At 43.8% G+C, this 55653-nt stretch overlaps 1 protein-coding gene and 2 long non-coding RNA genes across 3 annotated transcripts; 2 read left to right on the forward strand and 1 right to left on the reverse strand.

Moving 5' to 3' along the window:
- Positions 1–251: 251 nt before the first annotated feature.
- Positions 252–1788, forward strand: LOC123330728. The gene is made up of 3 exons (XR_006546815.1): positions 252–408; positions 1006–1121; positions 1726–1788. It is a non-coding gene; the product is annotated as an uncharacterized LOC123330728 (long non-coding RNA).
- Positions 1789–3272: 1484 nt separating this feature from the next.
- LOC102412090 (tubulin alpha-1A chain-like) lies at positions 3273–4927 on the reverse strand. The gene has a single exon (XM_044932842.2). It carries the CDS (start codon positions 4835–4837, stop codon positions 3482–3484), a length of 1356 nt encoding a protein of 451 aa, XP_044788777.1. The 5' UTR covers positions 4838–4927; the 3' UTR covers positions 3273–3481.
- Positions 4928–21414: 16487 nt separating this feature from the next.
- On the forward strand, positions 21415–55273 carry LOC112580873. Its single transcript, XR_006546816.2, has 7 exons — positions 21415–21548; positions 22146–22261; positions 23368–23473; positions 44872–45017; positions 45742–45849; positions 46462–46576; positions 52584–55273. It is a non-coding gene; the product is annotated as an uncharacterized LOC112580873 (long non-coding RNA).
- The last annotated feature ends 380 nt before the right edge of the window (positions 55274–55653 follow it).

Here is a 55653-nt window from a genome sequence, read left to right on the forward strand (position 1 = left end):
TGGGGTCTGGGGCTGAGGTGGGCTTCTCTGGGGAACCGTGCTCTTCTCTGAGTGGGGTTCCATGGCCCTCTCAGGGGTCAATGCTACGGTAGAGCTCTTAGCCTTTTCTCCCTGCTAGGTTCACCTTCCTGGGCTCCTGAAGACTCCTCAGGTGAGCTACCTGGTAATTATTGCAATTTTCCAGCACATTCAGGTTGAGTAGGGAAGCAGGTTCACCTGGTGAATTGATTCCAGGGCACAGGGATCAGGCAAAAAGTCAATGGGCAGCAGGTGAGGTTGCTGCTGTGATCTCTTCCAGTCAACTCTCTCCTCGGAAGAGAACAGAGCTGCCCCTCGTCTTTCAGCCCAGCTCTCCTGTTTTCTCAGCACCTCAGCGGGACAAGAAAGACAGAGCCTGCCAGAACCAAGGTAGTTGGTTTCTAGCATGAGTTTCAAACCAGTAAAAAAATCACAGAGAATCAAAGTGAAAATAGGAGGGGCCTGACTTCTCAGGGACAATTGAGGGGAGAGGAGATGGTCCCTACACTTCTTTTTAGGATCCCAGGGGGTCCCAGAGACCTGGCTTGTTTACACATTGGTGGCCCTCTGACCACAGCCATGGTGTCCTGACTGAAGGGACATGTGACCCCAGGTGGGGGCTCTGGGGACTTTGTGAGTCTTACCCCATCTGCATGGGTCAGGATTATGTGTGCGGGGAGAACACACACACAAAAATAAGAAAAAAGGAAGAATACATGAGAGCTTCACCTGTGTTTAGGAATTAATACTTTGTGGTGTTCACTTTATAAAGGCCTGTGCCTGTTTGCCTCTTTACCCCTGGGAGGTTCACCCTCCCTGGGGCTCCTGGGGACTTCTCCGGTAGCTACCTGGTAATTATTCCAGTTTACCAGGACAAGCATGGTGAGAAGGGAGGCAGGTTCACCTGGTTAGTTGATTGCAGGGCACATGGATCAGGCAAAAGGCCAATGGGCAGCAGGTGAGGTCGCTGCTGTGATCTTATTCCAGTCGACCATCCCTACTCAGCGGAGACCAGACCTGTCCCTCATCTCCCAGCCCTGCGTCTGGTGTGTTTTCTCAACACATCAGTGGACCAAGAAAGGAACGAGCCTGCCAGAACCAAGGTAGTGTGTTCAACATTATCATGACAGCTGTAAAACAGTTAATATCACACAGACCCAAAGGGAGGAGACGAGGACTTCTCTGGGACAGTGTGGGGAGAGGAGACCAGCCCTACACTTCTTTCTACCATCACAGGGGGTTACAAGAACCCACTCGCTTCCACTTTAGCTGCCCAAGCAGCAGAGACCTGTTGTCCTAACCAAGGGTTGTGTGATCCCAGGTCTGGGGATTGTGTGGGTCTCACTCCATCCACATGGGTCAGGATCCTGAACCCGGAGACCCCATATCTGCTCTTACCTGCAGTGTGTCTTGTCCCCTTGGAGATTCCCAACGTCTGAATTGAGGGTATTGCCCTGATTAACCTGTGTTCCTTTTTCTTCCCTTCACCTTGTTGCATTCATATGGGGTCAGGCACCTTTGGGTGGGTTGCTTCTCTGTATTATGCTGAGTGAAAATCTTTGATGGTGTCATATTAGTATCATAGCCTATCCCATATCTAATCAGAGGGATAACCACTGTTTGCTGTCCAGTAGACTGAACTCAGGTAATTTAATTTGTTATTTTATATTGGAGCAGAGTTGATTTCTGCTGTTTTGTTTGTTTTAGGTATATAGACTTACAGGAGACATGGATTCGATCCCTGGGTTGCAAAGATCCCTTGGAGAAGGAAATGGCAACTCACCCCAGTATTCTTGCCTGGAGAATTCCATGGACAGAGGCACCTGACGGGCTGCAGAACATGGAGTCACAAAGAGTCGGACACAACTGAGCAACTAAACAGCAACAGCACCTGTTTTAAGGTTTATGTATTGATTTGAACCAGCTAATTATTCCCTGCTCCCTCCTTTCCATTTTGGCAACAATAACTTTCTTTCCTAAGACTGTGAATCTGTTTCTCTTTTGTAATGAAGTTCATTTGCATCCATTTTTAGATTCCACCAGAAGGGATATTCCATGATTATCTGTCTTTCCCCGTCTTACTCACTTTATGTAGTATGATCACCTCTGGTTTCTTCCCTGTAACTGGAAAACGGCATTGTTTCATCCTTATGTATGTCTGAGTGATACTGCACTGGGTATATGTACCCCGTTTCCTGTATCGGTCCATCTGTCCTAGTATACTGGAGTTGCTTCCTTGTCTTGGCTATTGTACCCTGTGCTGCAATGATCTTTGGGGTACAGGTGTGTTTTTAAATTTTGGTTTTCTCTAGATCTAAGGCTCGGTATGAAATTGCTGCATCACTTGGTACTTTTGTGTTTAGTTTTTTCAGACCCTCCATGGTGTATTCCCTAGTGAGTGTACCATTTTGTATTCTTATCAACCCTCCTGTAGGAGGGTTGCCTTCTCTTCACACCCTCTGCAGGATTCATTGCTGTAGGTTTTTTGATGGGGCCATTCTGATCAGTGTGAAGTGACATCTCATTAAATATTTGATTGTTTTACTCTAAGAACTCATGATGCTGAGAATCTTTTTATGTGCTTTATGGCCATCTTTATGACCTCTCTGGAGAAATGTGCATTTAGATCTTTGAGCGATTTTTTATTGAGTTTTTTTTGTTGTTGTTCATATTTAGCTGTACTAGTGATTTGTATTTGTTTGTTTCAAGTGTACAGGAACTTGGTTCAGTTATATTAATACTTCAGTTCAGTCATTCAGTTGTGTCCGACTCTTTGCAACCCCATGGACTGCAGCACTCCAGGCCCACCATCCATCACCAACTCCAGAGTCTACCCAAACTCATGTCCATTGTATCAGTGATGCCATCCAACCATTTCATCCTCTGTCGTCCCCTTCTCCTCCTGCCCTCAATCTTTCCCAGCATCAGGGTCTTTTCAAATGAGTCAGTTCTTCGCATCAGGTGGCCAAAGTATTGGAGTTTCAGCTTCAACATCAGTCCTTCCAATGAACACCTAGGACTGATCTCCTTTAGGATGGACTGGTTGGATCTCCTTGCAGTCCAAGGGACTCTCAAGAGTCTTCTCCAACACCGCAGTTCAAAAGCATCAATTCTTCAGCGCTCAGCTTTCTTTACAGTCCAACTCTCACATCCATTCGTGACTACTAGAAAAACCATAGCCTTGACTAGACAGATCTTTGTTGGCAAAGTAATGTCTCTGCTTTTTATTTTTTATTTATTTATTTATTTTTTCATTTAAGACAGGGAATACTTTATTCAAACCCATCAGAGAAATGGATAGCTTGGGTCTGTAACAAAGCATCATGTTTTAAAGCATAGGTCAGTAATTGTATATGAGCGTATACACTGCAACATACAAATTAACTGATCAGACCACAACTTTTCAATGTTTGAAACAGAATAAGCTTCCCTGTAAAAGCAGAACCTTTGTGACATTTTAACTTTAGTATTCCTCTCCTTCTTCCTCTCCTTCTCCTTCCACAGAATCCACACTAACTTCCTCATAATCCTTCTCAAGGGCAGCCATGTCCTCAAGGGCCTCAGAAAACTCTCCTTCCTCCATGCCCTCACCCACGTACCAGTGAACAAAGGCACGGTTGGCATACATCAGGTCAAACTTGTGGTCCAGGCGAGCCCAGGCCTCAGAAATGGCTGTGGTGTTGCTTAGCATGCACATAGCTCGCTGTACTTTGGCGAGGTCTCCACCAGGTACCACAGTGGGAGGCTGGTAGTTAATGCCAACCTTGAAGCCAGTGGGGCACCAGTCTACAAACTGGATGGTACACTTGGTCTTGATGGTGGCAATGGCAGCATTGACATCTTTGGGAACCACGTCACCATGGTACAACAGGCAGCAGGCCATGTATTTACCATGGCAAGGGTCACATTTCACCATCTGGTTGGCTGGCCCAAAGCAAGCATTGGTGATCTCTGCTACAGAAAGCTGTTCATGGTAGGCTTTCTCAGCAGAGATGACAGGGGCGTATGCGGCCAGAGGGAAGTGGATGCGGGGATAGGGCACCAGGTTGGTCTGGAACTCTGTCAGATCCACATTCAGGGTGCCATCAAACCTCAGGGAAGCAGTGATGGAGGACACAATTTGACCTATCAACCTATTCAGGTTAGTATATGTCGGGCGCTCAATGTTGAGGTTTCTATGACAGATGTCATAGATGGCCTCATTGTCTACCATGAAGGCACAATCAGAGTGCTCCAGGGTGGTGTGGGTGGTGAGGATGGAGTTGTAGGGCTCAACGACAGCTGTGGAAACCTGGGGGGCTGGGTAAATGGAGAACTCCAGCTTGGACTTCTTGCCATAATTGACTGAAAGACATTCCATCAGCAGGGAGGTGAACCCAGAACCAGTTCCCCCACCAAAGTTGTGGAAAACCAAGAAGCCCTGAAGACCTGTGCACTGGTCAGCCAGTTTCCGAATTCGGTCCAAGACGAGGTCAGTGATCTCCTTGCCAATGGTGTAGTGACCTCGGACATAGTTATTGGCGGCATCTTCTTTGCCTGTGATGAGCTGTTCAGGGTGGAAGAGCTGGCGGTAGGTGCCAGTGCGAACCTCATCAATGACTGTGGGTTCCAGGTCTACAAACATTGCCCTGGGTACATGCTTGCCAGCCCCTGTCTCACTGAAGAAGGTGTTGAAGGAGTCGTCTCCTCCCCCAATAGTCTTGTCACTTGGCATCTGGCCATCAGGCTGAATGCCATGTTCCAGGCAGTAGAGGTCCCAGCAGGCATTGCCGATCTGGACACCAGCCTGGCCAACGTGGATGGAGATGCACTCACACATAGTTGCTGTTTTGCAGCTGCCGAGCAGATGGCGGAGAGGAGAAGAGGTTGTTACTTCTTACAGCGCGACTCTTAGGTGGTTGATTTAAGAGAACCTCTGTCTCTGCTTTTTAATATGCTGTCTAGGTTGGTCATAACTTTCCTTCCAAGGAGTAAGCGTCTTTTAATTTCATGGCTGCAGTCACCATCTGTAGTGATTTTGGAACCCCCCCCAAAAAAAGTCAACCATTGTTTCCCCATCTATTTGCCATGAAGTGATGGGACTAGATGTTATGATCTTAGTTTTCTGAATGTTGAGCTTTAAACCAACTTTTTCACTCTCCTCTTTCACTTTCATCAAGAGGCTCTTTAGTTCTTCACTTTCTGCCATAAGGGTGGTGTCATCTGCATATCTGAGGTTATTGATATTTCTCCCGGCAATCTTGATTCCAGCTTGTGCTTCTTCCAGTCCAGCGTTTCTCATGATGTACTCTGCATATAAGTTAAATAAGCAGGGTGACAATATACAGCCTTGACATACTCCTTTTCCTATTTGGAACCAGACTGTTGTTCCATGTCCAGTTCTAACTGTTGCTTCCTGACCTGCATACAGATTTCTCAAGAGGCAGGTCAGGTGGTCTGGTATTCCCATCTCTTTCAGAATTTTCCACAGTTAATATTAATACATAATATTAATCTATTCTCATCTGGGTTCTTTTTTCATATAGGTGATTAGAGTGTGTTCAATAAACTTCCCTATGCTATTCAATAGGTACTTGTTGATCATCTATTTGATGTACATTAATGTATATATGTTAATTCCAATCCCTTAAATTATCCCACCTGCATCAGGAGGACCACAGGCACTCCAGATCCATTGTGGAGGCACACAGCCTGCCACATGCTCCCAGCTCTCTCAGCCCCAGGACACTGCAGCCTTGGGACCCAAGCCAATCAGGCTCCAGGGATGTGACACCAGCCTTTTTTTTTTGACCCTTTCCTACTTAAAGTCTTTTTTTTTTTTTTTTTTTTTTGCTTTTTAAAAATGTTTATTTTTTAATTAATTTCATTTTAGTTGGAGAATAAGTACTTTACAATATTGTGATGGTTTTTGCCATACATCAACATGAATTGGCACAGGTATACATGTGTCCTCCACATTCTGAACACCCCTCACCTCCTTCCCCATCCTATCCCTCTTGAGTTGTCCCACAGTGCCAGCTTTGGGTGCCCTGCTTCATTGAATTTGCTCTGGTCATCTATTTTACATACGGTAATATACATGTTTCATTGCTATTCTCTCTCGCAAACCATCCCACCCTCACCTTTCTCCCAAATGAGTCCAAAAGTCTGTTCTTTACATCGATGTCTCTGATCAGAGTCAGCATTTCTTTTTTGTTATTTCTGTTTTTTTCCACCATTTGAACTGGAGTATGTAGCTGAATTACTATCTTGTGGGTGTTTTTTGTTCCTTTTCCTTGTACCACAACTTGTTTCAAATGTGTATATATCTAACACATAAATGTGTATATATTTTGTTTTTTTTTTTTCATATAGGTTATTACAGAGTGTGGAGTAAGGTTCCTTGTGTTATACAGTGGGTCCTGGTCATTTATTTTATAAACAGTATTGGGCATATATTAGTCTGAAGTTGCTCATTTCTCCATGCCCCACATGTTTATATCTTGGTGACTGGAAATTTCTAAGTCTGTGAGGCAGTGTCTCCAGGTAAGAAATTCATTTTTATGCATCTTTAGATTCCACCTAGGAGTGACATCATATGATACTTGTCTCTCCCTCTCTGCCTTAATTCACTTGGAATGATCATCTCTCCTTTCTTTCCCGTGGCTGAACATGGCTTTATTTCCTACTTCTTTCTTATTGAGAAATTTTGTATTATGTATGTACCCCATTGTCTGTATCCATTCATCTGTTTTCTGCAAGTAATCTTATTCACTGTCTTGGCTGTGGTATATACTGGGGCCAAAATCGCAGGGTGACCCATCTCTTTTAAAATTTTGGTTGTCTTCACCTAGCTTTCTTGACCCCATCCCAGTTCAGATATGAGACACAGCCTGCTCAGGCTCCAGGGATGGGATAGCAGCCAAAGAGAGGGAGGTTGCAAGGAATAAACTAGGCACTGATTTTTTTTTTTTTCCTTTTCTTTTCCTCATGCCGATCCCACGTTGGAGTATGGTCAATTTGTAGTTTTGTGCTTACTGTCAGCGTACAACACTTGATTCAGTATTGACATATACATACAGGATGTCTGTTCTTCTTTAGATTCTTTTCCCATAGAATTTACTGCAGAAGGGTGAGCAAGGCTCCACATGCCTGTATGTACCACATGTCTCCTTACAGCTTTGACCTGTCAGTGGGCATTTTGGTCAGGTGTTTGTCTCGGCTTTTGTAAGTAGTGCTTCAGTGAACGTTGGGGTGTGTGTGTCATTTTGAAAGATGGTTTTATCAGGATACCAGGCCCAGGTGTGGGAATGTCAGATCCTAGGCATAGTTCCCTTGAAAGTTTTTTTTGGGGGCATGTGAAGACTGTCTTTTCTAGTGGCTGTTGCCAGTGTCCCTTCCCACCAACCGTGTAGGGAGTTCCCTCTCCTCCTGGCCCTCTCCCCCCTTTACTGTTTGTAGACTTGTGAGGGTGGTCATTCTAACTGGTAAATTTGATTTCTTGTTGTTTTGATTGGCATTCCTCTTGTAATAATTCAGGATGCTGAGCATCGTGTCCTGTGAAGGTATGGTTTTTTCTTTTTCTTTTTTTCCCTCTTTCATGGTTGCAAAGAAAATATACCTGTTGCAGTTAACTCTTTGATAGTGGGTTGTATTTTTAATTTGTTTCTGGAGTATTCTCCCTAGGACTTTTCCTGAGGGTAACTGTCATTAACGGCCCCAAGGTCTTGTGAATTGGAGGCGCCAGTAAGCACAGTTCAGGCTTCCCTGGTAGCTCAGATGGTAAAGAATCTGCCTGAAATGAAGGAGACCCAGGTTTGATCCCTGGGTCAGGAAGATCTCCTGAAGAGGGGAATGGCAACCCACTCCAATGTTCTTGCCTGGGAAATTCCATGATCAGAGGAGCCTGGCAGGTAAGCACAGGTTATCAAGTTGTAGTTACAGAAAATGTCCACATGGTGGCAGCCGTTTTCATTCCCAACTCTGGTTCTTGGGGCAACCAGAACCTAAGGAAGAGTTGGCTTCCTAGGCTGTGAACTGGAGTGGAATGTGCCTGAGCAAACACCCAAGGGCCTGTGTCTCACTACTCGTTCCCCCTAAAGCTTCACCCCTTTCCTCAGACTTTCCTTATCCCAACCGGGGCCACAGCACCCTGCTGAGGTGCTAGGAGGCTGCACTCTCGAGGAGGCTTAAGCTGTGAACCCCAGCACCAGGAGAACTGAAAGCTAGGTGGCATTTCCAAGGTCCTTGAGGCCAGATGGTCGTCACAACATCCTTTGGTGCACTAGGGACTATGGTCCTTGTCAGAGCAAACCAGAAGGTGTAAGTTTAAGAGGGGGCTCAATTAAGGGCACCCTGTCTGATGGTTTCAACCCCACCCCAGTCCAGCCTTTGGACCAAAGCCTGTTCAGGCTGCGGTGATGGGATAGCAGCCTGGGTCAGGAGAGTCAGCAGGAATGAACTAGGCAAGGCTTTTCTTCTGTATTCTTTCATTTCATGCCTGTGGCATGCTGCAGTATAGTCGGTGTGCAGTGTTGCGCCTGTTGTCAGTATCCAGCCACCTGATTGAGCTATGACATGTATGTAAAGCATATGTTTCTTTTTCAGATTCATCTGCTTATTGCAGAAGAAGTTATTGCAGAAAGTGGAGCAAAGTTCCCTGGGCTGAACATCGCGTCCTTGCAGAGTATCTGTTAACATATACAGATTTCTGTGGATATGGTAGAGGTACAGATTTCTGTGGATATGATAGAGATACAGATTGCTGTGGAAGGAACAAAGAAAGGAAGGGGATAATCCTTGTGGATTATCTACTGACATACATGTTTTTGGGTATATGTTAGTCCTGATTTCCTAATTCATCCCTGGCTCTTTGGTTTGATTTATCTATTTATTGGAATTCTTTGTGTTTGAATTCTCTGAGTCTCTTTTTATGTTGTAATTGAATTCCTTTGTATCCCTTTTTTCTTTTACCTAGAAGGGACATCGCATGCTAGTCTTCCTCTGTCTGGCTGACTTCACTTAGTGTTTGATCCTCCAAGGTCTATCCCTGTGACTACCAGGGGCATAATTTCATGATTTCAGTAGTAGTATTTCATGCCTGAGTAATAGTTCATTTTCTGTATGTACTACATTGTTTTTAAGCTTTAATCTGAAGGTGGACATTTTGCTGGGTCTGTGTTCAGCTACTTTAACTGGTGCTGAAGTGAACATTGGGGTGCACGGGGCTTCTTGAAAGATGGTTTTCCTGGGATACAGGCCCAGGTGTGGGAATGTCAGATGGTAGGTTTAGCTTGCATTTATTGTTTGTAGACTTGTAAGGATGGCCAGTCTGGTAAGATTTGATATTCTCGTTGTCATTTTGGTTGGCATTCCTCCTGTAATAATTAGGGATGTTCAGCATCCTGTCCTGTGAGTTTTTGTTTTTTTCTCCTTCATGGTTGTGAGGAAAATTTACAAGTTTAGTTGATTTTTTGAAAGTCAGTTGTGTTTATATTTTTGTCTGCAGTATTCTTCTCTGGACGTTTCCTGAAGGCAGCTGTCGTTAACAGCCCCTGAAGTCTGTTGAATTGGAGGTACCGGTAAGCGTAGGGGGTCAAGTTGTAGTTATAGAAAATGTCCACAAGGTGGCAGCACTTTTCCACACCCAAATCATTCTTCAGGCAACCAGAGCCTAAGGAAGAGCTGGCTTCCCAGGCTGTGAATTAAAGTGCAAAGTGCCTGAGCAAACATCCAAGGGCTTAAGTCTCAATATTTCTTCCCCCTAAAGCTTCACCCTTTTCCTGCAGACTAATCTCAGGCTGGACCACAGCACCCTGATGAGGTGCCTAGGAGGCTGCACACTCAGGAAGGAGGCTTGAGCTGGGGACCCCAGCACCAGAAGATGTGGAAGCTAGGTGACTTCTCCAAGGTCATTGAGGCCAAAAGTGTCAGGACACCATCGATGGTGTGTCCTGGGGACTGTGGTCCCTGCCAGATCAAACCAGAAAGTACAGATTTAAGAGGGAACTGGACATGAAACAACAGACTGGTTCCAAATAGGAAAAGGAGTTCGTCAAGGCTGTATATTGTCACCCTGTTTATTTAACTTATATGCAGAGTACATCATGAGAAACGCTGGACTGGAAGAAACACAAGCTGGAATCAAGGTTGCCAGGAGAAATATCAATAACCTCAGATATGCAGATGACACCACCCTTATGGCAGAAAGTGAAGAGGAACTCAAAAGCCTCTTGATGAAAGTGAAAGTGGAGAGTGAAAAAGTTGGCTTAAAGCTCAACATTCAGAAAACAAAGATCATGGCAACTGGTCCCACCACTTCATGGGAAATAGATGGGGAAACAGTGGAAACAGTGTCAGACTTTATTTTTCTGGGCTCCAAAATCAATGCAGATGGTGACTGCAGCCATGAATTTAAAAGACACTTACTCCTTGGAAGGAAAGTTATGACCAACCTAGATAGCATATTCAAAAGCAGAGACATTACTTTGCCAACAAAGATTCGTCTAGTCAAGGCTATGGTTTTTTCTGTGGTCATGTATGGGTGTGAGAGTTGGACTGTGAAGAAGGCTGAGCGCCGAAGACTTCATGCTTTTGAACTGTGGTGTTGGAGAAGACCCTTGAGAGTCCCTTGGACTGCAAGGAGATCCAAACAGTCCATTCTGAAGGAGATCAGCCCTGGGATTTCTTTGGAAGGAATGATGCTAAAGCTGAAACTCCAGTACTTTGGCCACCTCATGCGAAGAGTTGACTCATTGGAAAAGACTCTGATGCTGGGAGGGATTGGGGGCAGGAGGAGAAGGGGACGACAGAGGATGAGATGGCTGGATGGCATCACTGACTCGATGGATGTGAGTCTGAGTGAACTCTGGGAGGTGGTGATGGACAGGGAGGCCTGGCGTGCTGCGATTCATGGGGTTGCAAAGAGTCAGACACGACTGAGCCACTGATCTGATCTGAATGAAGAGCAAGAGCTTTCCTGGTGGCTCAGATGGTAAAGAGTCTACTTGCAGTGTGGGAAACCCAGTTCAATCCCTGGGTCTGGAAGATCCCCTGGAGAAGGAAATGGCTACCCACTCCAGTATTCTTGCCTGGAGAATCCCATGGACAGAGGAGCCCGATAGGCTACAATCCCACCACAGTCCAGCCATGGAAACAGCCTGCTGAGGCTCCAGGAATGGGATGGAAGCCCCAATCAGATGAATGTTTCATATCTGAGGATGAGATTGTTGGCTGCATCTAATATTCACAATATTCATATAGAGGACGAATGGCATTACAGACTCAACGGACATGAGTTTGAGCAAGCTCCTGCAGATGGTGAAGGACAGGGAAGTCTAGTGTGCTGCAGTCCATGGGATTTTAGAGTCAGACATGACTGAGCGACTGAAAAACAATATATCCTATATGAACACATGAGTGTAAATTTAATGAATGAAAATACAATTTTCTATATTTCATGTATGAAAACGTGTGCATATTTCATGTATAAAAATAGTTTTCTTTATTATATGAAAGTATGCATGAATTTACATATATAAAAAGACGTACATATTTTATGGATGAAAAATAGAATTTTCAATATTTCATATATGAAATGGGTGCATATTTTATGAATGAAAATATAATTTTCTATAATTTATATATGAAACCATGGGTACATATTTCATGGATCAAAATGAAATTTTCAGGATTTTATATATGAAAACATGGGTGTATATTTCGTGTATGAAAATAGAATTTTCTATATTTCATATAAATCATGGCTGCATATTCATATATGAAAATAGAATTTTCTGTATTTTATATATAAATCATGGGAGCATATTTCAAGGATGGAAATAGAGCTTTCTATATGTCATATATATAAACATGAGTGTATATTTCATGGATGAAAATGGAATTTTTAATATTTCATATATGAAAACATGGATGTATCTTTTATGGATGAATACAGAATTTTCTACATTACATATATTAAAACATGGGTGCATATTTCATATATGAAAATAGAATTTTTGGTGTTTCTTATATGAAGCTATGGGTATGTATTTCATATGAAAATAGAATTTTTGATATTTCGTATATGACATGGGTGCATATTCATACATGAACATAAATTTTTCCATATTTCTCATATGAAAATATGGGTACATGTCATACATAGAAATAGAATTTTCTATATTTCATAGATGAAAATATAGATGCATATTTCATAAATGAAAACATTTTTTCACATTTCAGAGAAAAATGTATGTGTGTATTTCATATATCAAAAGAGAATTTTCTGTATTTCACAGATGAAAATACATGTACACATTTTATATATGAAAGAATTTTCTATAGTTCACAGATGTAAATATAGGTACATATTTCATATATGAATAGAGAATTGTCTATATCTCATAGGTGAAAATATAGGTGCATATTTCATATGTGAAAGAGAATTTTATATATTTCATAAATGAAAAGTTAGGTGCAAATTTTATATATGAAAATAGAATTTTCTATATATCATAATTGAAAATGCAGCTGAATATTTCATATATGAAAATAGAATTTTCTACACTTCAAGTAGGATAATATAAGCCCAGCTATGATAATGTCAGATCCTAGGCTTAGGGTCTTTATAGCTTTTGTTCAGCAGACATTGTCCTTTATTGTGGTTGTTGGTAACGCACATTCCCACCAACAGTGTAGGAGGCTTCCTCTTACTCCAAACTCACTCCTGCATTTATTGTTTGTAGACTTGAGTACGGCCATTCTGACTGGTGGGATTTGATTTCTCATTGTCATTTTGATTGGCATTCCTCCTGTAATGATTAGGGATGCTGAGCATCCTGTCCTAGGTGGAGGTATGGGGTTGTTGGGGGTTTTTTACCCTTTAAGGGTGTGAGGAAAATAGACCTGTGACAGTTGGCTTCCTGAAAGTTGTTTGTGTTTGGAATTTATCATGCAGTACCCGCCACAGGACAAAATTCCTGAGGGCAGCTGTCATGAGCAGTCGCCCAGCCCCTGTAAATTACAGGTGCCGATAAGCATTGGTGGTCAGTTGTAGCTACAGGAAATGTCCACAAGGTGGCAGCACTTTTTTTTGATGCCCACTTCTGGTTCTTGGGGTAAGCTGAAGATTCAGGAAAGTCGGCTTCCTGGTGAAACAGTGGAATGTGCCTGCTGCCGCAGCTAAGTCGCTTCAGTCGTGTCCGACTCTGTGCGACCCCATAGACGGCAGCCCACCAGGCTCCTCCGTCCATGGGATTTTCCAGGCAAGAGTACTGGAGTGGGTTGCCGTTGCCTTGGAATGTGCCTGAGCAACCACTAAAGGGCTTGTGACTCACTGCTTTTTCCTCTTAAAGCATCACACACACCCTTCTTGATAGCATTATTTTTTCCACCTTAGCCCTTCTTGAAAGCTTTTTTTTTGAACATGCGGAGTCTGTCCATATACTGACTGTAGCCAATGTATCTTTCCTCCAACAGCTTAAGGGATTCCTTTCCTTCCATTCTGTCTCCCGTATTTACAGTTTGTCGAATTTTGACAACAGCCATTGTGATTGGTGGGATTTGATTTCCCATTGTCATTTTGATCAGCATTCTTGCAGCCATTAGGGATGCTGAGCATCTTGTCTTGTGGCGGACATTTGATTTTGTTTTTTGTTTTTGTTTTTTAGAGGGTGTGAGGACAATTTACCTTTGGCAGTTGGCTTCCTGAGAGTTGGCTGGTTTTGAAATATATTTCTCCAGTACCTGCCCCACGGCATTTCCTGAGGGCAGCTGCCAATTTACTGAACTACACACAGCCCTTGTGAATTGAGGTGTCTGTGTGCACTGGTGATCAAGTTGTAGTTATAGAAAATTTCCACAAGACGGCAGCACTTTTGCGTGCCCAACGTTGGTTCCTGGGGCAGCCAGATCCTTAGGGCCAGTTGGCTTCCTGGGGTGTGAAATAGAGTGGAATGTGCCTGAGCAAGCAGGAAAGGGCTTGAGACTCAATACTTTTTTCCCCTAAAGCCTCACACAAGCATCCTGTCCAGACTAATGCCTTCCGGGTCCAGAGCACACTGCTGAGGGTGCTTAGGTGCCTAGGAGGCTGCCCTCTCTGGAAAGAGGCTTGTGCTGGGAACCCCAGTGCTAGGAGAGGTGGACACTAGCTGAATTTTGCCTTCAAATTCCTGCAGGCCTTCATGCCATGTGGGACTCTGATCCCCGCCTCCCCCACCCCCAGAACATAGCAGATGTGCTAGGTCACTTTAGTCGTGTCCAACTCTTTGCAACCTCATGGACTGTAGCCTGCCAGGCTTCTGTCCGTGGGATTCTCCCGGCAAGAATACTGGAGTAGGCTGCCATTTCTTTCTCCAGAACGTAGCAGGTAGTAGTCCTTTAAAAAGCGTTCAATGAAAGGCACTCTGCCAGGCTGTGTCAAGCCCTCCCCAGTCTAGCAGTGGGACCCCAGCCCGCTCAACCTTCCAGGATGGGATTTGTGTCCCAAGTCAGGGAGATAGATAAGAGAGCAGGCACGCCTTTCCTTTTCTTTAACCTCTTGCCGATGCTTCTTTGTAGAATAGTTGATTTTCAGCTCTGTGATTGTTGTCAGTGTACAGCTGCCTGATTCAGTATTACGTATCTATGAGGTAGCTCTATTTTTTTTTTTGGACCTTTACCATAGAAGTTCAAGTGACGTGCTGAGCACCAGGTCCTTGTGGAATATCTCAGATACACTTCTGTAATACCAAGAAGGAAGGTAGTAGATCATTTTTGTGAATTCTCTCTTAGAGATAACGATTTCTTTGTATGGGTTAGAGATACGTATTTCTGTGTATATGTGGAAGGAAGGAAAGTAGGAAGGAAGAGGATAATCCTTGTGGATTATCTATTACAAATACATATTTCTTGTCTATGTAGGCTCCTACCTCCTAATTCATTCCAGGCCCTTCAATGAACCTAGAGCTTAGGGCAATTCTTTGTCCCCAGACTCCATCCCATAGTTATTGTTGCAAATTTGTGACGTTGGCCATTGTGAGTGGTGGGATTTGATTTTCCATCATCTTTTCGATTGGCATTTCTGCAGCAATTAGGAATGCTGAGCATCTTGTTTGGTGGGGGAGGTTTGGGTTTGTGTTTTCTTTTTTTTTTTCCTTAAAGAGTGTAAGGACAATTTAGCTTTGGGAATTGGCTTCCTGAAAGTCGGCTGTGTTTGAAATTTATTTCTCCAGCGCCTGCCGCAGGACGTTCCCTGACAGCGGCTGTCATTCACAGAACCCCAGGCCTTGTGAACTGAGGTGCCTGTGAGCAAGAATGATCAAGTTGTAGTTTCAGGAAATGTCCACAAGGCGGCAGCACTTTTCAGGCTCAGCTTGGTGCCTGAGGGCAACCAGAGCCTTTGGGCCAGTTTGCTTTCTGGGCTGTGAGATGGAGTGGAATGTGCCTGAGCAAACTCAAAGGGCTTGAGTTTCACTACTTTTTCCCCCTAAAGCATCACACAAACACCACGTCCAGACTAACCCCTTCAGGGTCCACAGTACACTGCTGAGGGTGCTTAGGTACTAGGAGGCTGCGCTCAGGAAGGAGGCCTGGACTCGGATCCCCCCGCACCAGGGGAGGTTGAGGCTGAATTTTGCCTTGAAATTCCTTGGGGCCTGATGCCAGGCAGGACTCTTGTCCTACCCAGACAGAGCACACATAGACCTTTCAAAAGTGTTCAATGAAGGGTACCCTGCCAGGCTGTGTAGACCCCACCTGAGTTCAGCAGTGGGACCCAAGCCTACTTGGGCTCCAGGGATGGGAAAGCATCCCACTTCAGGGAGGTTGCACATAATACAGTAGGCAATGCTTTCTTTCCCTTTTCTTTAACATTTGGCCAATACTACCTTGCAGCATAGACTATTTGCTTTCTGCCATTAGGTGGTGTCATCTGCACATCGGAGGTTGTAGATATTTCTCCCAGCATCTTGATTCCAGCTTGTATTTCATCCACCTGGCATTTCACTTGATGTACTCTGCATGTAAGTTAAGTAAGTGGAATCACAATATATAGTCTTGATGTACCCCTTTCCCAATTTTGAACTAGTCCATTGTGCCTGTCTGGTTCTAACTGTTGTTTCTTGACCTACATACAAGCTTCTCTGGAGGCAGGTAAGGTGATCTAGTATTCTTCTCTCTTTAAGAATTTTCTTCAGTTTGTTGTGATCCACACAATTAAAGGCTTTAATTATTTGAAAGTTTTAAATTTTATGATGTAAAAAGATATACCTTATTTTATGTGTGACATATATACCTTTATTTTTATATATGAGATATATACCTATATTGTCATATAAGGGATATATACTAATATTTTCACATAATACATGTACCTATATTGCCATATATGAAATATATACATCTATCTTTATATATGAAATATATATTGAATACTACTCAGCAAAATAGCAAAATGAAAATGGGAAATTTTTAAAAATACAAGATTCCATCAAGATACTGATTTTAATGAGATTTTTAAAAATCACATTTAGTGGTTTCACTCTTTTATGCTTTACAAATAATTTATCAGTGAAGTCAAGACAATTAATCTAAATATAAGATAGTTTTTTTAATTTAAGATGCCTCTGTCAATGTTCTCTGACAAAACGTTTCATTTTCATTAGTTTGATGCCTGCATAGTGATTTCAGTTCTCAGTGCTCTATAAACAGAAGTCATTTAGCAATCTTTTTGGAGGAGGACACGGCAGCCCCCTCCAGTGTTCTTGCCTGGAGAATCCCAGGGACAGGGGAGCCTGGTGGGCTGCCATCTACGGGGTCGCACAGAGTTGGACACAACTGAAGCGACTTAGCATCAGCAGCAGCAGGAATTGTCTAGTTTAAAATTAAGTCTTTCTTAAGTATTAAGATGTAAGAGAGTGTACTTCAGTTAGAAGGGTTATCTTAAGTCTCGAAAAGCATTACTCAAAAGGCACAGTAATGATTTTCATTATGGTCCCTGGTCTGGTATTTGCAAAACTTCTAAATCAGAAGTTCTGGAACTGCCAACTGACAATTTTAGTTAATAAGCCCTCCAGGTGAATCTGAGGCACTGAAGCCAACTGAAGTTTGAGAACTATTGCCCTGGAAGTCCTGGTAAAACTCATATTTTACCAAGCCCAAGTTGTATGAATTATGAGTTATAGTTAAATTTTTATATCATTATGAGTTATAGTAAAATTTTCATTCTTTTGGTTACAGAACAATTGCAAATGAGTGTACTCTGCAAACATGTATATTTTGATATATGAAATATATACTTGTGTTTTCATAAATGAAATATATACCTAGGTTTTCATACATGAAATATATAACTAGGATTTCATATTTAAAATACATACCTAGGTTTTCATATGTGAAATATATACCTAATTAGCTATAAAGGCAATTAACATAATGGCATTTTCAACAATATAATCCTAGAGATTATCACAGTCAGTGATGTAAGTCAGAAAGACAAAGAGCAATACCATATAATATCACTTACATGTGATCTAGAGTATGACACCAGTGAACTTATCTATGAAATGGAAACAGACTCACAGATATAGAGAACTGCCAGTGGGGAGAGGATGGTAGGAGGGGCAAGATAGATGTAGGGGATTAATAAAATCAATAAGCCATAAGGATATATTATACAGCACAAAAAAATATAGCCTTTATTTGTAATACTTTTAAACGGATATGTATATCCAAAAATAATATTGTAAATAAACTATACTTCAACTTAAAAGTTGTTGATGGCTATCTACAAAAACAATAAGGAATAAAAAATAAGTGAAATAAAAATGGGAGATTTTTAAAAATAGATGATTCTGTCAAATAATGGATTTAGATGAGAATTTTGAGAATCACATAAAGTAGCTTCACTCTTATACTTTTTGCTTTCCAAGAATTTCTTAGTCAAGACAAGCCAATTAATCTACCTAACACCAAACCTTGCCCAGCTAAGGGCGCTAAGCAAATTTTGTCACCAAGATTTTCCAAGATGACTCTGGTTGGCAAAGGTTTCTTTAACTTTAACTTCTCTTGTCACTGAAAGTGAAAGTTGCTCGATTATGTCCGACTCTTTGCAACCCCATGGATTATTTACAGCCCACGGAATTCTCCAGGCCAGAATACTGGAGTGGGTAGCCTTTCCCTCCTCCAGAGGATCTTCCAAACTCAGGGATCGAACCCAGGTCTCCCGCATTGCAGGCGGATTCTTTACCAGCTGAACCACAGGGGAAGCCCCTTCTTGTCACTAATTGTAGCTATTTCAGGAACAACATTGTTCTGGTAGCAATATCATGTGGTCCAACAGGTCCTAAGACCACATTACTGAGCGTTTTTTTTTTTTCTTTTAGTTTTCATGAAAAAGCTTTATCAAAACCTCCCTCCCTCCCTCTGCCCTTCAAAACAAGGGTTTTCGTTTTGAATGAGCAACTTAAAAAAGAGTTGTGCTGTACTTCATCTTGTCAATGCTAAATTCTCATGGAGAAAAAGTTACTTGTGAAGCTGTTTGCCCCAAAGCCTTCTATTCTCCCCTTAAAGTGCGCCTGTCTTGCATTATTAGGAATTTGGGAACTGCAAAGTGAAGAGATAACTGTGTTGAAGGAGCTGGAAAGTGGCTCATTTGGAGCAGTCCATCTGGGCAGGTGGAAGGGGCAGTGTGATGTTCTGTTATGGTGACCAGCGAGCGCTCCATGTCAGATGAATTCTTCCGGGAGGCCCAAACCATCAGTTAAGTTTCTTCTGGGGAATCATGGTTAAGCCTTCATCATGAGAGTATGTTCATAGTAACAGGTCTGTCTGTAACATCTGTAAGGTCTGAATCAAGAGTCCATATATCATAGAATAAATGGAATATTACTCATTCATAAAAAATGACAATGCCATTTCAGTAGCATGGATGGAGGTGGAGATTAGCTCATTAAGTGAAGACACAACACAGACATCATATGATATCACTTATGAGTGGACTCTAAACTGTGATGCACGTGAACTTCTTGACAAAACGGAAACAGTCTCGGAGAAAACAAGCATAAGGTAACCAAAGGGGAAAGGGATGGGGGATTAATTAGGAACTTGGTATTAACAGGTACACACTACTATATATAAAATCAATAAACAGGGCCCTCCTGTATAGCACAGGGAACTATATTCAATATTTGTATTAGCCTAATAATCTGAGAGCATGTATGTAGGTGTGTTACATATATATGTTTTTATATAATAAATATAATGTATATTATGTACAATACACATGTAATTTATCTAACTGAATCCCTTGGGTATACACCTGGAACTAACACAGCAACATGAAATGACTCTTCTTCATTAAAATGCACCAGTTTTGATAGAAAAAAAAGAGTCCACGTATCATTGATACAAATATTAGAAGTTTAAGTCAATTTAGAACACCGATACACAAAATGCATGTCTTTATAACCACTTAAAGATGCATAACCGAGCTCATCACCTTGAGTAACATGATAATGCATGTCCCTATAGTTAGACTAAGAAGAAAGGAAATAACTATGTAATAAATCCTTATCTGTGAAAAAATTGTTGAGATGTCAAACCTAGTTTATTTTACACATCTGAAAATTAAAGATTCATCCTGAATGCTCCTCATTGTTCATTATTTAAGAAATGCAAATCAAAACTTCAATGAGGTACCATCTCAATCTGGTCATAATGGCCATCATTTAAAACTCTCCAAATAACAAGTGTTGCAGAGGGTGTGAAGAAAAGGGAACCCTCCTACACTGTTGCTGGGACTGTAAATTTGTGCAGTCACTGTAGAGAACAGTATGGCAATTCCTCAAAAAAACTGAAAATAGAGTTACCGTATGATCCAGCAATCCCACTTCTAGCCATACACCTAAACAAGGCTATAATTCGAAAAGATACATGCTGTATTCTAAAAGAATCTGTGCATACCAGCTGTGGATCTGACAGGAAACCTTTACTCTTGCAGCTGAGATCTCAAATTTGATTTCACAGATTGTCTGCTATATTTAGACTCTTGGTTCATACTCCATGTAAGGACATATTGTCATAATTAAATCCAAATTGAATGTTAGCTTTATTTTTCAGATGTGCTTTCCCTCCAGCAGCCTAGGAGCATTCTCCTTTTTCCAGGTCCTGTTTCCCTGGTGTGACATTTCAAACCTCAAAAACTGTTACTTGTTGATATGAATATCAATTTCAATCTAGCTCAGTTTGAATAGAGAAGCAAAGAATCGGGGGGCCTATGTTTTCTGTTTTCTTCATGGAGAAAAACTGTTAGAATAAAAAGTACCTGCAGCTCGTGTGCTCGTTGAGTCACTGTTTGCAGGAATTTTCTTTTATTTTTTTTTAAGTGTGACCTTTTATTCGTGTAATAACAAATAACAGAATTAGAAGAAAGTAGTTTGAAGTGATCCTTGCTCCTACCTAGAAAATCAAAGGAAACAATGGAAATGGAAATCACAAAGATCAAAGTGCCAAGCTTTTAAGAATATTTTAAGTTTGCAAATAATGACTAGTATGCTTGCAATTTCAACAATATATTTTTATTCTGATAAAAAATATACTTTTCCAGAAGGCTTCCAGTGTGGTCGCCTCCTGCTGGAAGCCTGGGATGCTGGAATCAGGTCATTTCCTGTCTGTCTTTACAGGACACTGGGCTGCACTCTAAGAAATTCTGGATCTCCCCTGGATCCCAACCATCATGTGCCCAGAGAAATTGGTAATGTTATTGTTTTGCCTGTTGAAATGTTTAATGACACAGATCCTTTCACTTTCCTGATGTGGGTGAAGTGTGGAGCCCAGTGATGATTTCTTCTTCAAGAAACGTACATCCTAGTTCCCACACGAGGGTGAGCCCCCGTGCAACGATGAGAGACCCTGCATATGTGTGACCTGTGCCTGCTGGGAGACCAGCCCTAAACTAGTTTGAACCTGACCAAGTTCTGTCTACATGGTAGGTTTAGACCTCTCTAAGTCCTGTCTACACTGATGATGTTTAGACGAGACCGTGCACTTTCTGCAGTGAGGACATTTAGCCCTGACTGTTCTGTGTGCGCTGGGACGTGGGGACCCGGGTGCAGGCCTGGCCTGGCCTCTGTCTGGGAAACTCCGTGCCTGCGTCTGAGCGTCAGCACTCAGATGTCTGGGCTGTGGGGCTGGGGTGGGCTTCTCTGGGAACCGTGCTCTCCCCTGCGTGGGCTTCCCTGGCCCTCCCGGGGGTCAGTGCTGCGGTCGGGCTCCTAGTCTGTTCCCTGCCATGTTCACCTCCCTGGGGCTCATGGAGACCCCTCAGGTGGCTACCTGGTAATCATTCCAATTTCCCAGCAATTCAGGTTGAGTAGGGAGGCAGGTTCACCTGGTGAATTGATTGCAGGGCACAGGGATCGGGCAAAAAGTCAATGGGCAGCAGGTGAGGTTGCGGCTGTGACCTCCTTCCCGTGGACTCTCTCCTCCGAACAGAACAGAGCTGCCCCGCGTCTTTCAGCCCAGCTCTCCTGTTTTCTCAGCACCCCAGCGGGACAGAGCCTGCCAGAACCAAGGTAGTGTGTTCACCTCTAGCATGAGCTTTCAACCCAGCAAAAAATCACACAGAACCAGAGTGAAAATAGGAGGGGCCTGACTTCTCAGGGACAATTGTGGGGATAGGAGATCGATTCTACATTTCATTCTAGGATCCCCAGAGGTCCCAACATCCTGGCTTGTTCACACACTGGGGGCCGGCTGACCACAGCCATGGTGTCCTGACCGAGGGGACGTGTGACCCCAGGTGGGGGGCCTGGGCACTGTGTGAGTCTCACCCCATCTGCATGGGTCAGGATCATGTGTGCGGGGAGACCACAAACAAAGCTAAGAAAAAGGGACGAATAATGAGAGCTTCGCTTATGTTCAGGAATTAATATTTCACAGTGTTCACTTTATACCGGCCTGTGCCTGTTTGCCTCTTTACCCCTGTGAGGTTCACCCTCCCTGGGGCTCCTGGAGACTCCTCAGGTGTCTGCCTCGTGATTATTCCATTTTCCAGCACGAGCATGGCGGGAAGGGAGGCAGGTTCACCTGGTGAGTTGATTGCAGGGCACACGGATCAGGCAAAAAGCCAAAGGGCAGCAGGTGAGGCTGCTGCTGTGATCTCCTTCCAGTCGACCGTCCCTCCTCAGCAGAGACCAGACCTGCCCCTCGTCTCCCAGCCCTGCGCCTGGTGTGTTTTCTCAATGCCTCAGTGGAACAAGAAAGGACCGAGCCTGCCAGAACCAAGGTAGTGTGTGCAGCATTATCATGACAGCTGTAAAAACTGTTATTATCACACAGAACCAAAGGGAGGAGACGAGGACTTCTGTGGGACAGTGTGGGGAGAGAAGACCAACCCTATATTTCTTTCTACCATCACAGGGGTTACAGGAACCCACTCATTTCCACCTTAGAAGCCCAACCAGCAGAGACCTGGGGTCCTAACCAAGGGTCGTTGGACACCAGGTCCTGGGTCTGGGGAGGTGGTGTCACCTTGGAGAGTGGAAGTGTGCCCCAGGTGCAGAGTCTGGGGATCGTGTGGGTCTCACCCCTTCCACGTGGGTCACACATCTGCTCTTTACCTGCAGTGTGTCCGTCAGGGGTTCCCAACGTCTGAATTGAGGGTGTTGCCCTGATTAACCTGTGGTCCTTTTCCTTCTCTTCACTTTGTCACACTCACATGAGGTCAGGCACCTTTGAGTGGGTTGCTGCTCTGCGTTCTGAGTATAAACCTTTGGTGGTGTCATATTAATATCATAGCATATCCCATAGCTAATTCATAGAGATACCACTGTCTGGTTTCCCCTCCACCAAGCTCAGGTAGTTTAATTTGTGATTCAATTTTTATTTTATATTGGAGTAGAGTTGATTTCCATTGTTTTGTTGATTTTATATGTATAGGAACTTGGTCCGATTTTACATATACGTATGGAGAAGGAAATGGCAACCCACTCCAGTATTCTTGCCTGGAAAATCCCATGAACAGAGGAGCCTGGTGGCTTACAGTCCATGGGGTCGCAAAGAGTCGGACACAACTAAGCGACTTTCTTTCTAGGGAAAGGGAGAGAGCAAATTAGCTAAGATGGTGTGCTCAGGCTCTCTCACCCCACAGCCTCTTGCTCTGGGCTCCACGTTTTGTAAATAACGATTATGCAACAGCTGAGATCACTTATAACGCTGGGCATGTGTGTCACGAGGTACTCGCTTGGTCATGGGCTACTTTTGTTCTGTAAGCATGTATAACTCCATCTGGAAAGCCCTTGCAGTTATACTAGGTTATGTTATGGCTGCTGCGCCAGCCAGGAGAGAATAAATGTGTCTGCAGTTTCTACAGCTCCTTGTGTCTTCTTGCAGCTCCCCTCTCATGCCTTGCCTACCATGGGTTCAACGAATGGCATTCAACGAGCAGAGATACAGTGAAACTGTTGGCACCGTGAGCAGGATCAGCAGGACAGGAGAGGTATACCTACTCTTTTTCCATTTTTTTCTCGTATAGGTTATTACAGTTTTTTTTCAGTTGAGTTCCTGATTGTATTCAGTAAGTCCTATGTGATTATCAATTTGATAAATATTAGTGTGTATATATTCATCTGAAACTCTTAATTTACCCCTCCCTCTTAGCTTTCTCTTGATCATAATTTGGTTTTCTCAGTCTGAGAGTCTGTTTCTGTTTTGTACCTCAGTTCATCTGTATGAATTTACAGATCCCACTTGTATATGATATGCTATTTGTCTTTTTGTCTCTGACTTACCTCAGTATGAAAATTCTTCAGACCATCCATGCTGCCGCAAATGTCATCATTTTTTCTCTATTATGGCTGAGTAGTGTTCAGTTGTATGGTTGTACCACGGAGTCTTCATTTTTCTTCAGTGGACGTTTTGGTGGATTCTATGTCTCAGCTATTGTAAATAGTACTACTCTGAAAATCGAGGGGCACATGTCATTTCGAATGATGAATTTCTGCAGATCTAAGCCTTGGAGTGGGATTGCAGGGTCATATGATAGCGCTCTGTTTAGTGTTTCTGGGAACCCCCATGCTGTTCTCCACAGTGGTTCACCATTTACATTCCCACCAAGACGGCAGGAGGATTCCCTTTTCTGTACATGCTCTGCACTATTTATTCTTTGTAGAGCTTTTCAGTGATGGCCGTTGTGACCAGTGTGTGGTGATACCTCACTGCAGTTTTGATTGGCATTGATCTGATAATTGTTGGTGTGGAGTATCTTTCCATGTGCTTGTGTTATTTCACACCTGATGAGTACAGTTTACCTCTTGAAACTGGCTTCTTGAAAGGTGGCTCTGTTTGGAATTCCTCTCCAATGATTTACCGCAGGACATTTCTTGAGTCAGGAGTCATTTACAGCCCTGTTGGACTTCTGACTATTAAGAGATCCTCAGCACCTGCTTCATGGTGTGTCTATTAATCTGAGCCAGCTAATTGCTCCCTGCCTCCTCTCAACTTTCTTTTTTGGTACCCGTGAGATTCTTTTCTAAGTCTGTGAGGCTGTTTCTCTTTTATAAAAAGTTCATTTTTATCCCCCCAAAATTATATCCTACGATGACTGTCTTTCCTGTTTCACTCACTTCACTTAGTATGATCACCTCAAGTGTTCTTCCCTAAAGTGGCATTATTTCATCCTATTAACTTCTGAGTAATATCACATTGTGTATATGCACCCCGTCTTCTGCACCCATCCATCTGTCCTTCCACACTTTCTGCACCCATCCATCTGTCCTTCCACACTTTCTGCACCCATCCATCTGTCCTTCCACACTTTCTGCACCCATCCATCTGTCCTTCCACACTTTCTGCACCCATCCATCTGTCCTTCCACACTTTCTGCACCCATCCATCTGTCCTTCCACACTTAAGTTGCTTCCCTGTCTTGGTTAATGTACCTAGTGCTGCCATGATCATTCGGTTGCAGTTATTTTTAAAAATTTTGGTTTTCTCCAGATCTACATCTAGGCATGGGATTGCTGGGTCACTTCATACTTCTATGTTTTGTTTTTTAAAGAACCTCCATAAGGTTCTCCCTAGTGGATGTACCCACTTACATTTCCCTGCCACATTGGGAGGGTTTTCTTCTCTCCACGCCATCTGCAAATTTTATTGTAGATTTTTTGAGATGGTTGTTCTGATTGATGTGAAGTGATACCTCATTGGACAACTGAATTGCCTTTCTCTAAGAACTAGTGAGGCTGAGCATTTTTTCTTGTGCTTTACGGCCATCTCTGTGTCTTCTTTGGAGAAATGTGCATTTAGATCTTTGGCAATTTTTTATTGGATTGTTTGGTTTTTGACACTGTGATGTACAAGTTCTTTGTATGTATTGGAGATAAATTCCCTGTGGGTATCTTCGTTTGCAGAAAAACATTTACTTCTGCTTCATTGACTATGCCAAAGCCTTTGACTGTGTGGGTCACAACAAACTTTGGAAAATTCTTAAAGAGATGGGAATACCAGACCGCTTTGCCTGCCTCCTGAGAAATCTGTATGCAGGTCAAGAAGCAACAGTTAGAACTGGACATGGAACTACAGACTGGTTCCAAATCAGAAAAGGAGTACGTCAAGGCTTTATATTGTCACCCTGCTTATTTAACTTCTGTGCAGAGTACATCATGTGAAATGCTGGGCTGGATGAAGCACAAGCTGGAATCAAGATTGCTGGGAGAAATATCAATAACCTCAGATATGCAGATGGCACCACCCTTATGGCAGAAATCAAAGTAGAACTAAAGAGCCTCTTGATGAAAGAGGAGAGTGAAAAAGTTGGCTTAAAACTCAATATTCAGAAAACTAAGATCATGGCATCCAGTTCCATCACTTTGTGGCAAATAGATGGGGAAACAATGGAAACGGTGACAGACTTTATTTTTGGGGGCTCCAAAATCACTGCAGATGGTGACTGCAGCCATGAAATTAAAAGATGCTTGCTCCTTGGAAGAAAAGCTATGACCAACCTAGACAGAGTATTAAAAAGCAGAGACATTAATTTGCTAGCAAAGGTCTGTCTAGTCAAAGCTATGGTAGTCATGTATGGATGTGAGAGTTGGACTGTAAAGAAAGCTGAGGGCTGAAGAATTGATGCTTTTGAACTGTGGTGTTGGAGAAGAGTCTTAGACTGCAAGGAGATCCAACCAGTCCATCCTAAAGAAAATCAGTCCTGAATATTCATTGGAAGGACTGATGCTGAAGCTGAAACTCCAATACTTTGGCCACCTGATGCAAAGAACTGACTCATTGGAAAAAACCCTGATACTGGTAAAGATTGAAGGCAGGAGTAGAAGGGGATGACAGAGGATGAGGTGATTGGATAGCATCACCGGCTCAATGGATATGAGTTTGAGCAAGCTCCAGGAGTTGGTGAAGGACAGGGAAGCCTGGCATGCTGCAGTCCATGGGGTCGCAAAGAGCTGGACACGACTGAGTGACTGAACTGACTGATCTTCGTTTGCTAGAATTTTTTCCATTCTGAGGATTGTCTTTTTCTATCACTGGTGGTATCGTGTGCTGTGCAAATGCTTTTAACATTTATTAGGTCCCATTTGTTTATTTTTGTTTATTTTTCCTGATTCTAAGAGGTAGATGAAAAAAAAAAACTTGCTGCATTTTATGTCAAAGTGTATTCTGCTTTTTTCCTTAAAAGTTTCATAGTATCTGTCCTTTTATTTAGACATATAATCTATTTGCAGTTTATTTTTGTGTATGTTAGGGAGCCATCTAATTGCATTCTCATTTTCATTGCAAAGGAATCTGCCCAATGTCCTCCACAGTGGCTGCTTCCAATTTCCAATCCCTCGATCTGTGTGGGAGGGTTCCCTTTGCTCTACACCCTCTACACCCAGCGTTTATTGTTTGTAGAGTTTCTGCTTATGGACATTCTGACTTGTGTGAGGTGATACCTCATTGAAGTTTTGATTTGCATTTCTCTCACATTTGGTGATGTTGACATCTTTTCATGTGTGTGTGTTTTTTTAATAGTGTCAGTTAGACTTACTGAAACTTGCTTCTTGAGTGCCTTCAGTATTTTGGATATTTTCCTATGGCCTTGCCTAGGACATTTCTTGACAGGGGTGTCTTATACTTATAGTCCCGCAGACCTTTTGAATATTAAGTCCCCGTGAACAATGGTTTCAAAGTTGTTGTTAAGAGAAATGGCCACAAGGTGGCAGCATGTCTTTATGCCCAACTCTGTTCACTGAGGGAACCAGAGCCTTGGGGAAAGTCCTGTTCCTAGATTGTCAGTTAGGGTGGAAAGTGCCAAAAGAAACATCCAAGGCTTGTGTCCCATTCCTTCGTCCTTCCTTATCCCTGTCCCCTGGACACATCCCAGTTGCTGCAACACCACTCTAGGGAGGGTGCTTTTGTCCATAGGTGGGGTGACTCTAAGGAAGGAGGCTGGAGGTGGGAACCCCAACACCAGGAGACATGGAACCCATGTCTTCTCAAAACTCTTCCAGCCCAGAGGCTCCACATCCTTTGGGTGCAGTAGGAGTAGTTTCACTGCATCTGGAGGTTGTGGGCCCTTGTAGAGGGGAGCAGGCATGCCAGGTCCATGGGGCAGGGCTCATTGGCTGGCACACTCTCCCCAGCTCCGTCAGCCCCGTGACAGTCCATCCTTGGGACAAGCCTACCCGGGCTTCAGGGATGCGGCAGCAGCCCAGGTCAGCGAGGCTCGAGGGGAATAGAGTTGGCATTCACTCTTTGTAATTCGTATATTGTATTGGTACGTAGGTGACTTACAGTATTGTCAGTTCAGTTCAGTCGCTCAGTCGTGTCCGACTCTTTGCGACCCCATGAATCGCAGCACGCCAGGCCTCCTTGTCCATCACCAACTCCCGGAGTTCACTCAGACTCACGTCCATCGAGTCGGTGATGCCATCCGGCCATCTCATCCTCTGTCGTCCTCTTCTCCTCCTGCCCCCAATCCCTCCCAGCATCAGAGTCTTTTCCAATGAGTCAGCTCTTCGCATGAGGTGGCCAAAGTACCGGAGTTTCAGCTTTAGCATCATTCCTTCCAAAGAAATCCCAGGGCTGATCTCCTTCAGAATGGACTGGTTGGATCTCCTTGCAGTCCAAGGGACTCCCAAGAGTCTTCAACACCACAGTTCAAAAGCATCCATTCTTCTGCGCTCAGCCTTCTTCACAGTCCAACTCTCAAACCCATACATGACCACAGGAAAAACCATAGCCTTGACTAGATGGACGTTGTAGGGTCTGTTTATTTTTGTTTTAGGTGGACAACAACATGATTCACTTGTGCATAGGTGGGCACATGTGCTTTTCCGGGTTCTCTTCCCACATGGTTTATTATGCAGTGTTGAGTAGGGGTCCTCGTTGATTATTTATAAAGAGTAGTGTGTGTATGTGGAGAAGGCAATGGCAGCCCACTCTAGTACTCTTGCTTGGAAAATCCCATGGACGGAGGAGCCTGGTAGGCTGCAGTCCACAGGGTCACTGAGGGTCGGACACGACTGAGCGACATCACTTTCACTTTTCACTTTCACGCATTGGAGAAAGAAATGGCAACCCACTCCAGTGTTCTTGCCTGGAGAATCCCAGGGACGGGGAAGCCTGGTGGGCTGCCGTCTATGGGGTCGCACAGAGTCGTTCACGACTGAAGCGACTTAGCAGCAGCAGTGTGTGTATGTGTGTATGTTCATCTCCACCAGCTCATTTCTCTCTGCCCACCCCCTTTCCCTTTTGGTAACTATAAGGTGCTTTGCTATGTTGTGAGGCGTTTCTGTTTGTTAAAGAAATTCATTTGTATCCATTGTTAGAATTCAGCACTGAGTGATGATATATGATATTTGTCTTTGCCTCACGTCACTTAGTATGATCGTCTGTACTTCCTTCCTTGTTTTTGGACATGCCATGGAGGTGGGACAGGCTGGAGGCTTTTATGGCTGAGTAATAACGCGCTGTGTGCAGGTACCCCATCTTGTTTACCCATTCGTCTGTCCTTATCCACTTAGGTTGCTTCCATGTCTTGGCTGTTGCACATGGTGCTGCCATGAATGTCGCATGCAGCTGTCTTTTAAAATAATGGTTTTCTCTGAATCTATGCCCAGGAATGGATTGCTGGGTCCTGTGGTACTTCTCTCCTTAGTTTTTAATGAACCTTTCTTCTTTTCTCCTTCGTGGATTTACTGGCTTTCATTCCCACCAACAGGGAGGAGGGTTCTTTTTCTTCCATACCCTTTCCAGCATTTATTGTTGTAGATTTTTTGATGCTGACCATTCTGACCCTTGTGAGGTGATACCACATTGTACCTCTGATCGACAGTTCTCTAATACTTATGGATGCTGAGCATCTTTTCATGTGCTTCAGGCCACCTCTATGTTTTCTTTGGGAAAATGTCCACTTAAATCTTGTGCCCCTATTTCATTGGGTTTGTTCATTGATGTTGAGGTGCATCAATTGGTTGTACGTCTTGTAGGTAAATTCTTTGTTCGTGTCTTTGTTTGCAAATATTATTTCCATTATGAAGTTTGTCTGTCTGTTGTGTTTCTGGTTTCCTCTGTTGTGCCAATACTTTTAAGGAGAATTAGGTCCCATTTATTTATTTTGGTTTTACTTTTCATGATTCTAAGAGGTGGGTCAAAAAAGGACTTGCTGCGTTTTATGTCAAAATGTGTTCTGCTCTTTTCCTCAAGAGTTTCACTGTATCCATCTTTTTCTTTAGGTCTTTAATCTATTTGGAGTTTACTTTTGTGTGTGCATCAGGGAGTATTGTAGCTGCATTCTCACTATCGCTTCTTATAAAACCTGCACACCATTCTCCACAGTTGCTTTTACTAATTTACCTTTTCATGAAAAGTGTAGGATGGTTCCCTTTCCCCCACACTTTCTCTAGCATTTATTGTTTGTTGACTTTTGGACAATAATGATTGTGAACCATGTGAAGAAATACCTCATTATAATTTTGATTTGCATTTTTCTAATATTTAGTGACCTGACATCTTTTCATGTGATTTTTTAAAAGGGTGTGAGTTAAACCACCACCCGAAATTGACCACTTAAACTCCTGCCTTGTTTTGAATTCTTTTTCGATGAAAAAGAATTGTCCTAACTCCTAGGACATTCCTTGAGGACATGTGTTTTTTTTTTACTTACAGCCCCCTTGATCCTTGTAAACATTAAATGCCAAGCACCACTGCTTTCCATGGTTTGTTACAGAAAAAGGCCACAGAGGAGCAGCACTTCTTTATGCCTCACTCTTCTTTTTTCCCCCTTAATTTCCTGTTATTTTATGTTGGAAGATAGTTGCAGAATTCCCCATCTTCTGTATCCTTTCATCTGCCCTACTGCTGTAGCCACGCATTCCGGGAAACAAACTCACTCAGAAGGACAGTGCAGATAGCGGAGTGCAGTTTATTACACCGGCTGGCCCAAGGCAGAGTCTCCTCTTAGCCAAGGACCCAGACCAGTTTTTGTGAAAACCTTGTATACCCTAAGCATACGTACCCAAATCCACCTCCCCAAAATACCCTGAAACTAGTCTGAACAAAGGAAAAGAAAGATACAGTCAAAGTTAACCGTGATTCATAAGCCTTAAGCCTAGGTAGTTAACAGTGGACAATTATCAATAGGCTTGTGGTCATACCAATAAGCATAATAGAATGTATGATTCCATTAGGTTACACAGATAATTAGTGTATTCTTTTAGGCGATGGAGAGCCCTGGGGCTCTTCCTTCCTGGGGCCTGGTTTTCCAGTTGGTATGTCGTTTCCATAGCTACTGGGCGTATCGCTCAGAGTCCACAGTCCGGCCAGAGATGGAGTCCTGCTTTCAAGATGGAGCCTTTCCTCCTCCACTACTTCAATTAGCTTGCTTCTTTGTCTTGGCTAGTGGGACCAAGAGCTAGGGTTACCCTTGTCTTTTAAATTTTAGATTTTCTCTGAATTTTTTCCCAGGTATTGGCTTGCTGGGTCCTAAGGTTACTTCTATGATGTTGACATCTTTCCTTGTGATTTTTTAAAGAGTGTGAATTAAACTTACCCTTGAAAATGGCTTCATAAATGCCTGGCTCATTTTTAATTCTTTTTCAATGACCACTCCTAAGACATCTTCGAGGGCATATGTTTTATGCTTCCAGCCCCTGCATTCTTGTGAATATTAAATATCCAGCCGCACAGTTGTTCATGGTGTTGTTACAGACAATGGCCACAAGGTGGCAGCACTTCTTCATACCGCACACTTCATTTTATTTTTTTCCTATAATTTCCTTGTTACTTTACATTGGAATAAAGTGGATTTCTGATCTTTTGTTTGTTTCAGGTGTACAGGATCTCGATTCAGTTATACATAGACATTTATGTATTATCTTTTGGGTTCTTTTCGCATTTAGGTGATTGCAGTTTGTTCAATAAACCTCCCTTTACATTTTAGTAGTTGCTGTGGATCATCTTCTTTATATGTATCAACATGTGCATGTTAATTCCAAACTCTTAATTTATCTGGCCTATATCTGGAGGTTGGCGTCTCTGCAAGGGGCAAGAGGCACTCCAGGTCCATTTTGTAGGCACACTGCCTGCTACATGCTTCCAGTTCCCTCAGCCCCAGGACACTCCAGCCCAGGAACCCGAGGCAATTAGGCTCCAGGGATGTGACACCAGTCCATGTCATTATGGCCTGAGGGGAGTAGACATTTTTTAAAAATGTTTTTATCCTATAATTTGACTTGCATTATATTGGTGAGTTACATTCTTGTGGGACCTTTGTTTTTTCTTTTTCAATCTAATGCAACTTGATCCAGTTCTCCATAGATGTATATATGTTGTTTTTTTTGGGGGGAGTATTTTCCCATGTGGGTTATTACAGAGTTGCATAAGTTTCCTTGTGTTACACAGTGGGTCATGGTTACTTATTTTACAAATAGCAGTGTGCATATGTTGATCTGAAGCAACTCATTTCTCCCTGACCCACATCATTCTTTCTTGCTTACTAGAAGTTTCTTTCCAAAGTCTGAGAAGTTGTGTCTCTTTGGGAAAGAAGTTCATTTGTATCCATTTTTAGATTACCCCTAGAAGTGATATCCTATGATACTGCTTCTCCCTGTCTCCTTTACTTCTCCTTTACTTTTCTATGGCTGGACTTGGCATTATTTCCTACTTCTTTATGGTTGAGAAATACTGCATTTTGTAAATGTACCCCAACTGTATCCATTCATCTGTATTTTCTACAATTAGCTTGCTTCCCAGACTTGGCTATTGTACCTTGTGGGGCCAAGATTGCAGGGGTGCCCCTGTCTTTCAGATTTGGGAATTACTCCAGAAGTATGTCCAGGCATGGGATTGCTGGGTCCTAAAGGTCCATCTAGTCAAGGCTATGGTTTTTCCAGTGGTCATGTATGGATGTGAGAGTTGGACTGTGAAGAAGGCTGAGCACCGAAGAACTGATGCTTTTGAGCTGTGGTGTTGGAGAAGACTCTTGAGAGTCCCCTGGACTGCAAGGAGATCCAACCAGTGCATTCTGAAGGAGATCAGCCCTGGGATTTCTTTGGAAGGAATGATGCTAAAGCTGAAACTCCAGTACTTTGGCCACCTCATGCGAAGAGTTGACTCATTGGAAAAGACTCTGATGCTGGGAGGGATTGGGGGCAGGAGAAGAAGGGGACGACAGAGGATGAGATGGCTGGATGGCATCACTGACTCGATGGACGTGAGTCTGAGTGAACTCTGGGAGTTGGTGATGGACAGGGAGGCCTGGCATGCTGGGATTCATGGGGTCGCAAGGAGTCGGACACGACTGAGCAACTGAACTGAACTGTACTGAAAGGACTTCTATGTTATTTTTTAAATGAAACTTCATATGTTACCCCTACTGTATGTACCTAGGTACATTGTGATCAACAGTGCAGGGGGGTTCTCTTGTTTCCACATCTTTTCTAGCATTCATTCTTTTTTAAAAAATTTTGCTCATTTCTCTTTGGTTGCTGAGCTCAGGCTTTCTCTGTCTGCAGCAAGCGGGGCTACTCTCTAGTTTCACTGGGCAGGCTTCTCACTGCAGAACGTGGGCTCTAGAGCTCCCAGCTTCAGGAGTTGCATCGCAGGGGGTCAGTAGTTGCGGTTCAAGGGCTCTAGGGCACAGGCTCAACAGTTGTGGCACACGGGGTTACTTGCCCCATGTATGTGGAATCTTCCCAGACCAGGGATCCAGTTCGTGTCCCCAGCATCGGCAGGCTCATTCACTGGACCACCAGCGAAGGCCCAGCCTTTATTCCTTAAGATGGTTTGAGATGGCCGTTCTGACCAATGTGAGTGTTTAGCTCACTGGACTTTGATTTGCATTTTTCTAATAATTAGTGACACTGAGCACATTTTCATGTGCCCAAGTGCAATCTGTAGGCCTTCCTTGGATAAATATCCTTTTTGATCTTTAGTCCATTTCTTTCTTGGATTGTACTTATTTTTGATATTGAGTTGCTCGAGCTGTTTCTGTGCTTTAGAGAGGAATCCCTTGTGGGTATCTTTCTTTCCAAATATTTCTTCCTATTTTGAGGGTTGTCCTTCTCTCTCGTTTAGTGTGTTTTTGGTACACAAATGCTTTTATGGTTAATTTGGTCCCATTTTCTGATTTGTGTTTTATTTTCCACTATTTTAAGAGGTAGAGCCACAAAGAGTTTGCTGCATGTATGTCAAATCATATTCTGTTTATATTTTTTCCTCAATAATTTCATAGTATCTGTCTTTGCATTTAGGTATTTATACTATTGGGGGTTTATTTTGTGTAGAGTGTTAAGGAGTTTTCTAATTTCATTCTCCTTCCCATGGTTGAAGGAACCCTCACAGAGCCTTCTTAATGGCTTAATGGCTATTAACCAATCTACATCTCAAGCACAGGTGGAAGAGTGTTCCCTTTGTCTCCACACCCTCTCTAGCACTTCTCATTTGTGCAGATTTTGGCAATAGTTATTCTGACCAGTGTGATGTGATATCTGGGTGTAGTTTATATTTGCTTTTCTTTAATGTTTAGCGATGTTGACATTGTTTCGTAAGATTTTTTTTTAAAGGGTGTGAGTTAAACTTACATCTTAAAATAGGCTTTTTTAACACCTGCCTTGTTTTGGATTTTTTTTTCAATGATAACCCCTAGGACATTTCCTGAGGGCAACTGTTTTTTACTACCCACCTGGATCCTTGTGAATATTAAGTGCCCAGCAGCACAACTCTAATGGAGAAGGAAATGGCAAGCCACTCCAGTACTCTTGCCTGGAAAATCCCATGGACGGAGGAGCCTGGTAGGCTGCAGTCCATGGGGTCGCTAAGAGTCGGACACGACTGAGCGACTTCACTTTCACTTTTCACTTTCATGCATTGGAGAAGGAAATGGCAACCCACTCCAGTGTTCTTGCCTGGAGAATCCCAGGGACGGGGGAGCCTGGTGGGCTGCCGCCTATGGAGTTGCACAGAGTCGGACACGACTGAAGCGACTTAGCAGCAGCAGCAGCACAACTCTTCATGGGCTTCCCTCATAGCTCAGTTGGTAAAGAATCCGCCTGCTATGCAGGAGACCCGGGTTTGATTTCCTGGGTTGGGAAGATTTGCTGGAAGGGATAGGCCACCCACTACAGTAGTCTTGGGCTTCCCTTGTGGCCCAGCTGGGTAAAGAATTCGCCTGCAGTGTGGGACACCTGGGTTCGATGCCTGGGTTGGGAAGATCCCTTGGAGAAGGGAAAGGCAATCCACTCCAGTATTCTGGCCTGGAGAATTCCATGGACTGTATAGTCTGTGGGGTTGCAAAGACGGACTGAGCGACTTTGACTTGAACAACTCTTCATACCTCTTCATAGTGTTGTTACCGAAAATGGCCACATGGTGGCAGCACTTCTTCATGCCACACTCTTCCCCTCACCCCATGTAATTTCCTTGTTATTTCCTATTGGAACAGAATGGCTTTCTGATATTGTGTATGTTTCAGGTGTATAGAAACTCGATTTAGCTATACATAGACATTTATTCAGCCTAGCCTTTTCTGCATATGGGTGATTACAGTGTGTTCAATAAACTTCTCTATGCTATTCAGTAGGTACTTTTTATCAACTCTTTGATATATATTAATGTGTATATGTTAATTCAAGTCTCTTAATTTATCCCGAATGTACCTGGAGGTTGGGGGCTCTCCAGATGGCCCCCAACTAGGTCCTTTTAAGAAGGTCCTTTTTGGAGGCACACTGCCAGCTACGTGCTCCCAACTTTCTCAGCCCCAGGATGCTCCAGCCTTGGGAACCAAACCAGCCAGGCTCCAGGGATGTGACACCAGCCCAGCTCAGTATGTCCTGAGAAGAACAGAGTCAGAATGTCTTTTTTGTTCTTTCTGTTTTCATCCCATCGTTTGAACTGAGTATACAGTGAATTACAATCTTGTGGGTGGTTTGTTTTTTCCGTTTCCTTCTACTACAACTTGTTCCACTTCCACATAGATGTAGATATGATTTGTTGGGATGTTTTCTTTATAGGTTATTGCAGAGCATGGAGTAAGTTTCCTTGTGTTACACAGTGGGTCCTGGTCACTTATTTTATCAATAGTAGTGTGCATATATTAGTCTGAAGCAGCTCATTTCTCCATGCTCCACATCTTTATATCTTGCTGACCAGAAGTTTCCTTTCTAAGTCTGCGAGGCTGTGTCTCAGGCAATAAGCTCATTTGTATCCATCTTTAGTTTATACCTGGAAGTGATATCATAGGATACTTGCCTGTCCTTGTCTCCCTTACTTCACTTGGGATAATTATCTCTTCTTTCTTTCCTGAAGCTGGACTTGGCATTATTTCTTACTTATTCATAGTTGGAAATACTGCATTATGTACATGTGCCCCATCCTCTGTTTCCATTCATAATTAGCTTGCCTCCCTGTGTTGGCTATTGTACCTCGTGGGGCGAAAATCATATGGTTACCCATCTCTATTAAAATTTTCATTGTCATAACTGGGTGCTTGGACCCCAGCCCAGTTCAGACATCAGACACAAGCCTGCTCAGGCTCCAGGAATGGGAGAGCAACCCAAGTCAGGGAGGTCGGAGGGAATAAAATAGCCATTACTTTTCTTTCCCTTTCTTTTCTTTAATCTCGTGCCAATGCTCTTTTGAAGTATAGCCAACTTTCAGTTTTGTGCTTCTCCGTGTCCAGCCAACTGATTAAGTTATGAAATATACTTAAGGCACACTTGTACTCTTTTTTACTCTTTTGACATAGTATATTGAACAAGGTTGAGTAAAGTTCTCCCTGCTGAACATCAGGTCCTTGTGGAATATCTATTACAGCGACAGATTTCCATGGTATTAGAGAAAAATATTTCTGTGACTCTGTGCGTGGAAGGAAGTCAGGAGATAATCCTTGTGGATTATCTAAATCAGATATACATTTGTATTTGAATCTCAGAGTCTCTCTTTGTGCTGTAAATTACCTCCCCATCACCGGCTATTTTCTTTGCTGCTGCTGACTTCACTTAGCGTATGATCCTTGAAGGTCCATCCTTGTGGGAAAAATTGGCATAATTTTATAATTTCAGTGGTTTTTTATGTCTGAGTAATAGTCCATTGTATATATGTATCACATTTCTTTAAGATTTAATCTGTTGATGGACTTCTTGGGTCTGTATCTTGAGTATTGGAAGTAGCACTGCAGTGAAGGTTGGGGTACGTATGTGTGTCATTTTGAATGATGTTTTTTCATAATATAGGCCAGGTGTTGGTGTTAAAATCTTAGGTTTAACTCTCTTGAAATTTTTTGTTCTGGCCTGTGGAGGCTGTCCCTTCAAGGGGCTGTTTCCAATGTCTATTCCCACAGAAGCCTGTAGGGGTAATCCATCATCTCCCGGCTCGCTCCCCCATTAACTGTTTGCAGACTGGATAGCGATTCTGTTAGAGGGGGTATGATTTCTTCTAGTTATTTTGATTGGCATTTCTCCTGTAATAATTATGGATGCTGAGCAACTTGTACTGTGGCCATTTGCATTTTTTTTCCCTTAAAGGATGTGAGGAAAATTTACCTGTTGCCGTTGGCTTCTTGAAAGTTGGCTATTTCTGGAATTTATTTCTACAAAACTTGCTGCAGGACTTTTCCTGAGGGCAGTTGTCGTTAACAGCCCTCCAGGTCTTGTGAATTGGAGTGGAGATGCCAGTCTGCACCAGCGGTCAAGTTGCAGTTACAGGAAATGACCACAAGGAGGCAGCACTTCTTCATACACAACTCAGGTAGAAACAACGAGCGTTTTAGGAGTAGTTGGCTTCCTGGGCTGTGAATTAGAGTGGAATGTGCCTGAGCAAACACCCAAGGGCTTAAATGTCACTACTTCTTCCCCCTAAAGCTTTACTTCTCCCCTCCAGACTCGTGTCTACCTGGGGCACCGCTCCCTGCTGAGGTGCCTAGGAGGCTGCACTCTCAGGAAGGAGGCTTCAGCTGGACTCCCAGCACCAGGGCCCCGGATACTTGGTGACTTTACCTTGGCCCTTGAGACCAGAGGATCAGGCCACCATCGTTGGGGTGCACTAGGGATTCTGGTCCCAGCCAGAGAAAAGCAGACAGAGAGGTTTAAGAGAGGTCTCAATGCAGGGCACCCTGCCTGACTGTGTCAGCCGCACCCTAGTCCAGCTCTGGGACTCAAGCCTACTTCAGGTTCCAGGGGTCAGATAGCATCCCAAGTCAGGGAGGTTGGAGGGAATAAACTAGGCATTACTTTTCTTTCCTTTAATCTCAAGCCAATGGTATGTTGAAGTACAGTTGATTTGCAGTTTTGTGCTTGTCTGCTGTGTACAATGGACTAGTTATGACATATACATGTAGCATATTTGTACTTAACATTTTTTTTTTGCCATAGAAGTTATTGAACAAGGTGGAGTAAATTTCTCAGTGGCCAAATCTTTGTGGAGTATTTATTAGAGATACAGATTTATTTTGTATATATGCAAGAAACGAAGGAGATAGTCCTTTTGGATTATCTATTACAGCTACAGATTTCTATGTATATGTTAGAGATAAGTATTTCTTTGTATATGTGCTTGGAGGGAAAGAAGAAAGAAAAAGGAGGAAGACAGGAGATAATCCTTGTGAATTACCTAGTAAAGATTTCTGTGGGTATGTTATAGATAAGTTTCAGTGCACATGTGGAAGGAAGGAAGGAAAGAGAACTCTTGTGGATTGTATATTACAGATACTGACTTCTGTGTACACATTAGTACTTACCTGGCCCTTCCCTTTTTTTTCCCCCCCAAAAGCTTTGTGTTTGAATCTTAGGGTCTCCTGTTGTGTGGTAAATTGCTTCCCCTGTATGTCTTATTTTTGTGGAGAAGGGACGTCATCTGCTATGTTTTTTCTATGTTGCTGAGTACACTAAATATATGATCCTCTAACATCCAACTTTGTTTGGATCGGTGGCATAATTTCATAATTTCATGACAGTTTTTCATGTCTGAGGAAGAGCCTAAGGTATATATGTACCACATTTCTTTAAGATTTAATCTTTCAGTGGAATGTTTCTTTGGTCTGTCTTGGCTATTGGAAGTAGTACTGCAGTAAACGTTGGGGTGCATGTGTCATTTGAATGATGGTTTTTTTTGTAATATAGGCTCAAGTGTGGGTATTGAAATCCTAGACTTAGTGCTTTTGAAATTTTTCATTGTTGCTTGTGGAGGCTGTCTTTTCTAGGGGCTGTTGCCAGTTCCATTGGCAACAGTTCCAGGGTTCCAATGGAACCCTGATATGTTCCATTCCTGCGGAACGTATCAGGGTGTTCCATCATCTCCCGGCTCTCTCCCCCATTTACTGTTTGCATACAGTCAGGGTGGCCATTCTGTCAGATGGTAATTGATCATTTGTTGTCATTTATGATTGGGATTCCTATGGTAATCATAGGTTGAGCATCTTGTCCTGGACGATTTGGGTCTTTTATTTTATATTTTTTTCCTTAAAGGGTGTGAGGCACATTTTATCTGTTCTTGACAGTCAGTTGTGTTTGGAATTTATTTCTACAATACTGGCCGCAGGGCTTTTCCTGAGGGCATCTGTCATTGAGAGCCCCACAGGTCTTGTGAATTGGAGGTGCTTGGAAGCAGTCATGGCCAACATGTAATTATAGGAACTGTCCACAAGGAGGCAGCACTTATTTGTGCTCAACTGGGATTCCACACGCAACCAGAGCCTTGCGGAGAGACAGCTTCCTGGGCTCTGAATTAGAGTGGGCTGTGCCTGAGCAAACTCCCAAGGGCCTAAGTCTCACTATTTCTTCCCCAAAAGCTCCACCCACCCCCTCCAGACTCATCCCAGCCTGGGGCATGACTCCCTGCTGCGGGGCCAAGGAGTCTGCGCTCTCAGGAAGGAGGCTTCTTCTGGGGGTGCCAGCACCAGGGGACCTGAATACTTGGTGACTTCACCTTGGTCCCCTAGGCCTGAGGGTCAGGCCACCATCTTTTGGGTGCAGTCTGGATTCTGGTCACAGCCAGGGAAAACCAGGCAAAACAGGTTTAAAAGATGTCTCATGAAGGGCACTCTGCTGGCCCCAGTCCAGCCATGGGACTCAACACCACCCAGATTCCAGGGATCGGATACTATCCCAAATTATGGAGGTCAGTGGGCGTAAACTAGACTTAGCTTTTCATTCCTGTTGTTTTCTTTACTCTCATGCCGATGTTATTTTGAAGTATAGTTGATTTGCCTTTTGTGCTTGTCCTTAGTGTACAACGGACTGATTCAGTTATGACATATACATACAGCATATTTGTACTTTTTTGGATTCTTTTGCCATAGAGGTTATTGAACAAGGTCGAGTAAAGTTCTCAGTGCTGAACATCAGATCCCTGTGGGACATTTATTAGAGGCATAGATGTTTTGTACATGTGTAAGGAAACAAGGAAGGAAAGAGTCCTTGTGGATTATCTATTACAGCTACAGATTTCTATGTATATGTTAGATATAAATGTTTCTGCCTATATGTGTATGGTAGGATGGAAAGAAGGCAGGATATAAACCTTGTAGATTACCTAGTACAGTACATATTTCTGTGGGTATGTTCAGTTCAGTTCAGTCGCCCAGTCGTGTCCGACTCTTTGCGACCCCATGAACTGAAGCACGCCAGGCCTCCCTGTGTGGGTATGTTAGAGATACAGAATTTAGTGCCTATGTAGAAGGAAAGAAGGAAGGAGATAATCTTTCCAGATTATCTATTACAACTACAGATTTCTGTCTGTATGTTAGTACTGACCTCCTGATTCATCCTTGGCCTTTTTTTTTTTTTTTAATTCTTTGTGTTTGAATCTCAGAGTCTCTTTTTATATTGTAAAATACTTCCTGTGGATCTCTCTCTCTCTCTCTCTTTTTTTTTTTTTTTTGCCTATAAGGGACAGCATCTGCTATTTTCTTCCTCTGTTGTTGACTTTCTTAGTTTATGATCCTCCAAGGTTCCTCCTTGTGGGAACCGCTGGGATAATTTCATGGGGTTTTTTCAAATCTGAGTAATAGCCCACTGTATATATGTACCATATTTCTTCAAGATTTAATCTGTTGATGGAACGTTTCTTTGGTTTGTGTCTTGGCTATTGGAAGTAGCCCTGCAGTGAATGTTGGGGTGCATGTGTCATTTGAATGATGGATTTTGTAATATAGGCCAAGGTGTGGATATTAAGGTCCTAGGCTTAGCTTTCTTGAAATTTTTCATTGTTGCCTGTGGAGGCTGTCCTTTCTAGAGCCTATTGCCAATATCCACTCCCATGCAGCGTGAAGGGGGATTCTATCATCTCTCAGCTCTCTCCCTCATTTACAGTTTGCATACAGTTAGGATAACCATTCTTTAAGATGGAATTTGACTGCTTGTTGTCATTTTGATTGGTATTCCTCCTGTAATAAATAGGGATGTTGAGTATCTTGTCCCGTGGCCATTTGGTGTTTTTTCCTTTTTTTTATTTAATGGGTGTGAGGAAAATTTACCTGTAACAATTGGCTTCTTGAAAGTCAGTTGTGTTTGGAATTTATGTCTGCAATACCTACCATAGGACCTTTTCTGGCAGCAGCTATCATTAACAGCCCCTTGCGTCTTGTGAATTGGAGGTGCCAGTGGTCAAGTTGTAGTTGTAGAAAGTGTCCACAAGGTGGCAGTACTTCTTCATGTCCAACTCTGGTTCCATGTGCAACCAGTCTTAGGGAAAGAGGGCTTCCTGGACGGTGAATTAGAGTGGAATGTCCCTGACTCCGGGAGTTGGTGATGGACAGGGAGGCCTGGCGTGCTGCGGTTCATGGGGTCGCAAAAAGTCGGACACGACTGAGCGACTGAAGTGAAGTGAAGCGCATGAACACCCAAGGGCCTGTGTCTCACTACTTCTTCCCCCTGAATCTTCACCCCTTCCCTCTAGACTCATGCTTACCTGGGGCACCACCTCCCTGCTGAGGTAGCTGCCTAGGAGACTGCACTCTCAGGAAGGAGGCTTGAACTGGGGACCACAGGACCAATAGACCTGGAGTCTAGGTTACTTTTCCAGGGTTTGAGGCCAGATGGTCGACCGTACTTTGGGTGTACTAGGGACTCTGGTCCCAGTCAGAGCAAACCAGACAGTATTCAGTTAAGGACACCCTGACCAGCTATCTGACACCACTCCAGGGCAGTCAAGGTTCCAAGGCTGCTCAGACTTCACGGATGGGATAGCAGCACAAGTCAGGGAGGTGGGAGGAAATTAACTAGGCATTGATTTTCTTTCCTTTTCTTTAATCTAATGATAATACTATATGGGAATATAGTTGATTTGCCATTTTTGCTTGTCATCAGTATTCAACCACCTGATTCTATTATGACATGTGAGTATATACAGCATATCTGTTCTTTTTTGGGTTGTTTTACGCTAGAGGTTATTGCAGAATTTCAAGCAAAGTTCCCTGTGCTGACCATCAGGTGTTTGTGGAGTATCTGTTAGATATACACATTTCTGAGCAAATGTGGCAAGAATGAAGGAAGGGGATAATCCTTGTAAATTGTCTATTACGGATATAGATTTCTGTGTATATGTTAGAGATGCTGATTTTGTGTTTATGTGGGAGGGAGGAGATACTCCTTATGGATTATTTATTGGAGATACTGGTTTCTGTGTATATGAGGAAGAAAGAAAATAATCCTTGTGGATTTTCTATTACAGATTTCTGTATATAAGTTAGAGACACGGATTTCTTTGTATATGTGGAAGGAAGGAGGGAAGGTAGGAGATAGTCCTTATGGATTATCTATTAAAGGTACATATCCTGTATATAAGTGAAGTCGCTCAGTCATGTCCGACTCTTTGCAACCCCATAGACTGTAGCCTACCAGGCTCCTCTGTCCATGGGATTTTCCAGGCAATAGTACTGGAGTGGATTGCCATTTCCTTCTCCAGGGGATCGTCCCAATCCAGGGCTCGAACCCAGGTCTCCCTCATTGTAGACAGAGGCTTTACCGTCTGAGCCACCAGGGAAGTCCTTCCTGTATATATGTTAGTCCCAAATTTCTAATTCATCCCTGGCCTTCACTCTTTTTTGCAGAGGGGGTCTTTGTGTTTGAGTTCTCAGAGTCTCTTTTTGTGTTGTAAATTAGTTCCTTTGCAACTCTCTTTCTCATTTAGCACAGAAGGGAGATAGGATACTATTGTCTTTCCTTGACTGGTTGACTTGGTTCGTATAAAATTCTTCAAGGTCCATCCCTGTGGCAATAGTCCATCCCAGGAGCATAGTTTCATAATTTCAGTGGCAGTTTTTCATAGTCCATTTTATCCATGTACTGCATCTTTAAGCTTTAATCAGTCAGTGGACATTTTCCTGGGTCCGTGTTTTGCTGTTGGAAGTAGGGCTGCAGTGAACGTTGGGGTGCACGTGTCTTGTTGAATGGTGGTTTTTTAGATATAAGCCCACATGGGGGTATGTCAGATTCTAGGCTTAGTTTTTCTGAAGATCTTTTTCTAGCATGTGGAGGCTGCACTTTCTAGGGCTGTTGGCAATCTCCATTCCCACTGATAGTGTCGGGTAGGTTCCATCACTACCCAGCTCTCCCCCACATGTATTGTTGCAGACTTGTGAGGATGGCCATTCTGATAGGTTGGATTTGATTTCTTGTTGTCATTTTGATTGGCATTTCTCCTGTAATAATTAGGGATGCTGGGCATATTGTCCTGTGGCAGTTTGGGTTTTTTTTCCTTAAGGGTGTGAGGGAAGTTTACCTTTTGCCATTGGCTTCTTGAAAATTGGCTGTGTTTGCAGTTTATTTCTGCAGTGTCTGCTGCAGGGCCTTTCCTGAGGGTGAGTGTGTCTGCGTGCTAAGTCCTTCAGTCACGTCCGACTCTCTGACGCTATGAAACATAGCCCACCAGGCTACTCTGTCCATGGGATTGTCCAGGCAAGAATACTGGAATAGGTTGCCGTGCCCTCCTCCAAGGGATATTCCTGACCCAGGGTTCAAACCAGAGTCTTTTGTCTCCTGCACTGGCAGGCAGTTCTTTACCACCCTCGGAAGCTCCAGTACAGTCCTAAAAAGTCCTTAACAACTCACCTAGTCATACAGAAAGAGGTTAAGCTGTATCACCAGAGCAAACTGTTAAACCTCAAATGGAATGGTCACACTGAGGCCTGAGATGTGGGAAGGGTCAATAGACATGGTGGTCTCACCATGTGCCCCCTCGGTAGTAACTGTATTCGCTCAAGGAACAGCTTGTATTGGGTGGTGGAACTTGGTCCCACCACAAGCCTTCCCTTTGAAGGAAGCAGTGCACATCTTTAAAACAGCTCAAAGATGCAAAACTGAGCCCATCGCCTTGATTAACATGATAATGCATGTCCCTATAATTAGACTAAGAAGAAAGGAAATAACTAAATATTTCATAAATTCTTATCTGTGAAAAAATTGTCAAGTTGAGATGTCAAACCTAATTTATTTTACACATCTGAAAATTCAAGATTCATCCTGAATGCGCCTCATTGTTAATTGTCAGAGAAATGCAAATCAAAACTTCAGTGAGATACCACCTCAAACGGGTCAGAAAGGCCATCATTTAAAAATGTCCAAATAGCAAGTGTTGCAGAGGGTGTGGAGAAAGGGAGCCCTCCTGCACTGTTGCTGGGAATGTAAATTGGTGCAGTCGCTGTAGAGAACAGTGTGGCAGTTTCACACACGCACACAAAAATAGCATATGATCCAGCAATCCCATCCCCAGCCATACATCCATTCGAAGCTATAATTTGAAAAGATACATGAAGTATGTGCATACCAGCTACAGATCTCACAAGAAACCTTACTCTTACATCTGAGATGTCAAATTTGTTTTCATATATTGTCTGCTATATTTAGACTCTTGGTTCATACTCCATGTAACCACATACTGTCATAATTAAATCCAATTTGAATTTTAGCCTTATTTTTAGGATGTGGTTTCTCTCCAGCAGCTTAGGAACATTCCCTTTTCTCCAGGTCCTGTTTCTCTGGTGTGACATTTCAAACCTCAAAAACTGTCACTTGTTGATACGAATATCAATTTAATTCTAGCTCAGTTTGAACGGAGAAGCAAAAAAAATCAGTGGGCCTATGTTTTCTGTTTTCTTCATGGAGAAAAATGCAACTTTTGGAAGACAAATTACCTGCAGCTCATGTGCTCTTTGAGTCACTAATCTTTTGCAGGAATTTTATTTTCAAGTGTGATCCTTCATTCATATAATAACAAATAACAGAATTAGAAGAAAATAATTTGAAATAATGGCTTGCTTCTACCTAGAAAATCTGAGCCAAAGGAACCAATGGAAACTAAAATCATGGTTTGAAGCTTTTAAGAATATTTTAGGTTTGCAAATAACTAGGATGCTTGGAATTAAAACGGTATATTTTTATTCTGATAAAGAATGTACTTTTTCAAAAGGCTTCCAGTGTGGCCACCTCCTGCTGGAAGCCTGGGATGCTGGAATCAGGCCACTTGCTGTCTGTCTCTACATGACACTGGGCTGCACTCTTAAGAAGTTCCTGGATCTCCCCAGGATTCTGACCATCATGTGACCACAGAAATTGGTAACGTTGTTTTGTCTGTTGAAAGTTTAATGACACAGATCCTTTCAGTTTCCTGATGTGGGTGAAGTGTGGAGCTGAGTGATGATTTCTTCTTCAAGAAATGTACGTCCTAGTTCCCACACGAGGGTGAGCCCCCGTCCAACATCCAACGGTGAGAGACCCTGCATGTGTGTGACCTGTGCCTCCTGGGAGACCAAACTAGACTAGAATAGTTTGAACCTGACCAAGTTCTGTCTACATGGTAGATTTAGACTCCAAATCCTATTTGCACTGATTATGTTTAGATGAGACCGTGTGCTTTCTACAATGAGAACATTTAGACCTGACCTTGTACTCTCTGCACTGGGACATGGAGACCCGGGTGCAGGCCTGGCCTGGCCTCTGTCTGGGAAACTCCATGCCTGCGTCTGAGCATCAGTGCTCAGATGTCTGGGCTCTGGGGCTGGGCAGGCTTCTCTGGGAACCGTGCTGTCCTCTGCGTGGGCTTCCCTGGCCCTCCTGGGGGTCAGTGCTGTGGTTGGGCTCCTAGTCTGTCCCCTGCCAGATTCACCTTCCCTGGGGCTCCTGGAGACCCCTCAGATGGGCTACCTGGTAATTGTTCCAATTTTCCAGCACATTCAGGTTGAGCAGGGAGGCAGGTTCACCTGGTGAATTGATTCCAGGACACAGGGATCGGGCAAAAAGTCAATGGGCAGCAGGTAAGCTTGCTTCTGTGAACTTCCAGTCGACTCTGTCTTCCAAAGAGAACAGAACTGCCCCTCGTCTTTCAGCCTGGCTCTCTTGTAAACACATCCTCCGTGGGACAAGAAAGACAGAGCCTGCCAGAGCCGAGGTAATGTGTTCACCTCTAGCATGAGCTTTCAAACCAGCAAAAAATTACACAGAACCAAAATGAAAACAGGAGGGGCCTGACTTCTCAGGGACAATTGAGGGGAGAGGAGATGGACCCTACACTTCTTTCCAGGGTCCCCGGAAGACTCAGGGAGCTGGCTTGTTTACACACTGGGGGGTCCACTGACCACAGCGATGGTCTCCTTGTCCTGACTGAGGGGATGTGTGACCCCAGGTGGGGGTTCTGGGGACTGTGTGAGTCTCACCCCATCTGCATGGGTCAGCAGCATGTGTACAGGGAGACGACACACACACAAAGCTAAGAAAAAGGGAAGAATACATGAGAGGTTCTCTTGTGTTTAGGAATTCACGCTTTACAGTATTCACTTTATACAGGCCTGTGCCTGTCTGCCTTTTTACCCCCACGAGGTTCACCCTCCCTGGGGCTCCTGAAGACTCCTCAGGTGTCTCTACCTGGTAATTATTCCAATTCAGCAGCAGGATCATTGCTGGAAGGGAGGCAGGTTCACCTGGTGAGTTGATTGCAGGGCACATGGATCAGGCAAAAAGCCAATGGGCAGCAGGTGAGGTTGCTGCTGTGATCTCCTTCCAGTTGACGTCCCTCCTCAGCAGAGACCAGACCTCCCCCTCATCTCCCAGCCCTGCGTCTGGAGTGTTTTCTCAACACCTCAGTGGGACAAGAAAGGACCGAGCCTGCCAGAACCAAGGTAGTGTGTTCAACATTATCAAGACAGCTGTAAAAACAGTTAATATCACACAGACCCAAAGGGAGGAGACGAGGACTTCTCTGGAACAAGTGTGGGGAGAGGAAACCGACCCTACACTTCTTTCCACCATCCCAGGAGGTTACAGGAACCCACTTGTTTTCGCTTTAGGGGCCCAAGCAGCAGAGACCTGGGGTCCTAACCAAGGGTCATGCGACCCCTGGTGCTGGGACTTGGGATTGTGTGGGTCTCACCCCATCCACAAGGGTCAGGAATCTTTACCTGGAAACCCCATATCTGCTCTTTACCTGCAGTGTGTCTTGTTCTCTCTGAGATAGCCAACATCTGAATTGAGAGTGTTGCCCTGATTAACCTGTGGTCCCTTTTCTTCTCTTCACCTTGTCGCATTCACATGAGGTCAGGCACCTTTGAGTGGGTTGCTGCTCTGTGTTCTGGAGAATGAAAACCTTTAGAGGTATCGCATTAATATCGTAGCATCAGATCAGATCAGTCGCTCAGTCGTGTCCGACGCTTTGCAACCCCATGAATCACAGCACGCCAGGCCTCCCTGTCCATCACCAACTCCCGGAGTTCACTTAGACTCACATCCATTGAGTCAGTGATGCCATCCAGCCATCTTATCCTCTGTCGTCCCCTTCTCCTCTTGCCCCCAGTCCCTCCCAGCATCAGAGTCTTTTCCAATGAGTCAACTCTTCACATGAGGTGGCCAAACTACTGGAGTTTCAGCTTTAGCATTATTCCTTCCAAAGAAATCCCAGAGCTGATCTCCTTCAGAATGGACTGGTTGGATCTCCTTGCAGTCCAAGGGACTCTCAAGAGTCTTCTCCAACACCACAGTTCAAAAGCATCAATTCTTTGGCACTCAGCCTTCTTCACAGTCCAACTCTCACATCCACACATGACCACAGGAAAAACCATAGCCTTGACTAGACGGACCTTTGTTGACAAAGTAATGTCTCTGCTTTTGAATATGCTATCTAGGTTGGTCATAACTTTCCTTCCAGGGAGTAAGCGTCTGTTAATTTCATGGTTACAATCACCATCTGCAGTGATTTTGGAGCCCAGAAAAATAAAGTCGGACACTTTCCACTGTTTCCCCATCTATTTCCCATGAAGTGATGGGACCAGATGCCATGATCTTCATTTTCTGAATGTTGAGCTTTAAGCCAACTTTTTCACTCTCCACTTTCACTTTCATCAAGAGGCTTTTGAGTTCCTCTTCACTTTCTGCCATAAGGGTTGTGTGATCTGCATATCTGAGGTTATTGATATTTCTCCCGGCAATCTTGATTCCAGCTTGTGTTTCTTCCAGTCCATCACATGTCTAATTCATAGGTCACCACTGTCTGGTTTCCCCTTCACCAAGCTCAGGTAATTTAATTTGTAATTTAATTTTGATTTTATAGTGGGTTAGAGTTGATTTCCATTGTTTTGGTTTTAGGTGTACAGGAATTTGATTCGATTTTACATAGACATATATCTATTTTTTCATTTTCTTTCTCATATAGGTTGTTACCAATTGTTCAGTAGAGTTCACTGTTCTATTCAGTAGATTCTATCTGATTATCAGTTTGATAGCTATTATGTGTATATTTTAATCTGAAACTCTTAATTTATCCCTCCAACTTTCTTTTGATAATCATAATTTGGTTTTCTCAATCTGTGAGTCCATTTCTGTTTTGTAAATGAGTTCAGTGGTATGAATATATAGACTCTAATTGTCTATGGTGTCTTACAATACTACCTTTTTCTCTCTGACTTACCTCATTTAGTAAGAAAATTTCTCAGTCCATCCATGCTGCTGCCAATATGATTATTTTTCCTATTTTACGGCTAACTAGTGTTCCACTGTATTGATGCATCATGTGGTCTTCATTTTTCTGTCAATGGACATTTTGGTGGGTTCTATGTCGTGGCTACTGTAAATAGTGCTAGCCTGAAAATCGAGGAGCACATGTCATTTCGAATGATTAATTTCTCCAGATCTAAGCTTGCGAGTGGGATTGCAGGATCATAGGATACCTCTGTGTTTAGTGTTTCAAGGAACCTCCATGGTTTTTCCATAGTGGCTTCACAATTTATATTCCCACCGAGGTTGTAGGAGGATTCCCTTTTCTGTACATCCTCTGCAGTATTTATTCTTTTTAGAGCTTTTTGATGATGGCCACTGTGACCAGTGTGAGGTGATACTTCATAGTAATTTTGATTTGCATTGATTTAATAATTCCTAATGTGGAATATCTTTCCATGTGCTTTTATTATTTTACACCTTGTAAGTAAAATTTACCTCTTGAATCTGGCTTGCTGAAACTGGGCCCTGTTTGAAATTCTTTTCTGATGATTTACCCCAGGACATTTCTTGAGGGCAGGTGTCATTTACAGCCCTGTTGGACTTGAGAAATTTGTATGCAGGTCAGGAAGCAACAGTTAGAACTGGACATGGAACAACAGACTGGCTCCAAATAGGAAAAGGAGTTCATCAAGGCTGTATATTGTCACCCTGTTTATTTAACTTCTATGCAGAGTACATCATGAGAAACACTGGACTGGAAGAAACACAAGCTGGAATCAAGATTGCCGGGAGAAATATCAATAACCTCAGATATGCAGATGACACCACCCTTATGGCAGAAAGTGAAGAGGAACTCAAAAGCCTCTTGATGAAAGTGAAAGTGGAGAGTGAAAAAGTTGGCTTAAAGCTCAACATTCAGAAAACGAAGATCATGGCATCTGGTCCCATCACTTCATGGGAAATAGATGGGGAAACAGTGGAAAGTGTCCGACTTTATTTTTCTGGGCTCCAAAATCACTACAGATGGTGACTGCAGCCATGAAATTAACAGACGCTTACTCCCTGGAAGGAAAGTTATGACCAACCTAGATAGCATATTCAAAAGCAGAGACATTAGTTTGTCAACAAAGGTCCGTCTAGTCAAGGCTATGGTTTTTCCTGTGGTCATGTGTGGATGTGAGAGTTGGACTGTGAAAAAGGCTGAGTGCCGAAGAATTGATGCTTTTGAACTGTGGTGTTGGAGAAGACTCTTGAGAGTCCCTTGGACTGCAATGAGATCCAACCAGTCCATTCTGAACGAAATCAGTCCTGAATATTCATTGGAAGGACTGATGCTGAAGCTGAAACTTCAATACTTTGGCCACCTGATGCGAAGACCTGACTCATTTGAAAAGACCCTGATACTGGGAAAATTGAAGGTGGGAGGAGAAGGGGATGACAAAGGATGAGATAGTTGGATGGCATCACTGACTCAATGGACATGAGTTTGAGTAAGCTCTGGGAGTTGGTAATGGACAGGGAAGCCTGGTGTGCTGCAGTCCGTGGGGTCACAAAGAGTTGGACATGACTGAGTGACTGAACTGAAGAACTTAATTATGCTGACAATCTTTTCTTGTAGTTTATGGCCATCTCTATGCCTTCTCTGGAGAAATGTGTATTTAGATGTTTAGAAATTTTTATTGGATTGGTTTTTTATATTGAGCTTTATGAGTTTGTATGTGTGGAGATAAATTCCCTGGTTTCCTTTGCCATGCAAATGTTTTTAAGGTCTGTTAGGTCCCATTTGTTTATTTTTATTTGTCCTAAGTGGTGAATCAAAACAACTAGCTGCACTTCATGTCAAAGTGCATTCTACTTGTTTCCTTAGGAGTTCCATTGTATCTGTCCTTTTATTTAGACCTTTTAAATCTATTTGTAGTTTATTTTTGTGTATGGTGTTAGGGAGTCATTTAATTTCATTCTCATCTTCATGCTAAGGAACCTGCCCCGTGTCCTCCACAGTGGCTGCTCCCAATTTCCATTACCACCATCAGGGTGAGAGGGTTCCCTTGGCTCTATACCCTCTCCAGCATTTCTTGTTTGTAGAGTTTCTGCCTATGGCCACACTCACCTGTGTGAGGTGATACCTCATTGAAGTTTTAATTTACATTTTCTCATATTAATGATGCTGACATCTTTTCATGTGATTTTTTAAAACAATGTGTTAAACTTACTGAAATTGACCTCTTGAACCCTGACCTATATTTAATAGTTTTCCATTTTCTGATGACTTGCCTAGAATATTTCTTTAGGGCAGGTGATTTTTTTACCTGCAGCCCCTCAGGCCTTGTGAATATTAAGTGCTCTTGAGCTTTGGTTTTAAAGTTGTTGCTCTGCAAAATAGCCACAGGATGGGAGCATGTCTTTATGCCCAACTCTGGTTCCTGCAGGAACCAGAGCCTTGGGGAAAGTCCTGTTCCTGGACTGCCAGTTAGAGAGGAATGTGCCAGAAGAAACACCCAAGGCTTGTATCCCATCCCTTCTTCCTTCCTTACCTCATCCCCTGGACACATCCCAGTTCTTGCACCACCACTCTGGGGAAGGTGCTTTCCTTCATAGGTGGGGCGACCCTAAGGAAGGAGGCTGGAGGTGGGAACCCCACCACCAGGAGACATGGAGCCCACGGGCTTTTCAAAGCTCTTCCAGCCCAGAGGCTCCACATCCTTTGGGTGCAGTAGGGGTAGTTTCACTGCAGGAGGACCCTCCTGGATCTGGAGGTTGTGGGCTGATGCAGAGGGGAGCAGGCATGCCAGGTCCACGGGACAGGGCTCATTGGCTGGCATATCCTCCCCGGCTCTGTCAGCCCCATGACAGTCCATCCTTGGGAAACAAGCTGTCCAGGCTTCAGGGATGTGACAGCAGCCCAGGTCACCAAGGCCTGAGGGGAATAGAATAAGAATTCTTTTATAATTTGTATTTTGTATTGGTGTATAGGTGACTTACAATGTTGTAGGGTTGAAGGAAGAAACAGAACAGGCTGCATCTTGAAAGCAGGACTCCCTCTTGGGCCGGACTGTGGACTTTGAGCTATATGCCCAGTATCTATGGAAACGACATACCAAGTGGAAAACCAGGCTCTCCATCACCTAAAAGAATACCCTAGTTATCTGTGTAACGAATAGAATCATACATTCTATTATGCTTATTGGGGTATGTCCATTGTTAACTACCTAGATTTAAGGCATATGAATCATGGGTTAATTTTGATTGTATCTTTTTCCTTTGTTCAGACTAGTTTCAGGGAATTTGGGGGAGGGGGCATGTACGCTTAGGGTATATAAGGTTTTCACAAAAACTGGTCGGGGTCCTTGGCTAAGAGGAGACTCTGCCTTGGGCCCACTGGTGTAATAAACTGCACTCCACTATCTGCATTGTCCTTCTGAGTGAGTTTGTTTCCCGGAACGCATGGCTACATTTGGTGCACTGGCCGGGAAACTCCTCACTTTGAGGAGACAAGTCCCATTTGGGACTACTCCGAGGCCTTGAGGCTTGAATCTTCTAGAGAGGGGAAGGCGCCTCGCCCTTCTGGAAGGATTCTGCTTCTCAACGCCCAGACCTTTCACGTTAGCAGGTAGTGGACGGCAGCAGGGGAACTGAGCGCTCAGGTGAGGAACCCCCCACCCAGCAGCGTGGAAGAGGGGGCCTGATCACCCCCCTGGGAGGGACTAGAAGGGGGCACAGACCCACAGAAGCCTGGAATAGGCAGGTGGCAGTGATTGCTTGGTACACAGGTCAACGAGTGTGTTAGGGCTTAGGAAGGCAATTTGTGAAGGTCATTTAGGAGGTGTGCCGTCTTGGGGAAAATTATTACCAAGTGATCACCAGGGGATTTTTAGGAAAAGAAACTGGTCCTCGCATGTTCGTATTCTGCTCTCCCCCAGGAGGTGACCCTCCCTCGGAATTGTCAGGCTAGAAGGAGGGAGATACATAAGTGAGTATGAATTGGCTTTTCCGGAGTATGAATTGGCTTTTCCGGAGGCGGTTTGGGACTTGGGATATTTAACCCATCTGTGTTTTCATCCGCACCTGATCAAGCCCACCAAGGCAGAACGGACTTTAAGGGAGAAACAGTCTTGGACCACATGGTGTTCTGGTTCGGCCATGCTGACTGGCAGGTAAAGACATGCTGATCCCCCTTCTCTCTCTGGGATCTGGCAGGATTTGGACGAGGATGACCTGCCCCTCCCCCATACTGGATGACGACGCCCCCACCGGCCCAGTGCTCCACCAGGACCGGAGGCCGCCTTAATGCCCGATCCAGGGCCAGGTGAAGTTCCTGCAGCAGCCGCAGCTCCTCTGCCAGCTCTCCCAGAGGTCGTGGAGCCGCCACCTCCGCAGGCTCCAATCCCGGTGGCAGAAGCCTCTGGCCAACACTTCCAGGATCCGGCTCAGCCGAACCACCCAAGCTATACCCGCCTCTCCCGTGAGTACTGACGGGAAGGGGAAAGGAGACACCGGAATCAAACCGAGGCTGCTGGGTCTCAGATGGTGATTAAATGCAGCCTTTGTGCCTCAAGCCTACCCCAAAAATGTCAGATGGGGGGGTACCAAGTGATTCATGAATTTTTATACATCCCTGAATGCCCAGTACCTTTGTTGGGAAGAGACTTGCTGTGTAAATTGGGGGCAGAAGTGACCTTTCCCCCCAACAAAAGAGCTACTCTTCAAGTGGGCTCAACCACCTATTTACTCTTTCTCTCGGTTGCACAATCTCCCGGAAGGGAAACCAGATGGGCTGAACGGTGTAGACAGAGAGTTAACATATTCTCTGAGGTCTGGGCAGAAGACAACCCAACTCCCCGCAGGCTTGCAAAACAAGTCCCAGTAGTAACAGAACTCAAACCTGGTACAATTACGTCAGCACCCACTTTGGGCCTGCCAGACCTTGCTAAGCCGTTTCCTCTTTACGTGACTGAAAAGGACCAGGTGGCTATGGGAATGTTGTCCTAGACTATGGGGATGTGGGACAGACCCATGGCTTATCTCCCAAAATGGCTGGACAATGTTGCCACTGGGTGGCCAGGATGCTTACATGCAATTGCTGTGGTTGACTTACTGGTCTGGGAGGCAATCAAGCTGAATTTGGGCCAAGATTTTATCCTAAAAGTCCCGCATTAGGTCAACACTCTCCTGCGAGGGGACCCACACAAATGGCTGTTGACATCAGTCATACACTGCCGAGGACATCAAAAAGAGGATACCCCCAGGCTCAGAGAAACAGACTGGCAGATAAGACCACTAAACAAGCAGCCGAGGGCTTGGGGGTGACAAGTGAGTCCCCTATTAAAGTTCTTGTATTGGCAGAGCTGCCTGAGCTAACGCTGGGGTCTCCAAAATACAGCGAAGCCTAAAACTAGCCAAAGCAGAAGGGGCCATCAAGACTGAAAAGGGATGGTGGGAATTGCCAAGTGGCAAATTATTGGTACCGGAGGCGCTGGCACCCACTCTGGTAAGCAAAACACACCAAGCGACCCACCTAGGCTATGATAAACTGGAAGAGCTCATTCGAAAATATTTCTTGGTTCCCCACCTCTCTTCCCTATGTGGGAAAGAATCTCAGAGCTGCACTGCCTGCTCCCAGGTCAGTGATGCCTCTCGGCACAGACAGAAGCCTCCGGGGATTCAGCCGAAAGGCACGCTGCCCTTTGAACACCTGGAAGTGGACTTGACTGAAATGAAACCTCACCAACACTACTGTTACCTGCTGGTCATGGTATGTACGTTCTTGGGATGGGTAGAAGCTTTTCCTACCTAGACTGAAAGAGCATCAGAAGTAGCCCCGTGCCTGCTTAGGGAAATAGTTCCCGGATTTGGATTTCCTACCAGAATTGGATCAGACAATGGCCTGGATTTCGTAGTTGATTTAGTACAAGCAAGCAAAACTTTTAACATCAAATGGAAACTGCACACTGCATATAGGCCCAGAATTCTGAGATGGTGGAACGGACCAACCAGACACTTAAAGAGACTCTCCAAGTGGATCATAGAGACTGACTGCTCCTGGGTGGACTTGCTTCCGATGGCTCTGCTCAGACTCAGGATGACCCCGCGGTCCCAAGGCGATTCTCCATACGAAATTGTGTATGGGAGGCCCCCTCCCATAATAGAGGTGTCAACAAATTTGCCTCAGGTAAGGGGGGATAGGATTTCGCAACAGATGGAACTGGGTAAGGTAATAAATCAGGTAACTAAGTTTGTACAAGAAAGGGTGTCGTTTCCCCTTGGGGAACAGATTCATGAGTTGACGCCTTGTGGCCAAGTATGGGTCAAAGATTGGAAACATGATTCACTAGCCCCTCGGTGGAAGTGCCTATACTGTTACTCTAACTACCCCTACTGCAGTTAAAGTTGCAGGTATTGCCCCTTGGAGCCATCATACGAGGGTGAAGAAAGCTTACCACGCAGACCCAGAAAACACTGAGTGGACTGCACAGACGGACCCCACTGACCATCGAGAGACCAAGATCATCCTTAAGAAGAAGAAGGAAAAGAAGATCCCGGACGAGCCCCTTGAGGATGAAGCCACATAATCAACTCCTGCTGCTTGGTCTCATCAACGTGCACATTCCTACGTGGACTTCCACAATACTTCCAACTGTTGGGTGTGTGGGGCTATGCCTTTGTCTGTGATGGATGGAGTTCCCTGGTGGGTGTCACCACTCTGCCAAGGAAATTTTAAACCATTCTGCTTTTTCTGGGACAAAAAAAAGAGACTTTCCTTTCTCTTGTCAATCATAATTTCTCCCTGCTCTCTTGATGTAAGCCAGACCTACAGTCAATAGACTCAGGTCATGGGGTTACATATTATGTAAACACCAGTTTCATAAAAGTAACAGAAGCAGTAATTCAAAATAAAATGGTTTTGGACTCAAGGAGGGACCTGTGCTATATAGTTAAGGTTGAATCTTGTGTATATATTCCTGATTTATCTGGCAATGTATCAGCTGCTTTCAATATCATGAAAAACCAGGTAAAAGCAATGTCAAATGAAAACATTCCTTTCTGGACTTCGGTACTATCATCTTGGGTGAAGGGTGATTGGTGAAAAACTATATTTACCATTGTTATAGTTGCCTTGATAGTTCTGCTCTGTGGACCCTGCATTTTACAATGTATTATGAACTTTGTAACCCGAAGGTTGGTGTCGTTCTCCCGAATTGGCAGTCGGAGAGCCAGGGTGCAATATATCCTTATGAATGATGCTCATACTATGAGTTAAGAGCATCAA

This window comes from Bubalus bubalis, chromosome 20 (genome assembly GCF_019923935.1).
Source record: "Bubalus bubalis isolate 160015118507 breed Murrah chromosome 20, NDDB_SH_1, whole genome shotgun sequence".
NCBI lineage: Eukaryota > Metazoa > Chordata > Mammalia > Artiodactyla > Bovidae > Bubalus > Bubalus bubalis.

Excerpts from the sequence above, each read along its gene's own strand:
- LOC102412090 (XM_044932842.2), bottom strand. The coding sequence starts at position 4,837 with ATGTGTGAGTGCATCTCCATCCACGTTGGCCAGGCTGGTGTCCAGATC.